General features: G+C 39.2%; 3 protein-coding genes across 3 annotated transcripts in view; all 3 read right to left on the bottom strand.

The window, feature by feature from the left end:
* The window catches only part of LOC146002510 (uncharacterized), a 14,830-nt gene extending 10,545 nt beyond the window's left edge, over positions 1-4,285 (bottom strand). Inside the window, exon 1 of the mRNA XM_083140406.1 lies at positions 4,047-4,285. Coding sequence (XP_082996532.1) covers positions 4,047-4,100 — 54 coding nt within the window. The 5' untranslated portion in view covers positions 4,101-4,285. The remainder of the gene's footprint in view (positions 1-4,046) is intronic.
* A 23,804-nt stretch (positions 4,286-28,089) lies between these two features.
* LOC146002509 (uncharacterized) lies at positions 28,090-37,205 on the bottom strand. Its single transcript, XM_083140405.1, has 2 exons — positions 37,054-37,205; positions 28,090-33,862 (listed from the first exon to the last, which is right to left on the bottom strand). Exons 1-2 carry the CDS (start codon positions 37,105-37,107, stop codon positions 28,388-28,390), a joined length of 5,529 nt encoding a protein of 1,842 aa, XP_082996531.1. The 5' UTR covers positions 37,108-37,205; the 3' UTR covers positions 28,090-28,387.
* Positions 37,206-47,435: 10,230 nt separating this feature from the next.
* LOC146002508 (uncharacterized) lies at positions 47,436-54,080 on the bottom strand. Its single transcript, XM_083140404.1, has 2 exons — positions 53,910-54,080; positions 47,436-50,824 (listed from the first exon to the last, which is right to left on the bottom strand). The coding sequence occupies exons 1-2, from the start codon at positions 53,952-53,954 to the stop codon at positions 47,825-47,827; spliced, it is 3,045 nt and encodes a 1,014-aa protein (XP_082996530.1). The 5' UTR covers positions 53,955-54,080; the 3' UTR covers positions 47,436-47,824.
* Between the last annotated feature and the right edge of the window lie 18,009 nt (positions 54,081-72,089).

Below are 72,089 nucleotides of genomic sequence, written 5' to 3'. Positions count from 1 at the left end.
AGCTTCGCTCTTTTGGAGCCAGATCTGGCTCTTTCGTGCACTCGTTTGACTGTGAACTGTGGCACCCGACCTCTACCCCACCATGATGCCACCACTGGTTCCGGCCCATAAAGACCAACCTTTGCCATGAGTGTACATTTGGCACGTGACGTGATATTCATATATAGGCTGCGTCACCCACCCCCTCTTTCTTCCCCATGTATTTTTATATATAGCGCTGTGGCTAAGCTGAAGATGACAATATTATTATCCGAGAATCCTTTATTTTCGATTTCATATGAACATCATTGGATTATTGAGATGTGTGATGCCGCCAAATCTAGGTGGTGAAAACTAAGAATAATTGCCATCACTTAAAGCTAACGGTAATAGCGGCGCCCCCACCCCTCTGACACCTAAGGAGGCACTTTATGCAGCCTTCGTTAATGTAGCTCCTTGAAAGTCATCTTTAGCTCTATTAATGGTGAAATGTAGCTCTTTTATGCACATTAGGTTTGGCAACACTGTCAGGATGGCCGTATGAGGCAAGGAGAAATGCATTAGATTTATGGGACCATTATTTTAGTTCTTCTCTCGTGAATATCAAACATCCAATGATGTAGAAAAGTACATGGACGGAAAAAGGACACGTTGAACTATGTCATGGTAGTAGGAAAAGTCGAAACTCCCATTTGATTAGCCGTAACTTGAAGTTGAAGTCGATTTCCCATAAGGAATACATGGGATTTTGTAAATACTTATTAATCATATTTCCCAAACATCGTGTCTAGCTTACTAATCAACTTGAAAAACAGTTTCCACTTGCAACATGTAGAAAAATTCATACTCTCTTGCATACTAAACCCTTTTTTAAATAGCAGTGCCCAATCCGACGATATTAAAATAAATGCACAACTATAGTGCGCGTCAAATCTCCTGCATATGGCGATAGCCAATAGCAGCGCACTGCAGCGGTGCCATGTCGAAATCTCACACGGAAAAGAGACAGCGTGGTTGAGCGAAACGCCTTGTCACGGAGAGCACGGAACATTAGATAATATAACATATAATAAACTTAATGGAAGAATAGAACATACCTGATTGTGCCAGAGGGACTGCATAATTGTTTCAATATTCTCAAAGTGGAAGTTGTACAGCCTTTGTAAGATATTTTGCCCCGTAAAGAGTACGTTATCCTTTTGGCAGTAGAAAATTCGCCACAATCGTAAATTTCAAAGACTGTTCTACGAACTACGTCTTTTTCAAAGTTATCTAAGTTTGTCGTTCTTTTTTGGTACGTTAATGTGCTTTCTAGGTGATTGAAACATTTGAGCAGGCCCCGATCCACATTGTTTTGCCCCCGAACATATCCGAGAAACGGTAGCTTGATTCACACCACACGCTTGAGCTGTTAGAGCCTGGCACTTCTTAAAGTCAATTTTCCTTCTCTCTTCTTCACTCGAACATTTTTTTTAAAAAAAATTGTACACCTGAAAAATCACCCGTCGTGCCTGGCTTCGTACAACACTGTATTGTTCTCTCTTCTCTCGCTTTCACTATCACTTTGTTTACTCAACTACATGCTGCACACACACACACACACACACTAAAAACGTGGGAAAAACGAACAGTGACGGTATCCTCTTCGTCAATTTCTCCTTCTACCATCACTGGGAACGAACCTGCCCTGTTCCCTTCGCTAATCGGAAAGTTTCGGAATGCAACAGGAACGAAGGGAGAACAAAAACGATACAATGCAAATACGTTTATAATGACATTGCTTCTACAGAGGGAACGGTATAAGCTACAATCACGCTTGTTTTTCGTACATACTCGCAAATTCATTATCTTTCCATCTGTTGAACTACTGACACTTGAAATAATATATTTATATCCGAGCGCCAGGTACACGATTCAGTAGCGAGGTGAAACAGGTTCTGAACTAGGCAACGCCGCACGTCTGTGATTCGCTGGTGCTGTTCAGCAGTTCAAGGCCATATGCAGGAGATTTGACGCGCACTCTAGTGCGTAATTGTCCTTCCTCGCATTAAGAACAGATGTAGTCGACTTCGGCTGATTTGGCTGGAGTTTACGAACAGGCGTGGTGTTAAGGGTAAATGCAACTCGGCTCCTAAATGTATTGTGTAAAGAATACACAAATACTTGATTGTAACAAAGAAATGTAATGAATCAACGTAAACCTTGGATAGAAATTTGCACATGGTAAACACTATTTATTCGATATTTGTGAGAGAATTCTTGTGTTTAACTTATGAGAAGGTACACCAGTATGAGGGAAATTGTCATGATGCGAATTCTAATGCGAAAGCTTATCAGTTCTTCTGGTAAGAAGGTGGCGACGACGTTGGCTTGTTTGCTCTTTGGCATAAAGGTGGCCAAACTTCAGTCGAGCTGTGACGTAATATTTAAAACTCAAGACCGGTTACTGGAAATCATGTGTGTACGAGTCTGTAAGTGTTCTCGAGTCGACAAAAATTAATGAATAAACAATTTACATTTATAGTAATTCAAGTCATAATTACTTGTTTCTTCCCTGTTTACTTAACATCAGAGTCACGTCATTAGTGCCGACCTCCGTGGCGGAGTGGTTAGCACAGTGCCTACGACGCAAGGTGTCACGGGTTCGAATCCCGGCCTGGGCATGGGTGTTCTTTGTGAACTCATTCTCATCGTTGCGATTAGCTAAAAGTGACAGAAAAGAGACGTAAAATAATATACGTAATTCAATCAATTAATCAACATGGTGGTAGCTTGGGATATTTATTTAACTAGGCTTTAATCTAATTCATGTTCATTATGTTATATTATTTCAATGATATCTCAGTAGTGTGGCTTCAGTAACGTTTGTCATTGAGGTTAGAACCTCCAGAACTTTGTCTTCTTGAGATAGATTCGGGATTTAAGGAATAACTTATTCAAGATACATTGTCAAATGTTAATCTCTCTTCCACCTGACACGTAGTGGTAACTGTATTTGTGCAGTTCTAAGAACATACATATATTTACATATGATTTCCAAATGCAAACTTATTCTTGAAGCAAGCGCGTCATGGTTGAAACATCTTTAGCCAATCCTCGACAACTCATCTACCGCGGCACTGAATGTATATAGCCTACTTGTCTTATTAACGAGAATTATCTAATCATATTTGAAGTATTTTCTATCGTGAACTAAAAAAAAGTAATATAGTAATAATACAATGCAAAATGTTTATAAGACTGTAATGTGTGCAGTGGTGTATATATATGTTTATAAGACTGTAAAGTATAGACCTTTATATTCCTGACCAGTTAATTTATATGATAAGGCAGAGTGCGAAATTGCGACCATTTGGTGCCAAAACGAGGGGGGGGGGGGGGCAAAGACAGTTTACTTTTTCTTGTTACACAAGTCTGTAGTCTGGAGGCAAAATGTGGGGAAGCGAGGAAACTGCCCCTCCCCAAGCTCCGGCCGCCATTGATTGCTGAATATATCGTGCAAAGAGGAAACGACGAATGTACTTGGAAACTGGTAAAACCAATAAATACAAAGATGTAACGTACGTCGAATGGTAGTCTCCCTGCCTGAGAAAGTTCCTCCATAACTGCACTTTCTACTAACCCCCGTGTTTGCAAAGAAGCTGTCCCAGGGGCCATGGCAAACAAACTCATCGGTAAGGGGTTACTATGATTACAGCGCCAGCAGTTGGGAAACAACCTTTGTCTGTGCTTACGTTTTCGAAAAACTGCTATGATATTTCAAATTCCGAAAAATTTAATCTGTTTAGAAGTCCTTCTAGAGCATTTGTGTGGTGGTTTGCTTTTCATGTTGTCTACATATCTACGATAGAGAATAGGCTCACGGTGCCACGAAACTATCAAACACATCCAGAAAACAGCGGAAGCAAATTTCGCGAAGATTCCACTAGAAGAAATTCTAAACACACACATACACACGTATACACATTCTAGAATTTGGAATAGCGCGTCTGGTTTTCAGAAAGCAAGGACTTTTCGACTGATGGTGCAGGCGAAGAGCCAATGGTGGTCTTAAGTTTCCACATTACCTGAAACAAGCTAAGTCCCAACACCAGAAGTGCTGTGCAGGCAGTTCTTGCCATTTTGTTCTATCAGATGCTGTTTTTTTGTCACACTGTAACCCGCACTGACATACTACTAATAGAATCAGCAATCCTTACTGACTGAAACTTCAGACGACAACGACTGAAAGATTCTGTAGGTCTAGCGTGGTCCGTTACACCTGATTCGTTTCACCCAACAAACTGTGCAGGAAGGCAATGATACAGCAAGAAAGAAAAAAAGAAGAGAATTGACAAGTGTCAAAAGACAAGTACTTTAACGATTTTCTAGCAGAAACGTCAATGGAACTACAATTAAATGGAAAAAGTAGCATTGTCTACCGTTGTGGATTTCTTTTTTAAAAAATTAACGTTACATCACGTACATGTTTGGAGATTGAAGGTCGTCGAATTGGACAAAATGGTGGATAAAATTGATTTGGTCCCATTCAACGGGTGGATTAGTAAACTCTTCATGAGGAATGTGTGTTCTGAACAAGTGATCAGTTAATCATGTTTTCTATGCTGTTGCAAGGTAGTAATATTCTCAATGGATAGGAAAAACGACCAATTAGAAACATTGTTTCTGCATATTCCTTTAAGAACAATAGCTGCATGTATCTATCATTCTTTTATTCATTTTGAAATGCTGTGAAGAGTCCAACACAACAATAAGATAACTTTATAATTACTTTAGAATTCGGATTTTCTACCGAATTTACAGTACATTTAGAATTTCTCACAAAGTTTGTACCTATTTACTGGATAATACAGAAAAATGGTAGTTTATATTTTTCCATTGCATTTCATCACAGCCATAGCACACGTATCTAGTTAATTGCAAGTGCTCACAACTTAGGTTTTATTTCGCTTACATTTTTTTGGCATTTTCTTTCTCTTCTTTTTTTTGTGTATGTGTTTCTAAACTTATCTTTTGTAAGATTGCTTATCTGCCTCCTGTAATTGGAGGATTTACCTCTGTTGAGGCCGTAATTGAATAAATAAATAAATAATTAAATAAACAATTCATAACTGCTGTCACAATACTTAAAGTTACCCCTTGTGATAGAAATTCACATGCTAGAGTACACAACAAAACCAAGTGACAACGTAGATTGGACTCAAATCGTACTCATTTGTCCGCTGTGACGTCACCACTAATGTCCATTCGTACATGTTTCGAGGACTCGGATATCGTGGCGCTTGAATGAGGATCCACAGTAGCCCCGTCTAGTTGGCTGCACTTTTTGACACTCGGTGCAATGCAGGTGTATCCAGCTTCAGGTTGGTGCAAGGGTGGTGCAAGGATATAACGTTCAACTAACTAGACGGAAAGCGGTGTTCAAGTTCAGAAGATTCAACAAATGCCTGTTTGCTGCTTTAAACGGTGATTTGAGTAGTGCTATTGGGGCGCTTCAAAATAGTACTTAGTAGGTATCCTCTTTTTTTATCAATCGAATATCACTTTTTGACATACTTTGACAATTTTTTGTCGATGTTTTAGCGTTTAGCGATGTTTTAGTACAAATTTTCACTATACTCATTTTTTCCCCACTCGTACTTGGTAGGTATATCATGATGTTACGTGATACAACTTAACCTATCCTTTTTTTACGATTATTTAATTTTTTTATGATCCTAAGTGATATAACTTAACCTATCATTTTTTTTATTTAGGTACTGTTTGAACGTTATTATTTGAGGATCATATTTTGTAGGTATTTTTTTTTATCAATCGAATATAAGTTTTTGACATATTTTGACAATTTTTTGTCGATGTTATAGCGTTTAGCGATGTTTTAGTACAAATTTTCACTGCACTCATTTTTTCCCCACTCGTACTTGGTAGGTATATCACGATCTTACGTGATACAACTTAACCTATCATTTTTTTACGATCCTAAGTGATATAACTTAACCTATCATTTTTTTATTTACGCACCGAACTAACCTACAAGGGGGACTCTGTTTGTTTTAATATTTCAGTATTATAAGGTTTTCACAAATTTTATATAACCTAAAATGTGTTGGATGTTGATTTTTAGTATGTGGCAATTTTTTATGAATTTTAAAACTGCTCTGTGACCCTCTCGTTCTTCACGTCGTAGGCGAAGGACTTCTCTGCAATCAGGATGACACTGCATAGGGTATCCTCGGGCAAGGCGTCGTGGAACTCGCAGACGACCTTGATGTTGGTTCGATCGTTGACCACAACCTTCTTTCTCTTAGATGTGTTGATGACGGTCATGGGTCTCCGTGCTTTGAACTCGCTGGGCGTGTAGTACATGTCCACGCTTCCCTCGGTCACGCGTTTGTAAGCCGAGAACGCTTCGTAAAGTTTGAGGTAATCGTTTTTGGTTACGTCGAGGTTGTAATTCTCGCGCGGGAACACTTCGTTGCGTCCATTCTTCAGATAAACGTTCTTGATCTTGCAGTCGTCGAACTTGCTGGAATCTTTCTCCTGGTTGTTATCGCGCCCGGTCTGAAAAAGCACTACGACGAAATCTGGCATGTCGAACTGTATGTTGTTGAACTGCGTCGTCACGTCGAATTCCATGTGACTTCCCGACGCCATCTTCTGCACGCACTGGTAACCGTGAAAGTGAATCAACACCTGCGGACTTTTTAAGATCTCCGCTTTGTACTTGAGGGCGTAGTTTGTTTCGTATTCCACCACCGGCATTCTCAATTCCATGCTCCGGATGATGCATTTTGCTGCTTCGGGTAAAGTATTGGCTATCGGCGTGGTGCCGTCCGGACCCAAAGTAGCGTATCGCATCAGTGCGTCGTTGTCGTTGGCCGCTCTTCGAAACGTGACCCTCAGTCCTCCCTTCCACATGATCTCCTTGTAGTCCGAGAAGAAACCAGGCAGCAGACGCATGGGAAAGAGCACCGTGTGACTTCTCGTCGATATTTTGGCCCCGGCTTCGAATCCCCCGGCCTGGTAGTACGCTGCGTCCGTTTTGGATAATTTCAAAGTTCCCACCGCCGTCGACGTGATGCCTGGATAATCTATTCTGTCGATGACGGTGTTGTGTTTCCTCACCTCCACCTGCGAGAACAGGTGAGGCACGAAGTTGTCCACGAGTATTAAGTTTGCTGCTACGGGAAACGCGTCTCCGCTTTCCTTCTTCACCACGTCGAATTGAAGGTAGAGGTCTGCTCTGTGAGGATGAACGAACCCGTCGCCTACGTCCACGTCGTATTCGATCTCCCTGTTCGCCTCGTTGAGATTGGCGAACGTGCGACGGTTGGGAGGGAAAGATTGCAATTCGTAACTTTCGATTTGCTCCATTTTACATGTATGGTTATTTATTATACGTTGATCTCCACGATGGCCGTCGTAGTGGCACCTGCGAAATCCACCACGTCTCCTTTCTCGTTCGTCACCACCAACTCTATGTCGTCTATGCGATTGCGACATACTGGAAAATAGATCGGCGAAGAGGGCGTGTAGATGATCGGTTCCATGAACTCGGAACTTGGTTTGAACGTGGCTATGATTCCCGTCTGCTTGTGACTTCCTAACAATCCGTCCGAAGATTTCGTGATCATACCTTCTGCCACGTTGCAGTGTACGTTCAGAGTCTCTATGGCCAAGAATTTAGGAATATTTGTTGCCGTGTGCTTGATGCCAGCTTCGAGTTTGGTGTCGTTCTCGAAACCTAAAAGTTCTCCCATGGTGCCCAGGTCCACGGTCTCCGTAGCGGATAGGATTTCCACTCTGTGCGTGACCGAATTTTGAGAAAAGTATGTGCCTTTGGGTAATTGAGCTTGCAAAGTGGAAAGATTGTATTGTCCTGGCGTGACGACGATGTGTTCGCTTCCGACGCTAATTTTGTTGTTGTGCTGGGTGACGTTAGGTATGAGGTACATGCTGTAGAATGCACGCAGAGCCACGGATTTAGGATAGACGATGTCGTCGTGCAGCGTGAGTTTCAAGATTGAAGATTCGCTCGTGAGATGGAACACGCCCATCCTAGTGATGCTGTTTGAGGTTCCACAATGCTTTCTGGAAATCCTCGATCGTAGGGTTATTTATTTTAGAGAGAAACGCGAGCACGGAGAGGCAGAGATGACCGCAGTTCACGTCTCCGAAATTTTGAATGCGTTCGTCGTTGTAGTATATGGAGGTTTTGTTCGTTTTCAGATAATGAATTAAATTTGCAGGTGGAACACCTTCGAAAGAATCGAAAACGAATGCTTTATCATTGTCGTTTTTGTGGTAACATATCCAATGCGTGCCTGGATTTTCTTGACCATCCAAGTTGACTACTCCGCATTCTTTTTTTTTCACGGTTGAAGGTAACGAGTCGGACATGAAAACTCCTCTGAAGTGTTTGATTTGTAACGGTTCGATCAGAGATTCAATGTCTCGGTTGGTGAGTGCTTCTGTTTCTTTTTTTTAAACTTTTTCATCACGCCCTTCCCCTTCTTCTCCATGGCCAGATTGTGACGTTTCTGTTCTTCCAATTCTGCCTTGTTCTTCTTCGAGTCGATGACGGTTTTTGCGATGGCGGCACTTCCGCCGGCTAAACTTCCAACGGCCCCCAATGCTGCCAGGATGGCCGGGATGCTGAATATGAAACCTCCGACCTTTTGCTGTTTCCGCGAACGCTGCAATCTTTTCAATTGAGGTGTGCTGAGCAGCAATTTCATTCCGTGTCCTTTCGACAAGCAAGAACGTTTCTTCTCGCGTTGTTTCTTGGTGAGTAACCCATCGAGAGCACCTAGATTTTTTAGATTGGAGTATGGTATCTGGTACACGACACCCTTGGGCTTCATGTTGATGCTCTATGTGTTATTTTCACGGTATGTTATTTATATATATATTCTGAGATTTTTTCTTGTGTAGTTTTTTACGGTATGTTATTTATATATTTTCAAGGCCTCGCTGTCGTTACACAAATTCTATTACGTGCTTCGTTTTCTTGCCAAGAAGTTCCTTTGTCCCCTTGTACACGATTCGAGTTTTGTTCTCGATTAAAATAGATAGCTTCTCGTCGGATAACATGTTAGCGTATCGATCTGGTAAAAATAGACTGTATTGTGCGTTGAGCAACAGGCGTACCTTGGGACCATACTGGGTAGAAACAATTGAACCGGAAGTTATCGTGTAAGGTTTGTCGACTTCCAATTCCTGAATTTTTACATACTCGACTGACAAATTTAGCATTTGTTTTAATGCTTGGAGATCACTTATTTTTTCGGTCGTCATATCAAAGAAAAATTTCAAAGTGTTAGAGAGAAATTTAATTGTTTTTCACGATGTGTGTTATTTATATATACCGAAGATTATTTTTTTTTCACGATGTGTGTTATTTATATATCAAGTTTTTTTTTTGACACGTATATATATTATTATTTTTTAACAGAGGAAGAAAGTTCGTGCTTCGGAAAACGCGAGGATGTGCGTAGTGATATCTTTCCTCTCCTGCATAGACTTGTACCAATCATCAGTATACTGTCTTCTTCCCTGCATCGCCTCGTACAGTTCGTCCGACCTATCGTCCAATTTTTGCCCTGCAGCCAAAAGCAGAATGTTGAGATCACCGCACCTCAGGCCGCTGATCTCCCGAAGAAGGTCCTTGAGAACCATTTCACAAGGGATGCGAAATTCCGGCATTGTTCTTGCTATGTTTACAAGTTTATTAACATCTCCGTTAACTACCTTTTTGAATATTTTAGATAGTAGCTCGGGTGGCAAATTAGTTATGCAATCCATGTTGTTTTTTTTACTGTATGTTATTTATATACCCCACCCCAATTTTTGTTTCGTGTTCATGGCGATGGTGGTGCCTAGTGCGGCGACCCGTTCACCCAACGATGCGTCTCTACTCACGAATCTTTCGAAAGCTGCGTGCTCTAACTTTCTGTCTGCTTCGTGACGTGCATCCAGATCCGTCTGCGTGGTGTTGTAGGCGATGTCGTGATCTTTGCATGCGGCGTCCAACGGATTCACACCCTTGTCTCCTCTCTCCAATCTTTTCTCGAGTTTGGTACCCGGTCCGCAGTACTGGTAGCCAGGTAAATGCATCTCGAAAGGTAACTTGTTGATGATGTCGTTCACGAGTCCCTTTCCTTCGGCAACGTTCCAGAATTTCGGAGGCAGCGTGTTGATGATTTTGATCAGGTAACCTATGCCCTTGTCGTCGTTCACGATGAAGTTGGAAAGTTTCGTGCTGATCATGTCCACGATGCCAACCTTCTCGTTGTAGAAATTACGGTTGCCTGCATTCTCTTCGCCGGCTATCACCAACAATCGGTCCACGAGTTTCCTAACGTCGTCCACCCAAACGAATTCTTTGGGTAACGTGTTGTAGCGTTTGACGCCGCTGCCTGTTTTGACCTGGTTCCAAATCGGTTTGATGAGATTCCTGTACTTCTCGCCGCTGCTCGATTTCACCCTATTCTGCGAGGCGTCGTTGTTCTGGTACAAGGCATCCGTCATGATCAGAATTTCCTTGTAACTCTGGTAATCTTCGTCGGTGTAAACTTTCGGCTGCTTTTTGGCGACGAGTTCCCACAGTCCAACCGTACCCGGATACCTGTTCCAACTATCCTTGTCGCCTAAATTGACTTTAATGTCGTTGCCTTCGAAGGTCACCTTCGATTTCCCAATCTTCCACACCACACCGCCGCCTTCGCTGGTTTCCATGCTGGGATACAATCCGAACACTTCATCCTTGTCGAATTTCCCCGTGCTCAGGTAGTCTCGTGCCAAAGGTCCCAACTCGATCTTATCCGAAGACGACGACGTGCTGCCTATGGCTCGACGTCGTGCAGGTGCATCCTTCAGTTCGAACGGCGTCGAAGGAATGCTCGAAATGGGCGTGGGTACGGTGTAACTTTTAGCTGCGAGCGGTACGAGTTCATTAATCAAATTTTTATTTTGTTCCGTGACACTTTTAATTTCTTTACCTAGACCGCTGATGGCATCGATCACGGGTTGATCCTGACGTTTCTTCTCTTCGTAGAATCCGCGATTCTCGGATTTCCAACCTTTGAAGCGTTTCGCGAGGTAATCGCGAAGCTTGAGATTTTCGTCTTCGATTTTTCGTTTCGTCATGACGTTATTTATATACGTCGTTTCTCACAACGTTGCAACGTTTAGAAAGTCGTTGATTTTGTTTCTGTATTTTCCGTCGTTGGGTTTCCTCGTCATGTCGATCGTCACAAATCCGAAATCGTCACCGTTCCAGCAAGTAGAGCAGCCTTCCGAAAATTGATTGTAGTTCATGTCTCCGCCTACGTAGTCATCGTACGCATGCTTGAGGTTGGTGTGATCTTGACGAAACAAACATATGAAATTAGCGTTGTCTCGTACTAACTGTTTTGGAATTTTGGAAAACGTTTGAGCTAGGTAGAAGCAATCCATTCCTTTGTGACGACCTTGCGTGAAAAAGTTGCGAATTTCATTTTGATTTTCCAGGATGGCGTCGTCGAACACAACGACTGAATTTTCACGACAATCGTCGAGTGGTTTTATTTCCGAGGCAAACGTTGCAATGTCCAGACCATCGTACAGTTTCATCAGTTGCTGGTATTTGGATTGCTCTAAACTTTTCGAGAACACGTACAGGTGCCTGTTCTTCCAATCTAACCAATTCGGTGCGAGGAGAAAATTGTCCACGAGCAGTGTCGTTTTCCCACACCCCGATGGACCTACGATCAGACAGCGGATGCTGTCGGGAAGCAACTTGCCGTTCTTTTTCTTCGTTTGACTTTCTGGATCCGGTAGACGCTTCACCACGTTCCACGTACTTACAAGATCACTTCGTCCGCGTCGATCCAACTCTTTTCCGGAAGTCCCAACCATTTGACAAACAGTTTGTCACCTTTCCTACGCAATACTTTCTCGATGAGGTACGTGTCGGGGTGTTTCGTTTTAGAGAGTTCCTCTTCGTAAAATCTCCCTTTCAAAATCTCGCCGCTACTATCTTTTATTATATACGTGTGTCGGTTTCCAGGTAGAACTCGAACCACCGTAAAGAGTTCCGTGCTCCAATTTTTTGTGAATCCCTTCTCGAAGGTGCGTTTGAATTTGCTGATCCTCACCTGGTCTCCAATTTTGTATTTAGCTTTTTTTGTCGTGGGAGTGTACTTTGGACAGTAAACGGTAGAAATTAAACGCTGCTCGTCAGATTTGGTAACGTCAGCTGGCTTCATGCCTATTGTTCTGTGTACTGTATCATTATAGGTATCGACGAGTTCCGGCAGGATGTCGACCCATTTGTAATTTCCCCGAAGCGTGAATCGTTTCCACATGTGTGTTTTCAAGGTTCGATTGAATCTTTCCACGATGCTGGCTTTGATGTGACTGAAGGTCGAATAATGTCGAATGCCGTGTTTTTGAATAAACTTTTGGAATACGGCGTTGTAAAATTCTTTACCGTTGTCCGTTTGCAGAAACCGTGGTCGTCTGCCGCCGCTTTCGCGAAAAATTAATTTGAATGCTTCCGTGACGCACGTTCCTGTTTTGGCTTTCAAAGGTAGAGCCCATGCGAATTTCGAAAACGTGTCTATGACGGTGAGGAGGTACTTGTTGCCCTTGTTCAATTTATGTACGTTTTTCAAATTGCCGCTACTCATCTCCACGAGGTCGCTTTGCCAGAGGTCGTCGATGCTCTTGGTTACCACAGCCAAACGTTCGTAGTTGCGGCGTGCAGGTTTATGCAATTCTTCGACGATGGCTTGCCTAGACATTTTCTTAGAGATTACGTTTCAAGAGAAGCACAAGCGTGATGGGATTCAAAGAAGGTGGCACTTCGCTCGTGTTTTGAATGATCAGCTTATCGCCGGCACTCACGTCGAAAACGGTGAGATCTTCGTCTTCGTGTATTTCATATATGTTGCGCGTTTCGTTCCAACGTGCCAGAGGAATGTTTCCTGCTTTCTGGACACCACGATTCGATATCAAAGTCATGGTGGGAACGCTAGCTTTTCTACCGTGAGACCAGTACGAAAATTCGTTTATCTGAATCGTGCCATCGAGGAGAAACTTGTAGTACGGATGATAAGGATGCAACATGTACAGTTTGTTACCTTCAACGAACGTGGAGATTCTCTGTTGATTGGGTACGCTGTTGATTTCGATGGCTTGCAGAGAATGCAGTTTAGCGAATTTAGTGTCGACGCTAACGAGGTTGCTGTGAAGCTGACCCAGTGTGTTTTGTATGGGCAACAAATGTTCGACTATGGTATCCGTTACGGTAGAAAAGGACGGTTTGATTTTCACTTCCACGTTCAACTGCTTGTAGCTTTCGTTGAGTTCTTGCAACTTGGCACCGAAAGAGGCCAGCGTCGATTCCTGCGTTGATTCCAGCACTCCAACTTGATCTCTGATGTTGACGACAATGTTCTGAAGGTTCTCGACTTGATTCAATTTCGAGCTCTTCTCGGTAAGATCGTTCACGATGATTCGCATGTCTGTAAACTGCATGTGAAGGTCGGCGACGCTCTGCGAAGTGGGCAGCGTCGACACCAGCGAACTAATTTCGTCTCGAATCTGTTCCACGTTCGCCGTTTCCGTTTCTAGTCGTTTCAGCATGCGCGATATGTTCCTTTTCAAAGCGTGCAATTCTTTGGAGGTAGGGAGATTGCCCACTTTACTCTCGAGATCGCTCAATGAACTTTTGATGTCACTCGAATCTGATAGTGCCGTCACCGCCGTTTTCAATTTTTCCAAATCTTCGCTCGAAGGCACGCTCGTCCGTAACGATTCCAAGTCACCCTGTATGTTGTCGAGTACGTGATGAAAATGAGCGAGATTCGTTTCGACGTTCAAATTTTCTAAATATTCGATCTTCTGCTGAACCGTGCTCAACGTGTCTTGAATGCTCGTCAACGCTCTCGCTTCAGCGTGAATATTTTTAATTTCTTCGTTGATCAATTCCAAGGACGCCTGAAGCGTGGCGATGGTGGTTTGAATGTGTTCGAAATCTCGATAGGCCTCCAATTGAATTTTTATGTTCGCGACGCTTTTACCGATGACCTGCAGTTCGTCCGACGATGGTAGGTTCGTCATTGTATCTTCCAAAGTCTGCAACTTGGATTTAATTTCTTCCAACGTGCCGGTGAATTCTTCTTGTAATTTGGAAACGACGACGTGCAAGCGTTCTACATCAATATCGTTCACGACGGTTTGAAGTTCAGAGAAATTCTTTTCTATTGCGGAAGTTCGTTCTTCGATTTCGAGTTTCAGTTTTTCCAAATCTTCATTTTTCGATTGAAATTGCTGTAATTTGGCCAAATCATTTTGAAGCGAATCCACGCTCAACTGTATATTTTGAACGTTGTCGTAAGAAGGTACGTCGACATAATTTTTTATGAGCGTTTTCAGTTCGGAATCGATTTTCAGAATGGGGTCGAGACATTGCGTTTGGAGCGTAGCGATTTCCGACTCTAAACTTTTGTTTAAGGTCTCCTGCAAAGCGATCAAATCGGTCCTTAACTTCTTAACTCGAATGTCCAACATGAGAATCTCTTCTGCGTGGTCTACACGCTTGGTGTTGCCGAAAATGTCGTTAGGCATTTTTGGTTAACGGTTATTTATAATAGGATAGACGATTCGTAATTCTACAAAAAGAGGAATAAGTTTGTCGTAATCTCCGAGGAGTTCCACGTACAGGTAATCTCCTGCAGACACATCGTACGTAATGTTAGAAAGCATCTTGTCGTGCTTGATTCGAAAAATGTTCTTGCCGGTAGAAATTTTGATTTCGCCTGCGTTTTCCGGATTCACGGTGATTTGAAGTTTCCCGTCGATCGGAATTTCGTAGAAATCTAAATTGTTATTAAAAACATAAAACATCTTGCCCACATCGTCATTCAGTTTCGTCCAAATGCTGTTGAGGTGAATGATCAACAGACCGTTGAGTTTAGGTAACACGGAAGGTAAGACTTCATGATCTGGTATGGACGGTGCAGTTTCCATGAAGATCTGTTTTTTGAAACCGAACAAGTTCATAGGCATGCTGGTTATTTAAGGATACGGTCAAAGTTTTATTTTGTAATGACAGTCAAAGTGTTTTTGTTTTTTTACTGAGTAACAAAATGTTTTTTTTTTTTGAGTTAGTGAAAATTGTTGTGTGTGGTGGTGAGTGTTAATTATTTGCACTGTGCGCAATTCTTATTTATTTCTAAACGACGATGTCCCCACGGCAATGTGTGAATACCACACTCGAGAACACACCTCTTGTCGTCATCGGGATCCAGCGCAATTTTTCTAATTTTGTTTGTTGTGATGATATGGTCGACGCTCTGGATTCTTTGTTCTATGCTTAGTATCGTCGATTGTGAGTTAAGGCAATCGATGTAATCGTGGAAGGTGAGTTTGTTCTCCACCGTATTTTTGCCCACACCTTTTGCTTTCTTCGTGACGCTACTCTCTGTTTTTATGGCATACATCTTCGAACGCAAACCCGCGAACTCGACAATAATATCACCGTTACATTCATCTTTCAGTTTACCTAGGACTTTTTTGTTGAGGGATGGAATTCCAAATCTGTTGGGTTGAGGGTATGCAGAAGTATCGAAATACTCAAGCATGGAAGGATTTTTTATGTCTTCGTATAGGTTAGGTGTTTGTATGCTGTAAATGAAGCTGTCGGTGTCCGTGTACAAAAGTGATATTTTATCATTGTAGAAGGGTTTCATCACGTCATAATGAAATTCGAACATCTAAAGTTTCGACAAGTCGAGAACCGCTGCGCCAACGTAAATTGGTTTTCTGAATTTCATCAATTTTATATGTAGATTGAAAAGTGCCAAATTCTCGTTGTAAATTTTTCTCGACTTGAATCTAGGATCGGCTATCCACTTCCGACATTTATTCTTATCGGAAATTAATTTCACGTCTACGTGCTTTCTAACATTCTCCATGGTCTTTCCGTACACCGCATTGTTCATTAATTTAAAGAAGTCCTTGTCTAAATCAGAAGTGGCAGCTGTTCTATGTTGTGTGTTAATTTCTATGTAAGGTCTTAACCACGTGGAATGTTTAAACTTTAGTATTCGTCTAACATTCACTATCTGAACACCCTTCGCAATCAAAAACCGGAGATTCTTGTAGTGGACAACGTATCTCTGTTTAGGGTCCAATGTTAACAAAAGCTTGTCTTGAACCGAGTCGGGTGGACATTTGATTTCGGGAGTCGGAGGCAAATCCGAAAACGTGTCGTGCAGGTGGTCGGAGAATTGGAGATCTACCTCTGCGAAGAAACCACACTCGCTATCGTCGAAATGAATAATGTCTATCGAAGTGGGATCTAACCATTCGAATCCCCCGTAAGGAAGTTTCTGAACCATGGCATGTCCGTAGAGATTATTAACGTCGGCGTAGAAGATGTAATTCGATGCTCGATTTGAATCGTAATCTTCTTTCATGTGTACGTTATTAGCTTTTGCATGTTTCTGTACGCATTGCACCATTCCACCTCGTATCCCTCTTTCGATAAATAGCAACATGTCAACGTCCGATATCAGTTCCAGCTTGACCTTTGTCTGGAATAACATTGCCGACCACGCTAATCCCGGTAGACTGTAGAAATACGCTGGATCTAATTTATAAATATTCGTTGCCGTTTTCCTGAACGCTTGAAAAACATCCGCGAGTATCGTCACGTCTAATTTTAAGTAGGCATCGTGGTAGTCTCCGAGTGTCCTACATTCTAATTTCTCCCACATGAGTTGCGCGTGTTGGTATTCTTCGTCCGTGATTCCTTTCTCTCTGAGTCTGCTGTAAAATTCTCTTGGAAGTGGAAGAGCATCGTCGTTAAATTTAGAACCATCACTGACATATTCGTAAGGATAAATCCCTTTACGTCTAACGAGTTCTACGTCTACGTTGGGAAAACTAGCTCTAGTTATTTTAAATTGATCGTCGGTGAGTTTGTTCGCTAAAGCATCCAGACTTGCAGAGAGAAATCTATACGAATCCAGGAAGCGCATCTCGATTGTATTTTTCGTTCCCGGAATCGACACTTGCTTGCTGAGACTAATGTAGCGTTCTTCATTCTCGGCCAAGACACCTATACGTTTCGGATCGTAGCCAAGATGTCTCACCAGGTGGTGAAAATCATATCCGCTTCCGTTGTGAAAGAATATGGGGATGAATTTAGGTTTCTGGATTTTAAGATTGCATGTGTTGCAAATTCCACCTATGTAGTTTCCGCTGAAATGATCGTGGTGGAATATTTTTTTGTTCTCATCAGTGAAACTTTGATCACATACCGGACACACCTCAGTAGAATTGTAATTTTGAAGTTCATTTTCAGTTAAAGGTGCCATCGGTTTTGATGTAAGCAGTACGCTACCAATTACCTCAACCTCCTCCACCATTTTTTCCAGGAAGTGTTCGATTACATTTGGCCCGCGGTATATATATGCTTCATTTATTTTATCACGTCGCACAACAACATAGCCGAAACTATTAGGTTGATGAAGCTGGTACGGCGTTGTGGAGGAAATTTCAGGATCCGGTTCGCAGTAGGAGAGTGGTTTCAGGAACGCCTCGAAATCTGCGACGATGATTGCGGGATGTTCCAACAATGCCTTGTGCATTTTGAATTCTTCGACTTCGTTCGTTTCGGGCATCAACATTCTAGCCGGTCTGTTGTCGCCGCAATAAATTTTATGTTCAGCAAGTTTCTCGATAGCAATTTGACGACTATGAAGATTTTGATGATCACGTCGGTCACGATCGTCGAACGTGGTTAGGCATCTCGGGCAAACTTCGATGCAATGTTTATGCTTGGTTGATTGACTTCTGACCAAACGTGATAGTGAACGAATTAGCGTGTAGTGATGAACATCCTCGTTTGAAATTAGAAGGAGATTTATTACACAGGCATCGTCATCGTCGATATCGCTTATCCTGACAGGGTGCACGAGATATTTATCTGACGTGAAGGAATACACATTAATAGCGATGCGTTTTCCTGTACAATTTTCGAACTTTGTTATATCCGACAATGTCACCGGGTATTCGATGTCAGACATTACACTTTGAAAGTCGGTCTCGTATTGTTTGTAATGTCCAACCCACTGTGGATTATTTTTGCAATGAACAGGATGCAGTGCAGCCAACACACACCAGAGAAAACACTTGTTATCGCTGTTCTGTATATTTAACACAGCCCTCTTGTGTTGAATGTTCGGTGGAAGAGGAACGTAGCTGGAGGCGCGAAGAGGCGAGAATTGATTCACGTAAACAGTTAACGTGTGAGGACTTCCACATAGAGACCATCCCGACCCTTTAGCCTCGAAATCGTCATGTTTCTTAACCAGCTCGTTGGAAACTTTATAATAGAAGTTGTCCAAATTTTCGACGTCCGCCAAATAAAGAGTCTGGTTTTTTGTACGATGATAAAAAATACTTGTTGTGCCATCAACTTTCTTGTATTCAGAAAACAGAACAACGTATACTTTTATAGAGTTGTTTTCAAGTTTATCTTTTAAAATATTTAGTACAGATGTTTTCGTTTCATCCAAGAAACTAAGGATGTCACGACCTGGTTCTGACTTAATTGAAAAATCCTGGAGTTGGTCGTTAAATGCAGATCTAATTGGTTTGCGTTCATTAGATAATTTAATTTGCTTGGAAGTGGAAGCTTCCGTTTCTGAATTATCAATTTTCCTTTTCGATGTTCCTTGTTCGGTCGATGGTTTGCAAATTTTGAGATGTTTACTTAAATTTGTAATGCTGATTATTTTTCCGCATCGAGCACAGGGCTTAGAAGGTAACGAACGATTAATTCTCGAACCTGTTTCGCTACATCTTGCCCTGTGTACCGATAAATTGTTCCTTGAGATTAGCTTCCCACAAGTAACACATTCAGTTTTATCATTTTTACGATTGAAACTGGTGGTGGATGCCATTGCTTTCTCCAAAATCACAGAAATCAAAAAGTCTAGTATATAGCGACACAATTTTCAGGTATGTTATTTTATATAGAATTTCTTGGAGTGATTACAAAACTCAAAAATTCAATCTACTGTAAATAGAATTTCAGGTATGTTATTTATATAGAATTTCTTGTGTGCGAATACAAAAACTCAAGAATTCAATCTACTGTAAATACAATTTTCAGGTATGTTATTTTATATAGAATTTCTTGGGGTAATTACAAAACTCAAAAAATAAATCTACTGTGAATATAATTTTCAGGTATGTTATTTTATATATAATTTTCACGGGGCGTACAATATTGTCAACGGTATTATATTTGAGCGAGCCGCTTGTCACCTAAACACTACAGCTTACAGGTCGGGAAAATCTGACATGAAAGCAGATAATACGCTTATGCCTTATTTATATATAATTTTCACGGGGCATTCAATATTGTCAACGGTATTATATTTGAGCGAGCCGCTTGTCGTCTAAACACTACAGCTCACAGGTCGGTAAAATCTGACATGAAAGCAGATAATACGCTTATGCCTTATTTATATATAATTTTCACGGGGCGTTCAATATTGTCAACGGTATCATATTAGAGCACGTCGCTTGTCGCCTAAACACTACAGCTCACAGGTCGGGAAAATCTGGCATGAAAGCAGATAATACGCTTATGCCTTATTTATATATAATTTTCACGGGGCGTACAATATTGTCAACGGTATTATATTTGAGTGCGTCGCTTGTCGCCTAAACACTACAGCTCACAGGTCGGGAAAATCTGGCATGAAAGCAGATAATACGCTTATGCCTTATTTATATATAATTTTCACGGGGCGTACAATATTGTCAACGGTATTATATTTGAGTGCGTCGCTTGTCGCCTAAACACTACAGCTCACAGGTCGGGAAAATCTGACATGAAAGCAGATAATACGCTTATGCCTTATTTATATATAATTTTCACGGGGCGTACAATATTGTCAACGGTATCATATTAGAGCAAGTCGCTTGTCGCCTAAACACTACAGCTCACAGGTCGGGAAAATCTGACATGAAAGCAGATAATACGCTTATGCCTTATTTATATATAATTTTCACGGGGCGTACAATATTGTCAACGGTATCATATTAGAGCACGTCGCTTGTCGCCTAAACACTACAGCTCACAGGTCGGGAAAATCTGGCATGAAAGCAGATAATACGCTTATGCCTTATTTATATATAATTTTCACGGGGCGTACAATATTGTCAACGGTATCATATTAGAGCACGTCGCTTGTCGCCTAAACACTACAGCTCACAGGTCGGGAAAATCTGACATGAAAGCAGATAATACGCTTATGCCTTATTTATATATAATTTTCACGGGGCGTACAATATTGTCAACGGTATCATATTAGAGCACGTCGCTTGTCGCCTAAACACTACAGCTCACAGGTCGGGAAAATCTGGCATGAAAGCAGATAATACGCTTATGCCTTATTTATATATAATTTTCACGGGGCGTACAATATTGTCAACGGTATCATATTAGAGCACGTCGCTTGTCGCCTAAACACTACAGCTCACAGGTCGGGAAAATCTGACATGAAAGCAGATAATACGCTTATGCCTTATTTATATATAATTTTCACGGGGCGTACAATATTGTTAAGAGCGTTAGTTTTTGTAGAGCTCTTGTTTTTGTGAAGCTGTAGAAGACACAATTAGTTAACCTAGCATACAACACACCTTCCTAATTAATATGGATATTGTCACACATTTCTCTTATTTTATACTGTTGTAAATAGAAAAAATTATGTACGGTAAATGTTTTGTACATTATAGGAAAAAAATGCAAAATATCCTCCAATTTTAATTCGAATCGAGTCGAATTTTTACATATTTCCACGCCGCCACATATTGTCCTATTTGCTTCTTTTACTTGCCTTGCTTAATTAACTCTCGCTAATTAGCATTTTTTTGGAAGAAGTCAACTAGAACAACATATGGCGGTATGAGAAATATGTAAATTAAAGAACATTTTAGCAATATATGGGCCCTAGCAATTAGCTTTCTCGACTAAGAGTACTCTTTCAAACGTCTTCTGCTGATCGTATTACTAAACGAGGACGTTTAAAATTTTTGGGTGTTGAAAAAGTTTGACCCTACTTTTTTATTTCTATTGTTTGCTAATAGATGGCGCTAATAGTACCCCCTCCCCTCCCCTCTCCCCTCTTCTCCTCTGCTGTATGACAAATAGCATAAACATAAAAATCAAGATTTTGGAGAGCAAAACATAAAATTTGCATGCATCTGATGTCGAACCAGGAACTTTTATCTTTCGGGGAGTCAACATTATTTTTTACTCAGCCGTCATATAACATGAACGCACGCAAAGATTCACATGTGCTTTTTATTATTTTGTGTTCGGTAAGTACAAGTATATTCTTACATAAATTATTGTTTAATTTAATAAATTGTAAAACTCGGAGCCTGCTATACTAAAACTCCTTCTGTCTATTGAAAGCGAATGTTGCGTGCATGCGGAAATAACACAGAAAAAAAAAACCGGATGGAAGCAATTTAAAATCACTGGGGCAAGGTCAGTATTACGAGAGCGTAAAAACATATGCTTTCATTCAACTTCGAAAAATAAGAATAAATATGTGCATACAGAACACATATGTTTTCTTTTCACAGTTGTAAAATCATATAAATTATGCATGAAGTAAGTTACGGGAAGGCTCTCTCTTTTATATATGTTAGGTACAAGTTGTTGTACAATTAGGTACAAATTGTTGTACAATTATTTCCCCCAGTTGCCCAGTTGGAGTTGGGGGGGGGGCATAACACTGGTACTATTTGTAATCACAGTGCTTACTCATGTATTTTGTTTAATATTTTATTTCAAATTCACTGTCAGAAACTAGTGTTGCCAGTTCCTGGATGTAGGTTTACCTACTCTGTTGGTTGTCACTGTCAAGTTTTTAGTATTCGTACAGCATAAAAAGCTATAACCCCCCTCTCAAAATATATACATTGTATACGCCAAGATGCCCAATAGCCTGGCAACACATCATGAAAAAACATGCCAAGAAGACCCAGTGGGTTTATAAGTCAGTGCTGCCAATTCCTATTTGTAGGTTAGCTTAGCCAGTGAAAGATCATATAGTAGAATTTTTGTAGAGTGGGTGTTTGCAAGTTCCACGACGCCTTGCCCGAGGATACCCTATGCAGTGTCATCCTGATTGCAGAGAAGTCCTTCGCCTACGACGTGAAGAACGAGAGGGTCACAGAGCAGTTTTAAAATTCATAAAAAATTGCCACATACTAAAAATCAACATCCAACACATTTTAGGTTATATAAAATTTGTGAAAACCTTATAATACTGAAATATTAAAACAAACAGAGTCCCCCTTGTAGGTTAGTTCGGTGCGTAAATAAAAAAATGATAGGTTAAGTTATATCACTTAGGATCGTAAAAAAAAAGATAGGTTAAGTTGTATCACGTAAGATCGTGATATACCTACCAAGTACGAGTGGGGAAAAAATGAGTGCAGTGAAAATTTGTACTAAAACATCGCTAAACGCTATAACATCGACAAAAAATTGTCAAAATATGTCAAAAACTTATATTCGATTGATAAAAAAAAATACCTACAAAATATGATCCTCAAATAATAACGTTCAAACAGTACCTAAATAAAAAAAATGATAGGTTAAGTTATATCACTTAGGATCATAAAAAAATTAAATAATCGTAAAAAAAGGATAGGTTAAGTTGTATCACGTAACATCATGATATACCTACCAAGTACGAGTGGGGAAAAAATGAGTATAGTGAAAATTTGTACTAAAACATCGCTAAACGCTAAAACATCGACAAAAAATTGTCAAAGTATGTCAAAAAGTGATATTCGATTGATAAAAAAAGAGGATACCTACTAAGTACTATTTTGAAGCGCCCCAATAGCACTACTGATTTGATTAGTTAGCACGCACCACGTGACCATACATCACACTTGCACCGGTCGTAATCCTTCAACTACCCGTATTTCTACTTTTGTGCATTGGAGTCAATCTTAAAATTTTGGATGATATCAAGGGCGCACACAGGATATTTTCTCAGAGGGACATAGTAAGATTTCATATCTTACCTTTCAGACATAGAAACTTTTATTATTATTATTATTATTATTATTATTATTATTATTATTATTATTATTATTATTATTATTATTATACTTTACAAGTCATAAAATTCAAATTGAATTGTTCAGACTTCAGTCTGCTATCTTTCCATAAACATCTATCACTTTGTTGATGAACAATTCTTTGTCTTTTTGTCCTTTTTCAGAAACACTTTAGGGTACTCACGTCTGGATGGACACAAACTGGGCCTCCTGCCCTTAAGGGGAAATAGTGTGCACAAATCTAGATTTTCACCGCATCGGCAAATTTTGAAAATTTCCGTCCCGGAAATTTACCGACGAATTTTTCAGTCCCGAATGTCAGGATTGTTCATTTTTCCTTTTCAATCCCGTTCCGACCATAAATTTTCCCTCCAACACATCCCTAGTTACGGCAGTAAACGTGATTCTAATGTCTCTTGTGATGTTCTCTCACTATATTGTTGGACAGTTAATTTGCCTATCTCCGTCACAGAGTGGTTAGCATAGCGCGCTACATCGCCAGAGGTCCAGGGTTCGAATCCCGGCCTGGGTATTGGTATCCGTGAGTGCCCCTTCATCAAATTCATCAAATAATCACTCATCCGTGCCTTCGCGATTAGCCAAAAGTGGCAGAAGAGCGAAGTAAAATAAAGAAAACCAATCAATTAATCAATGACAGTTTTGCTGTAACTGACAACCTACAAATCGCAGGAAAAAATCATTTATAATAAAATAAGACTACAAAATCACCATTCGAATTACATGAACTTTTTCCAGATATCTCAGAGGGGGCAGGCCTTGGATGATTTATTTATTATTGTACATAACTATTTGTGCTAAAATATATTACACACTGCCACATTTTTGTAGCTTCTCAAATACGTATTTCTTTGTGTATAATATCTACGTGTACATTCCCTGTAAGGACCTTATAGGGTGAGTCACCTAAAATTACAACCGGAAATATTTCGTAAACAACAATTAATATTTAAAAACATCTTACGTATGAGAGGGGCTCATGAAATTAGTGGACACAATACGTTCAACTACGTAAGGAAGTACTATTTTCAACACAAACTTAGTTTCTTTTTTAATGGAAATCCCATTTTATTTTCAGCTCATTTGAAATACAAAAAAAAAATCATTAAGAATGGCGTTTATTACATTGTAATACGTCAAGTGGTTCTCAAGTAATTGTAACGTGAAGTTGAGCGCAGAAGGGGCATCCCCACTATGCCTGTCGGCAGAGCCGAGCGCAAATGCCGTCGTGCATACAGCCTGCACGCTTGTGCTGAATTCTTCCTACACTCGCCACAGATAAGTATGATCTCGGCCTTTTCAGAGTTTGAAAATACTATTTTCTTAGCAACAGTTCTGACATACATTACAAACGTCTGGTTAATCAGTGTACTTTGTTAGGTCTTTGCTTTATTTGATAAATTTGTTAAATTAATTTGAAAGAATGAAAGAAAAATGCATAAGGTGTAAAGTTTAAAACTTGAAAACTTGAAGATTTCTCATGACCAAACGCGAAGAGTTGATTGTTCTGATGTACAAAAAAATATGACGTAAATGAATGAACGCCAATAAAAAATTAGAAAGATGTTAATGTATTAACCTTTATGAATGTAACTCATGGCGGAATGTTTAAAATTTAAACTTTTTAATGTACAAATATTTGTTAACTCAGTAAGATTTATCAGAACATTTTAGAATTTGTCAAAGCTTACTTATGTACAAACTACAACTTTTACTGCAACCCACAGTTGTTGGAACGTAAGAACTTTCCTAGACACAACGCGTAGTATGCAGAAGAGTAACATGTTTGTTATGATACACGAATGACGTCAAAAGGGTGATATGTACCGTAACGAGATACGAATTAACTTGTGAGAATGTTTGTTTCAAACGTCAACTTCACGTTACAATTACTTGAGAACTACTTGACGTATTACAATGTAACAAATGCCATTCTTAACGAATTTTTCGTACTTTAAAATGAGCTGACAATAATATGGGATTTCCATAAAAAACTAAGTTTGTGGAGAAAATCGTACTTCGTTACGTACTTGAACGTATTGTGTCTACTAATTTTATGAGACCCTCTCATACCTATATATCTGCAAAAGAAGTCTCAATATATATTGTTGTTTACGAAATATTTCCGGTGGTAATTTTAGGTGAGTCACCCTGTATATCTATACGTCAATACGTGTTATGTATATTCGTGTGTTCTACTCTGTAGCAGAGATGGTGCTAGAAAACAATTTGTGAAGAGGCAGGGGGAGGGGATATTTTCTGGAGTAGGAGGCAGTTATATTCAGAATACACTTAAATATAATATAAAATGCATATTTTGGCTAGAGGGACATTTATTTATCAAATGTCTCTTGTCTGGCGAGGCGGAAAGGGAAACCGGTCAATTGCAGGTGACGTTCGCTTCCCCCTGTCCCTCTTCTGGCGCCGCCACTGCTCTGTACTTGAACGACACTCAATCAACATCCACATTTACGTAAATCTGCATCCTCATATGATGATAAGCTTTATAATTATGTAATAATAATTGGAAGGATGTTGTGGGGCTATATACTAGGGATCAGCAGTGCTAGTTGGGTTGTATAAAGGTCCAGGAATTTGAAATAAATTCAATCCCGGTCCAGGAGATAAAATCGATTCTGGACCGTAAAGAACCATTTTATGTTTAAAGTATTTCAATTCAGTCCAGGAACTTTTCTTCCGGATCAATGTTAATACGGTCCACGAACCTTTTCTTTAATGAAATAAAAAGCTTCGACAGAATTTAAATTGTGCGAGAAAACATTTTCCGGTTGTGTAGCAAAACATTAGAATTTATTGGTTCCTGGACCGTTAAGAACCCTGAGTGTAATCATATATCTGCTCTGCTGATGTAGCACTAATATAGCCTACTGCTATCCTTATAGGAAGCACGATCATCGTAATAAATGCATTTCAGCAATATGCATTTTCAAACATACATTCATATTTCAAAGTTATTAATTTTTGGCGCCACATGCTATCACCGCCCAAAGCACGCGCCCTCTTTGTCGCTTCCTAGCTATGGCCTGTATATGCACAAATAAGCCTTTGTCTTTGTGTAATATTGATGCTGCATGGACGTTGAGTGATCGACTGACAATTTAGGCAGCGGAATTCTAGTTCCAGCCTAGGTATGATCATGTTAACATATGTTCATAATCACTGTTTTCTAATATTCAGGTGACAGTGCTTCAAAATTGTTACAGATATTCAGTTTTGAGAATGAAGAGAGGCATTTGTAAATTAAATCGTAAGCAGAAAAACTAAGGTAAGATTATAGCAATATACACGGGATAGAAAAAATATGGAAACACCTGCGAAGAAAAGCCGGAATGCTGTAGCTAATAAGGTCCAGGACCGCCTTTAGCTTCCAAAACGACCTGCAGTCTCCGAGGAATGGACAAATACAAGTTCTGGATGGTGGCTAATGGAATCTTGCACCATTCTTCATGCAAAATAAGGTCATAATACTTCTCAGTGTCCGTCTGTCTCTGTCACTCAGTGTACATTTTTGTCAACGCAGGTGTTTATCTGATGATGTCTTTCCGGACACACCATTATGTCATCATGGTCTTGGATAGAGTCCTCTCGATACGCCAAATAACATGGCTACATTGGCAACAGAGGCGCCTGCAAAGCGGGCACCAAGAATTTGCCCTCTTTGAAACATTGTCAGCTCCAACATGATTCAGTATCAACTGCACTGCACGCTATCAACAGTACAAATGTCGACTCCTACCAGTCCGACAGGGTCCCGTGTCACGGCGCAAAACAAAAGAATGTCGCACCTTGTCCGATTTCAAGTGAAAAAAATTGCGTCTATATCACCCGTTCCGATGTCGTGGTGTTTCCATATTTTTGTCCATCCACTGTACGTATATATTACGCGTATGACATATGGGGAGGTTGTCTTCTAGTATTTTTTTTTATTTGGCTCTAAACTGCAAATAAGTTAAGTTCTGGAAAGAAAATGGCGATACACTGAACTATTGAGCATCACAAGAAGAACAGTAATTCGAGATCATTTATGAGATTTTCATTTACGTTGAAGAGTTTGTATAGATGTAGAGTGTGTTTTTATGCGATTTCACACCTCGCACCTTCAACATACGTACACTTCCATGAACCTTGTCCCTAGGTTCAACAAATATGCAGTATCTGAAGTTCTGTAGATACATAGCAGTAACTCTTGACAATAGACAGGTATTTCTTCAAATCATAACATAAAGCCATTTTCCTTTTGATATATGAAGGTTTATTCATATTATCTTATTTACAGAAGTTAAAACTCGCCGTTATTCACAAAAAATCCCATTTCAGTGTACCCTGTCCCCATTCCCGAAGAAAGTGTGTACACTCGTGTAGCCACTGACTTCACGAGTAAGAAAATACACGTATAACTCTTCAGTACCAAAAAAGGTGACCGAAGGTATGTGTGCGTGTGTGCCCGGTTTCTCACATGAAAATAACTATTGAAATAATGTAAAGACAGCAAGTGTGTGTATTACAAGAAACAAGGAAAGAAAGTTACAGTCTCCGCCTGTTCATAGTATCAAGAAAATTCTCCCATTCGTCCCATAGAGAAAGACACCTCTTCACCTCGCCGTACTATGCCAAAAATCTGAGGAGCGAGGACCATTGCTCCCTTTCCTTTCTATTTATAGGTACCGCTAATGACCTAACCCGTTACTGGAAACTTTCCACTGGTCGGCTGTCCGGCGACATACCCGCCTATCCCAACTGCCAAGAGTTCAAAAAAAGCAAGTACAGAAATACTCATATATACAATTTATAACATAAAAGTGATCCAGTAATGTTCGCATTATGACAAGTTCTTACCTTTCCTTGGTTCTCTCCATGAAGACGAATGACAAACGATCAAGTGATAAAATGGACGGTTTGAGAAACACAAATATACATTCGTGCATTATCCAGGGTTCGATCCTGGAATCTCTAACTTCATAGAGAGTCTCTTAGGATATCAACTCTAATAGAATACAGTAATTATAAATTGTTTATTTGCTTGTAGTGCCAGTAATTGTATTTCAAACATATGGTATAACACATTAAAATAATTTTACATTACATACATCACATTGCATACACATTTTAATTTACACGTATTAGTAACAACACAAATAACAAGAATTATACATTCTCTTAACGTGACATAAGGATTTTTTGAAAAGTTTAATTAAAAAAGTATATATATATATTACAACATATTTTCGGCAACATCCCTGTACTGAGTGAATGTTACCACCTCACCTCTCTCAAAAGATGTACTTACATATGGCATAACATTTGATATAGCTTTCATCACATTTTGTGAAATGTGTCCCATGGCTTTCAAGTGCTCAAGAAATGCAGTGAGAAAAGTTCTCTTTGTTCTGAATCTTTCGAAATCGAACGTGGATGTGATTTTTTCGATATTGCTCTCTTCAGATGACAAAAATTTTGATATTGTTTCTACATCAGTCGGATTGGGGACAGACTTTTGTAATTGATCGAACATATTACTAATATCGACAGCTACCATTGAAGTGGTGATGTCTGGCTGCCTAAAGTAATGGGTATCAACATTTATAAGGTCAACGGGTTTCAAACCTGGTCCGTCAAGTTGAACGTAAGGTATAACGCCTTGAATTACATCTTTGATGTCAACTGGCACCTGAGGATTGTCCGATATATATTTCAGCAAGTCTTTTAGGAATGTACCTCTAGTGCGGTAATTCTCAATTGGAAAGCCTTGGATGTAATCGCTGAATTTTGTAAGTTTATTGGAAAAGAGGTTATAAAGTTTTTGTACAGAATTTCTTGCATTTTCTGTTAAGCCATGTCTTGGGATTGCTTTAAGGGTATCCATTATATCGAAGTTGGTAGACGATACTGTCAAAATATTAGATACTGTTTCTTCACATTTGTCTATAATGCCAGGAGATGTTGGATATGTATGGGGAGAGTATGGAACACGAGGTGTAGTAATTGAAGCCATAGTACTTTTTGGTAATCCCAGTGTGGTAGCATCGACTTTTGAATGTTTATTTCTGAACATAAATGAGTACCCTGGTATCATAGGAGTGTAGTGCAATGCACTGTTTATGGGAATGAGAGAATTGTAACTCGGAGCACCTTGGTTCCACAGTTGTTGTGACTTTATTAAATTATATTTACCTGATGTAGAGTTGTACCTTTGTATCTTCTTGTAAAAGTTTTCCATATGAGTGTTATTGCTCATAATTTCCAAAGGTCTCTGCGTAATTTTGAGGGTGTCTGTAACATTTGTAGCAATATTAATATATTTAAACTTTATCTTCGATAATGTCATATTTGTAGTCAAAGTTGTGATTGGTCTTTCCGTGAAAGGGTTCCAGTACATTGGTATATTTGGTGTCGTTATAGGCGTTCCTTCATTGTTTGCAATAAAATTGTTCACTTCCAGGACACCTTGTTTCTGTAATTGAACAGTTGAATTAGGAATTGGGATTGACATCAATGGAAAAATAGAAGCTTTTGGAGTAATTGTAATTGTTTTAGTATTTGTAGAAGCACGTTTTGAGATAGAAGCAAACATAGGAGCTAAGGAAGGCAGTCTTTTCGCATATGGTGTTGCATGTTGTGACGGGCCTGCTTCAGATGATGTTTTTACTACACGTTTTGAAGCTTGTATGATGGATGGATGGCGCGAAACAACAGGAGAGATATGCGGAATGTGGAGAGAACTATGCCTTTTAGGTTTCAGTCTGACGTTAATAGATGGTCTAAGTTTTGTAGGCGTTGGGTTTCTTAGTTTGGAAGGTTTTAGAGTCACAGATACGACATGGTGATTAGAAGGCAGGGAGTACAAAGTTGGAGTACTTTTCGTTGAAGGTGTTTTGGAGAATTTACGAGAACGATCTCCTGTTGAATACTCCGTTGTCATACCATATGTAGATGGATTCATCTCTACGCGAGAAACCTTGTTGGCATTAATTTCATATGTATTAGACGTAACTGGCATTGTTGTTGCATCAAAGATGTCTGAGATTGGTAAGGTATCGACACCAGGTCCTCCCACAGAATATTTTCCCCCCTTTGTCCAAGTTGGAAATGAAACTAAACTGGAGGATTCTGCAGAACGTGATGTTGACTTCTTTCGTCCAGGTTTTAAACTTGACTTGTCTATGCTGTGATATATAGCATAGGCATACTTCTTAAAGGTATCAATAATTCCATATTTTCCCTTAGTCAAAGGCCGATTGTAGTTGGACACCAGCTTATGACGAGGACGATTCATACTATTTGCCTTAGATAAGATCTTATCTATTTCTAAACGTGTGGGTGAGATTTTTATTTGTACTTTTGAATATCTTACTGGACTATGAGTTGAAGACATCTCTGCACTCTTTGGTAATCTGACTTCGGATATAGTTGGTAAATGATATGCATCCTGAATATTTCGAGATGTTGTATTTGGTAACAAGGTGAACTGTGGTGTACTCAGGGATTTACTATTATTAGGATTATGCTTGGTAGTATCTTCAGGATATGTTAAGTTGGCTGTAACAATAGGAAACAATGTTGGAGGCAATAATTGAACACCAATCTTTCTCGACGTTGTCGTTTTACTAGGTTTTACAATTGATTCCCATGAATAAGCTTTATTGTTATATTTGTTTAAGGGAATCTTGTAGGCCGGGATAGTTTCACTCGTTGGTAAGTTAACTGACTTTATTTGATTCAGAATGTAAATCGAGGACGTTTGGTAAAGGGCTTCACTCCTGGGACGTCTTGTGAGCTCTTTTTGTGTTACCTTATATGGGATTGACTTAAGGGAAGCATTTGGTTTCGAAAACATGGCGAAGAATAGGGAGTCGGGTATATATTGAGTTGCATTGAACAACTCGGAGTATTGTGTCTCTGAAAGTTCCATTGTTGGATGAATTGGTCTGAGCGCAGGAGTGGTAGATTTCATGTTCAAAACGGTCTTTGCGGAGCTTTCTAACCTATCTGTTCCTATCACAGCAAATTTAGTTGACACATCGGTTGTGATTTTTACCTGATCTTGCCTCTCTAGTGTTTTGTTTTCATTGCAAACCTTAGGTATCGCAGTAGTGGAAGTAGTTCGTTTGTGTGTCCAAAATGATTTGTTTCGTAATGGGCGAATTACATAATTGTAGATCGATTCTATTGGCTTTCTGTACACATCTGGTGTTACCTTTCTGGAAGCATCATTGATAACTTGTCTAAAGTTGTGACGTGTAGAATAAGAACCTGAAGGAGTTGAGTAAAAGTTTAATAGTTCCTTCTTGCTCCTTGGTGTTACATTGTCTTCAGGGCTATAAACTAATTTCTCTATTCCTGAAGGACGTTTTCTGAACACTGGAATGAGACCTGACAGAGAGAAGTTGACATTTAAGCCAAAGTTCCACGGAACCGTGTCATACTCCCAAGGCATTTGCTTCCAAGGCTGCTGCTTGACGACAGTTTTCCACGGTTGGTCTGTGTTTTGTTGGCAAGAGACACATCTTAATGTGCTCGTGCGTGTTATACATATTCCTCCATAATAACTCAAAATTTCCTTCAACAGCGATTCTTCTTTAACATTGAGACATTTGTCATGTATTTTGGAAAATAAACTAGTTAGTGTTTCCCCTTGATACTTTTCTCTAGGTACAGTCTTGAGATAAACATCCTTGACATGAAATTCTTGAGTTTCTGCCCCTGACTTGTCTATAAATGGAATAACTTTATTGATTGCACTTTGAAGTTTTGGTTCGTCCATTTTGTCGCGAAAGTAACTTACCAAGGCTTGAAGTAGTTCACCTTTCTTGAAGTAACGTTTGAACTCGAAGTCTTGTAAGAGCCTTGGTGTTTCTGGTCGATTGAAAAATTGTCGAAGGTATGCAACGCTTTCAGCTGGAGCATGTTCCCCTATAGCAAGAGCAAGTTCGTCGAAATCGACCTTTTTAGCACGAGTTATAACACTGTCCCTAATCTGTAGTTCGGAACGAAACCTCTGATGCACTACTCTCTGATCAGAAGTCTTTCGTGTGAATTTAAGAGGTGGGATCTTCAATATTTCGGATTTCATAGAGGAGGCGTCATCGTAGTCACCCTGAGCATGCCCGAGACACTTTGCTAAGCATTTGGGTTTTTCATCCTCCAGTGGGATGTCAACGTGAGTTGCGTTCAGAATTCTCGGAATCACCACATCATCGCCTACGACCACAAAGTTCCTGGAAAATTTTTCCAATTGACATTGTTCGTCCTTGTCAAATGCATTGTTCAGAGTCATCAGCTTTTGAATCAAGTACATGAGCATAAGTCGTGGGCTCTTGTAGAGCACATAGGGAAGCTCGGTGGACGTCAGTGTCTTCTGGAGATCCTTCTTAGAGAATGTGGTGACTAGGTTCGTAATGAGCTGCGCACTATTGGCGTCCAGTGAGAGCGTCGAGAATGAGTCGACCATGCGGATCAGATCGTCACTGCTCTTGGGTGAACAATTATGCCCGTTCTGCTGACATTGCTTGAAGTGTAGGTGCGTAAGGATGGATTTCACTATTGGTAGCTTCATACTTGAAGTCGGGAGAGCGAATCTTAGCCTCTGAAGCAGAACAATGAGAATGGATAGCGAGTCGTCATTGTTGTAATAAAGAAGTTGTTGGTCTAGTCCCGTCATTTTGAGAAGTTTTTCCTTTTTGATATCCTTCAGCAGCAAGCCTGCTGAATCTTGAATATCCTGTGGAAAGTTTAAACTTTCGAAAACTTTGAAAAGTTCTTCGAAATTGATACCACCGTTGTCATATATTTTACTGCCGTCATGAGTTCCTTTGATGGAATATCTCAATGCGTCCTTCATGATGTGTGAAGCTGCAGATTCTGCCATAAATTTCACATGATGTTTCATTACACATTTAGACTTTGATATTATCAGCAACCCATCTCTAAGCAGGGAATACAAGTCACTGTATTCAGTAACATTAATATTTAATAATTCTTTATCGAGTGTACTATAATCATTCTTTAAAAGGCTTTCTGCAACAAACCTCACTTTCTCTACACCGTAAGAGGTACTGCCTGGTAATTCTATATTGAGAAGGAGCAAAGCAAATATTCTTGCAGTCAATGAAATATATTTCTTTTTAATCGCCTCCAAAATAGACGTGAGGAAAACCGACTGCTTGTTGCACTGATCTTTTGAGTGTATTTTGTCACTCAGCATAGAGAACCATGGGTAATTCAGATACTCCTGTCTTAAGCTAGGGACATTTCTTACTACACTGATGTTTAATCCTCGCATCATAGCATCGAAGTCAAGTTTTTGTAGGGTGTTTCGTAGAGCACGTACATGACAAACGTATCGACATGACACAGTGTTTTCTAGTCTCTTCACAACACCAATGACTTGTTCCTGTAAACTTTTCTGGAACAAGTGTTGCATGTTTCCCACAACATCAATCGTATTGATGGCCTTCCTTCGCAGCTCACTGTAGAGTACCTCGATAGCTGTCCATTCTGTGTCCTTCAGTTGTAGATGCGGATGTTCCAAAGTTGCTCCTAGTAACTTAATCAAATTGTTCCTTAGAGCTACAGCACCCAGCAGGGTAGTTTCAATCTCATCTTCTGTCGGCCTGGGAAGGTTTTCGTCTATGAGTCCTTCGGTAATATGTACTGGAAGCGTATTTTGTTGGTATTGTCCTCTGGTCCACTGAAATAATAATGGAATTGTAACAGAAATCATAAACATATGATATTAATATGTAATTTTTGTTTGCACCTGACCTTTGTGATGCACTATTATGGATCAATTGAACATTCTTTTTAAAAAAGTAAAATTACATGCTTGGCTTAACTGTTCCAATTGATCACTAAAAGTGCATGAACATTGGTTTAGTGAATTTTGACTTCTGTGTACACAACAGTTGATTGATTGGAAGCCTATCAGCTGCGAAAATACATCTAATAGATCATGTTCAACAAAGATTGTAGCAACAATCTGTTTAATCATTGTTATAGTGTTTTTTCTGGACAAAGCAGGTGAGTATACCCTTGGTTTCCTCTTGTGCAAGAATTTGATCACAGAATTATTAGTCAATATAAAGTGTATTTTACTACAATATAAAGTATAAGTAGGTTTCCTTTGGACAAGCATTCACGAAATTAAATTAAACAATTCTATTGGCTAAAGGAATGACTATGTAAATTAATATTATAACTCATTTTATCTATTTATTAACATTGTGCAAGTGTAATTTATTAAACCATATTACGATCGGTATTAAACTTTTGTCAAATTCGTAATACCGTGCCATTACTATGTACATTTATAGATAATACATTGCAGGAACAATATTTAATTTTTCGGTTAATTTTTAAAATCTGCTTACATTTATTTGCGAAGTAAATGTGAGAAGTATAAAATGCAAGAAAATTGTTGAGGTCTACATCGAAAATGTATTGGCTGCAAAATAATTTTAGGGATTAGTGGTTGACAAGATAAAAATAGAAATGCAGAAAGTTCTTTCTTCTCTCTACTGCCTATTACCATTTCTTAGTGCATAATTACTTGCTTTAGTACATATTGCGTACTAAGATTCTTCGTTTTTAACAAAAATAACACCCATAATAAATTTTTCTTGTAGCAATCGACACCTGTTTCTATTACAAGTTTCTTCACTACAAAGGCGCCAGAATATCTATTTGAATGTGCATACGACGACACTTATTCCATGTCCAATCAGTTCCATATTCAATCAACAGTTTGTACCATGACATTTGGATTTTGTCACAAGAATTCCTCACATTAAAATTCGAGAAAATAGGTAATTATTAGTATTTGCATACGCTCAATTTATACTATTTTGCACAAATATAAAGTGTGTGGTGTATGTAAAGGAACTTCTTTTTTTTTTTAATTCTCATTCGTTTTACCTGTCCGAAAGGAGATTATGTTGCTGTTTTTTTTCAGTATCTATTTAAATAAGGGAATACAATATTCGCCCTTGAATTTATCATGCAAAACCAGCAATTGCACGTAAATGTTTTCTCATTTCTCCAATTAGTGATTTACAGCTTATATATTTTTTTCAGTGCACGAATACAACATTTCATAAAAAACTGGTCTATGTACTATTCCATATTATCACGGCACATATTTCTGCATTGGATGGTATAACAATGTAACATTTCAGTTAGGGAAGACAAGATGAGCATTGCAGTATGGCTGCATTATCGATTTCAAGCATGGCATTGAGCACACTATACGACATGGAGCGAATAATGGAACTCCCTAGTCTGTGAAAATGTACAGTTAATTGATTATTTTTGATTCGCCAGATACTTTGTGAAGATGTCTTTTACACTATTTGGCTTTGTCATTTTACACAGGCATCCAATTGTACAATTTGTTACCAAATAGTTATAAAAATAATTAGAGATTCACCGTACTCGATGACTGTCGGAAGATTTCTACTGGATTTTTAAATTCAATAATTAAAAGGATTAAATAACTTGGTGCAGTAATTTAGCCAGTGTGTATTATACAGGGTGGCACAAAAATAATGCATGTTTTTGGTATAAGTGTAACGTCGTTGATTTTCAAGATACAAACGTTTTTTTAATAACCATCGGTAAGAAATGTAGTTTCGATAGGTATACAGTGATGATTTAAGTATGGAAGATGACGTCAAATGTTTCCCCACTACGTAATCTCATGTTTCGGCGATATCTCTCGGCCCCCACTTTCCCCAGATTTTTCTGTTTGCCACTTCTTTCCGTGGTTTTACATCAAGTCGAAAGTCTGTGTTCGCAAACTTTGTACAGTCGACAAGCTGAAAGTTGCCATTCGTGAAGAAATTACAGCTGTGCCAGACTTAATGTTAGCAAGGGCAATGCAGAACTTTGAGGAGAGGCTCTGGATGTGTGTACAGCAACAATGACGTCATCTTCCCGACATCATCTTCCATACTTGAATCATCACTGTGTCCAAACTGCATTTCTTACCGATAGTTTTGGTGTTAATAAAACGTTTGTATCTTGAGAATCAACGACGTTACACTTATTTCAAGAACATGCGTTCTTTTTGCACCATCTTTTACAGTCAACGGCAAAGATAATGGTAGGCAAATTGTCCACCGCTATTTTCATTATTTTTTTATTCTATATCCTGTGTTCTTTAAGGGAATGAAACTATGTTGGTTCGAAGCAGTCATTGTTCTTTGCTTATTGAAGTTATTATTTCAATTCATTTCATCACATTGTGTAATTCAGACCGAATGAAATTGGTGGTGGACAATTCGCTTACTGTTTCTTTCGCCGTTGGGTGTATAATATTGAATTTTACGTAATACTAGAACACTAGTGCACTATCGACTAAGAATCTGAACATAAAATGGTTTTGTATATTATTACATTTTTATTTTATATCGCTGTCTAATGTATGTATGTATATATATATAAATGTGCGCTGTCATATAATTTGTAATATATATGCATCAATGGACGTCAGGGGGAATCAGGATGTCAAAAATTCTCAATAAATTCTCAAAATATGAACATGAAGCAAAATGAAATATCTTCGATAAGAAGGCCATACAACTTTACTTTAGCTTGCAAGTTACCACCTTCGAAGTTTTGGAGGAATATTTTTTATTGAGAGGTTGATTTCGTTTAAATTACTTCGCACTTCTGCCACTCTTGGCTAATCACGAAGATGAGGATGAGTGATGATATGTAAAATGTAATTTTGAATTTTAAAGTGGATAACAATGCAGCAATATTACTTTAAATTATGTACACTGACATCAAATCACTAATCAATTAAGATTGTCAAATAACATTGTTTGCTAATAACAAACATTTGTCACTAACATTCTGAGAATTTTTAGGCCTATACTTTACCTGCATACATAACGTCCATACGAACAGTAAACTTATGCTAAACCTTATATCCATACTGATGATGCATGCGATCTATGCAGCCATTTTAAACATAGACATGGCCGAAACATGGATGTGTAGCACGATACAAATCATTACACGTTATTACAACATTTCGGCGAAGTAGAGACTGAGAAATTGGTTACACTAAACTTGCCATGAGTTGGCAACGTAGAATATCATGAAATGTGACAGAATAAAACGGGAGTTTCATTGTAATTTACACATAGAACTAACCCATAGAATCAACAGAAAGTATTTAATTTAGGGATGTAGAGCTCAATAAAACACGCCATTAAAATGCATATATTATGTTGTTGGGCACAATAGCTACACGATTCATAGAACATCTTAAGGCAGACGATCTCATCCAGAGCAAAACAGCAAGACGAATATTCTTTCCGGCAATTCCAAGCACAATGCAAAGGCCTTATTTCACTGCAAGTCATTCTGAATGGTGTATTTTGCACTTTCTAATTCTCTAAACATATTGTCTTCATGCTTGATTCGTCTTTACACCTTTCTTTTACAAATCTCTAATTTCTTTTCGTGAAATTCAGCACACTGAATAGAGTACATGTGCATATATTCTCGTAACTCGAAGTTATGGGTTCGAGTACCTGCCGGACATGAGCATTCCTTTGTTCTGTCTATTTCATATAATGACCGTCCATCCTCATCGTCACGATTAGCTAAAAAGGAAAAGAAAAGTAATGTCAAATTATATAAATGCAAATTTGAAAAGAGGATTTACTTTCCTTAAACTGATTAAAAATTCTTACAAATATGTAGCATCTTTAATTACTGACGTAAGCAGAGGGGGAACTGATGCAGTTACATTAAATTTTAATTATTTCATTCATTCTGTCTCTTTCTTTCTCTGTTTCTCATTTTTCTACTTATCCTTCACCATTCATCTGTTATTATTTTTTCTGATTATCCTTCATTTATCACCTGCTTCCTTTTTTCTGCTTATCATTCATTCTTCTGTTCCTTCTTTTCTGCTTATCATGCATTCTTTCTCTGTCTCTTTTTCCTTACCCTTCATTCTTCTTATTTCTCTTTTTACTGCTTATCATTTATTCTTCCTCTGTTTCTCTTTTTTTATACGTATCATTGATTCTTCATGTTTCTCTTCTTTCTGCTTATCATTCATTCTTCCTCTATGTCTCTCTTTTTCCTTACAATTCATTCTTCCTTTGTTTCTCTTTTCCTTGCTTATCATTCATTCTTCCTCTGTTTCTCTTTTCCCTTCTTATCATTCATCCTTCCTCTGTTTTTCTCTTCTTCTGCTTAACATCCATTCTTCCTCTGTTTCTCTTTTATATGCTTACCCTTCATTCTTCTTCTGTTTCCTTTTTCCCCCTTTATTACTCCTCTATTTCTCTACCTGCAGCTCCGGACTGGCAATCTGGAATATCTGGCGGTACCTGAAGGACCGACCCCATTCAAGCAACCGTGGAGCTTGACCTGGGCCAATATATCACATACTCGTATACAGAAACGTCAATTTACTTTCAATATTTCATGCAGACTCTGCTTATAAACGGTTTCACTTTACAAGACGTTTTCTTCGTTTACGCTCTACCAATGATTTTGATTTGCTTTATTTTACTTCGCCTTTTGTGCCACTTTTGGTTAATTTACGAATATAGGGATGAATGATGATATAATGAAATAGATGATTGGACACTCATAAACATCCATGCCCAGGCCAGGATTCGAACCCGAGATGTTGTTTTCTGGCTTTCAAAACCGGAGACCGCTGCGTCTTCTTTTCAAGTAACTCCCTAAATATCCTCACGGCGCTGAATCAACGCCCAAATTTTGAGGGTTCCCACCGGGAATCGAACCCTGAACAGCTCGCACCAACGTTGACAACGCTAATTATTTGGCTACGCGGGAGCCAATATACTACTCTGAAAGTTCTCCCAAAAATTTACAACCATATTATAAAATTATGGAATGAGAAAAATACAGTGAGATTCAAAAAGATGGACTCAATTTCTTACGACTATTTTTAACGAACTGTACAGTCAACGGCAAAGATAATGGTAAACAAATTGTTCACCACTATTTTCATTACTTTTTTATTCTAAATCCTATGTTGTCTTAAGGAATGAAACTATGTTGGTTCGAAGCAGACATTGTTCTCTGCTAATTGACATCTTTATTTCAATTCATTGTCATCACATTGTGTAATTCAGACCGAATGAAAATGCTGGTGGACAATTGGCCTACTGTTTCTTTTGCCGTTGGGTGTACATCCTATGTGAATGATCTACATAATATTTGAAAGACGAGATGCTAATGTTTAAGTTTCAAATCGCACTTGATTATACTCACAATGTAGTTTATATAAATGCTCAATGTGCCCCCTCCGGTCACGTGGGTAACACCTGATACACGCGTCGGCCCGTGATTTTACGTTCACAGACAGAGCCCGTTTGCTCAAATTGACTATTCCAACATTTCCCCGTTGGAGAAGACCACGCCGCACTGCAGTCGCAGACTCAGTTTTAATGAACTCACGAACGAAAAAAGAATTGCGCTGAATAGTAGCCATTCTGTCCTCAACTGACGCTCCACAGCTGTGGCTAGGTGGACGCTCTAGCGGTGAAATTTGAAACTTTACGTCATCCTCTTTAAAATGGTATGCAGGTCATTCACATACGAAATTGAGTTCATCTTTTTGAATCACGCTGTATATAACTGTGTTTTGACGAAGGTTCTTTTAAAATAAATGAGAACATCTGAATGTTTTTTTCTCACGTTTCTTTATTAATTCTCACTGATTTGTAAACGTGCCCATATAAAAAGCAATATAAACGTAATAAAAATTCTCGCTGTTTTGTATCTTTAGCACTGTGTACAGGAAACAATGTTTTTTGCTATCGTTACTAATAGCAGAGCCGATAAGAAATTATGAGCATTTCTGGTGGTTTTTATAGAGCTCGAAGTGGAAACTTGATTCGATATCAACGGGAAAGAATGAGGATTGAACATTTTCAACGCTCCATTCTTTTGTCGAAAAAGAAGCAAAAGTTATGATTTTATAGCCTCCTGTGTATTTATTGCATGTTTAAAGGTTCGTTTTATGTTTTAGAATTCTTCGTGCATGTCCCGGATACAAAACGATTTTGGAGTAAATATTCCAAGTATTTCTGGAAAATATAAATGGTCAAGAATTGAATATATTGGACACTTATTCTAGGCCAACGTCTGAATTCATTCAACTAGAAATCGCTTTGAAATTTGCTACTGGGAAGGCAAAGCGTTATTAACTTCGAATTTTGATGTCACTTAATAACAATACAATTTAAGCATCCAGTATCAATAGAAATTATATTAATTGCAAGCAAAGCCACCCGCAGGATGGTAAGGTGATGCATTCCCCCGGTTAAGAGAATTCTCATAAAGCATTCCCAGCAGTAGGATAATTTGCATACGAAATTAATCTGCTGTCTTTCACGGCACTCCAAGTCCATGTTTTCACGCTACAATTTCAAAATTTGAATTACATAAAGTATTTCCAGAAATCTCAGGGGAGGGGGGCCAATTGCTTCCCTGGCACCTCTCTGCGGGCGCCCTTGAGTGCAAGTACAAGAGGGGTTATAATATCATCAACTTATTTTCTGGTTAAGAATTTCGTAGGAGGCACTCACAATCAGTACAAAAAAATTGCTGTGGCACAGGAAATGAGAGTACAGGAGTACATATTCCCCCCCCCAACATTTTTGGAAAGGGATAGAACAGGGTTTCCCAACCTTTTTACTTGGGAATGAGATAAAAAAGTTGGGGCACTCTTGTTAATTTTTTTCAATTTTAAATCTTATACCTAAGTGGAATATATTATCAGGAGAAAGTTAAATCTATTGTCAAATAAATAAAGTAAAACCTCGTGAATCCGGACTAATGGGGGGGGATAAGTTGACCGGTTTAACGACAGTCCGGATTAACTGAAATAACCTAAAAGAACAGTAGAAAGTGCATTAAATCTCCGTTTATTATGCTGTATTTAAAGGCCTAAATACACTATACAGTAACGTTACGGGCTAAGCTTCCTGTCCCAGGGCTGGCCCCTGGGGACACAATTGGGGGCGTTGAAACCTTAGTCGTACCGGATTTACCCTCTTTTTAGAGGGTAGGACCCGTTGACCAAAGGGCGACGATTGAGAGGTAGAGCAGTTAAATTAAAGAAATACTAATTGAATAGTTAAGTGACTGAGTTTATTTTGGCAAGCACTCCAATATATTATTAAGAGGGAGAAGTTAATGGCGAAGGATTAGCACCATAAAGGGGCAGATGCTTATCTCCGGATCGCCTGGACGCTGGAACGGTGGGCCGGGCGCTGGTTCCGCTGGCTGCCCTGAGGCGTCTCGCCTATGAACAGGCCCCAGCTCAAGCCCCAAGGCTTCTTGGCGGCACTGTAGACGATTTTCCCCTTCCGATCTCGATCTTTCACGTGCTTGTTGGCTTTATAGTGCTTTCGGGAGCACTCAAGATAAGGTTTCCGTGTATGGCCGGTAATGGTACAGTACAAAGTCTGTGGGAAACAGAATTTCATCAGTGGTTGACTGCCTTTTCTTTGGAAAGTTCTCTTGTTGACTTCTAGCCACATGTAAAACATTGCATTCTGGTTTGTTTTTTTCTTGTTTTTTTGCCTGTCCGGATTAAGCAAAGTCCGGCTTATCGGGGTCCGGATTAACGAATTTTTACTGTACCTACTCCAGTACTAATGTTATTCATTTATTGAAAGATAATATAAGGAACAAACATCAGAAGAGAATACAGTTTACTGCAATGGAAATCACTCAAAAGAGTTTTGATTTATTAATGTGAGACTAGCAATTGTTGCTTAGAGCACAAATGTTTGATACCAGGTCTTACAGTTGACAACCAAACACGCATATCATCCTCAAGATTATGCAGTCTATTTCTTGCTTTGGGTTTTATTGATGCAATAGCAGAGAAGGCTTGTTCACACAAGGGTGAGTAAAAAGGGCAAACGTACGTTTATTGTTTTCTAATTAGACTTAATATTTTATTTGCCTACTTCCAAATATGTTATTTTTCATTTATCCTTAAAATATCTCTGGGCACACCGCCCGATCTCAGGGCACACCGCCCGATCTCAAGGCACCCCGGTTGGGAATCGCCAAGATGGAGCATTCCTTTACTTTTCTGAGAATTGTGTCCCTTGTACGCCCCTTGCCAAATGCTTCGACAGATGCAAGGAGCTGTCGTTGAAAGAAACTCGTCTTTATTGGCAAAACGCAACAAAGTCTTCTGTGTTAAAATCAAGACCACCGTGAACGTATTATACTACACTTTGTGGCCACTGAATGATGACAACCCACCTAGTAGTGTGTTGGATTCCACAAGATGTCTGGAGTAGTCCAATGCAGCCTTCAGTGCTGGGATTGACGTGACTGATGTCTCCTGGTGCCTGATCTGTCGCTCCATATAATCCCGAATATGATCTATCGGATTTAAATCTGGCGAATTCGGAGGCCATACCATGTCTTGGATGTTAGATGAGTGTTCCTCAAACCAATTCTGAACCACAAGTGCCCGATGTTGCATTCAGAGTTGTTAAAGGTCCAGGAATTTTAAATAAATTCAATTCCGGTCCAGGAGAGAAAATCAGCAAGCGTAAATGGGTTCTGGACCGTAAAGAACCTTTTTATCTGTAAAGTATTTTAATTCGGTCCAGGAACCTTTTTCCCGGATGAATTTAAATACGGTCCAGGAACATTTTTTCTGGATCATTTTAAATACGATCCAGGAACCTTTTCTCCGGGTCAATTTAAATTCGGTCCAGGAACCTTTTTTCAATGAAACAATACGCAACTTGGACCGAATCTAAATTATGACAAAATTAAGATTCCGGTCCTCCAGCGGAACCCAATAGAACCCATTAGAATTTATGGGTTCTTGGACGTTCCTGGACGTTTAACAACCCTGGTTGCATTATCATCCTGGAAAATGCCAGAACCATCAGGAAAACAATGCAACATAGTAAGATGCACAGTGCCTACTAGGAGACGATGATAATACTGCGCAGTGCAACGGTGATCTTCATGTTCCATGGTTCCAAGTTCCTGCCATGTGAACATTCCCCACCGCCACCGTCACCCTTGACATTGTGCAAGATGGAAGAACACTTTCGTGTTGTTTACGCCAAACCATCACACGACTATCCACGGAATGCACTAAAAACCGAGACTCGTCGGACCAACGCATCGCACCTTCTTCCAGTCTTTCAAACATTATAGGGAAGTAAAAACTGTTCAAAGTGGGTGGAATACAAAGCAAAGAAGCCCATACTCTGTCCCTGGAATCTGTAGAGCAAGTCGCACATAACGGTAGAGAAGGGGAGAAAGCAAACAGGTGAGCGAAGCTGGTAGTTGCAGCAGCATTTTCCTCTTTCCTCCCTCACTTGCCCTTCCACGCGTCATTGTAGAGGCTTGTTTTCGATCACTTGCTTCAGAGATTGTCAGAAAAGTGTATAAATCTTATCTGTCTGTACCTGAATTTTGTATGTTCTTAAAACCTGTTACTTAACTAGCTTTTAAATAGCCATAAAAATGGTACAAAATGAAATTTATTTTGTAAATATTGGTACTTTTGTTGACAGAACAAGTTGATGCAAATTTTAATTTTGACTTTTTAAATACTGTATTTTTTATTCTCTTGATTTCACTTGTCTTTGTTGGGTCGATCAGTCGAACAACTACAGTAAAACCTCGTTAATCTGCACCCCGATAAGCCGGACTTCGCTTAATCCGGACAGGTAAAAGGGCGAAAATAGCAGAATGAAAGGTTTTTATGTATGTGGCTAGAAGTCAACAAGGGACCTTCCCAAAGAGAAGGCAGTCAACCACTGATGAAATTCTGTTTCCCGCAGACTTTGTACTGTACTGTATAGTGTATTAGGCCTATACCCTTTAAATACATCATAATAAACGTGTTTTGTTGCTATAAACGGAGTTTTATTGCACTTTCCACTGTTCTTTTAGGTTATTTCAGTTAATCCGGACTTTCGTTAAACCGGTCAACTTATTCCCCCATTAGTCCGGATTAACTAGGTTTTACTTTATTCACTAAATATTTTGCAATTACGATATAATGGATCGCTATTTCTATGTTTTCAGTGAATTTGTCAGGTCATGGAATGTTGAATTATCTACAGGTTACCCAATAACATCGCTCTTCTCGTGATTGACGGAAAATCTCCAAAGTAATAAATCGATATTTTTTCATGAAATACAATTCTCTGTCATTGTCACATTATAATTATCAATGAATTGTTGTCATAACAAAGGTTGCCAAAATATTTAGCATCATTATGTACGCAGTAACGTGGTTCAGTAATTGATCTGCGTTAATAAAATAACTAGAGAACGGATTTTAAAGGGAATTCCTTTTTTTATTTTTAAACACGGATCTTGGAATAAATAACAACAGTGTTGATAATTATCTTCCACCAACAAGATTACATGGTTTAGACTGAACTTTTTCCCCTTTTTCAGTCCTCATTCCCTTTTTCCCCCTGTTTTAAAAATATTTTGCTTCATCTTCCATTTACTGATTAGTTTTTCAGCCTATTTTCCTCCCCCCTTTTAAAACACATCATCCTTGGTCCCTTTATTGACAATATACGTATAAAATATTTTGTACTACTGTCTTTTTCCTGAACAAAATATTCAACAATTATCTATTTGGTGCAGCTTAGACGAAAGAAGAACAAGCGCCTTCCACCTTCCGTTCCCTCCATGAGTGTTGGGAGTACCTTGCAGCGATTGTTGCAAGAATGCGATCTGGGCTTACGCAGCAACAAACGCATTGTAAGCGGCACACCTGTTGGATTGAAAGTGTACTTATCTGCTGGATTTATACTTTAATTGTGAAGTTTTTAGAATGCTTTTAACTTTACTATGTGACAGTGGCGACAGTATTGAGTATCAGTGAAATGGTGAAGCCAGATACGTACAATGCGGTAAGCTGCTTTATGGAAGATTTCATCGAAACTAATGGTAAGATAATTTGCTGTACTTTACCTTAAAAAAAGGAAATGAAAAAGGACTTGAGTTGATTTTTGTAGTCCACTATATTATCTTAAATGAAAGCACAATAACCATTCATATATAAAAACCGATACATTAAATTTAAATGTCTTGCATTTTTTACTTCATACGAAACTTAATATATCCCTTTTTATATGAATGGATATATGTATTGTGCCTTCATTTAAAATAATATTTTTTGGTGGAGTTCTATAGTCCTGTTTCAATTCCTTTCATTTGGCAATAATTTTCCCCTTTTTGTCCTTTGTAAAGTAATTTTTTCTCTTTAAAATCCGACCTCTAAAAATAACTCTTCTTCTGGACTTGAGACTGATGTGCACACCCACAGTACCAGACCACTAACGCCACTGGTACAGTCGCTTTTACGTGTACTAGATCTGCAGACATTAAATGAAGAATTTTTGTACGATATCCAAATTGTGACATAAATGAATTGCAAAGAAAAAAGAGGCAAGGTGTGATACGTTTTAGTTCTAACACAGATAAAAATATATCACAGAAGCACTGAGGCAGAACTGAGGCTTCGCAGGTGGAAGGTTTTCTCGGAACCCATCGCTTCAGGTCAATGGTTCCGGTGAAGTTAGGCTTGACAGCTGCTGAAAGTTGAAATTTAGCAGTGCCATCTCTTGTTCTGTTTGTTAGAATAAGTGGAAGCAAGATTGCAAGTAGTGCCTCTCAGCGGATTATTACAGAACTTCTTGCGAATGGGGATTCTCAGCAGGAGGTCAGTGCACCGCTTTTCGTGCCTTAGATGAAGATCTGCTTATATATCTTTAGCTTTGGCACTAATGTAAACTTAAGTCCACGGCACAACAGCTGACGTGTGCTAATCCGAGTCACATTGCCGCTGTTTTCTGGTTTCCGAGACTGAAGGCCGCGACTTCTTCTTTTCAAGTAGCTCTCCAATCGTCCTCACGATGCTGAGTGAGGCTGCAGTCGGAAATTGAACACTGAAATATATATTGTCGACTTGGACTCCCCAATCCCCCGTTCTCGACGGAATAGAGAATAATGGTGCAATGATTGTGTCTGTTACCTGAAGTAGCTGAAAAATTAATTATTTTTCGTTAAGGATTTCATTCATTCGTTGGATTAAAAGGGGGACTGGAAATAAATATATAGAGTTCAATATATCAGATATGATTTCCATGTTGAGGATATGTTGGTGTACTGTTCGATAAGTTCTTCTGATAAATTTTCGGTTCCATCGACTTGCAGTGTGGTATTCTACAAGTTTCCTGTTGTGAGAAATTCCAGCAACTGCTCTTGAAGTATCGGGATATTAAGTAAAAAGCAAAAATAGTAAAAATTTGGCAACCAGAAAGGGTGGGGATATCTACACTATTGAAACACAAATCAATTGTAAACGGGTTCGGGACAGTTTCGGGCCGAACATTTCCCCGCAAGTTATACCCTGCCCTACATATCTCTGGAGCAAGCTAACGAAAACAACTGACCTTCGAGCAGCGTGTACCGCTTCGCTCTGCGCACTCGATTTCCCCTCTTCTCTGTCGCTATGCGCGGCCGTGCGGCGTATAAAAATACGGACTTTTCCGCGCAGGGACGGGAATGAAGGGGTTGGAATGAAAGTTTTACTTCTCCTTTTGCTGATTAGGTTTTTGTCCAAGAATACTTGCCTGCAGGGTGACCTTTGCTATCATTTTGCAATAGGCCCTTAGATCTATGTCGCTTCCAAGGAACACCACGAGGAGATGGTTTCCATTTCCCATTTTTGTATTTTTGTATATTATTTCTATCATTTCCTTGCATTTTGTACAAGATTATTTATTTTTTCTTTAGAAATCAAACTATCAGTGTTTCAAGTCTACTGCGATTTATGAATATAAGCCAAATGACTCAGACACGTCTTTACATTTCCGTTTTCCAGGAGTTTTTTTCAAGCCGATTCTGTCATCAAGCTTAATTGAGTTAATTTTTCGTTTCTTTCCTTTCAGGTTTAGTGTTCTTCTGTCGTAACAAAAGCCATAAAATTCAGCATCTGCCTTCAGTGCATTAATGAGGGTGTTCTCGAGTGACAGCAATATTTAATCTTTCGTTCCAATCCTCAACTATGTAGTTGATCCCATGCTTCTTGCCGTAACAGTTTCACATTCCTGCAGGTATGGTGTTTTTTCAACCTACTGACCAACAACATAATACATGAAACGTATAAGTTTTTCATTGTCAGGGACGTCTTCTTGAACACACAGCCAATCACCATCAACTCCGTCGACTGGTAAGTGAGCCAACGCAGGACGCATTTGAACATTTATACTGAGACTATAGCAACAAGGAGACAATAAAACAAGACAATACAAGACAGCATAGAGAGAATAAAGGGCAAGTGTTGTAATTTCTTTGGACTGTGCGAAAACGACCGTGTGCATGTACCTGTGTGTTATCTAGCTTTCTGCTCTCCCAACTGAGGTCAGTGCCCGTAAGTGACCTATAGTCATTGTAAACATGAATCTTCAACACTACCGTTATTGACTCAATTTTTATTTTTGGCAGACGTACTGCAAACACCGATAACGTGTAGCTACAAAATGTTACATAGTATCACTGAACCCAGTTAGTCGATTATTAGGTAGTTTTCATCCACCCCACTTCTAACAAGTTACCTTTTTAGTTACTGTTTGTCTCATAGTTCATCTTTTGTATAATCCGAGTAAATAACGAAAGGCATATCGGTTACCCCTTTTATCTTGATGGTTGTGAGTGTCTGAGCCGAACTTCTAACAAAACTTGGAATTTTTGGTAAAGATGCCAGGTGCTCTAAGAGTTTTACAAGAAACTGGTTTGATTCCACGCATCTTTCAAAGGTAAAATGGTGGAAAAAATTAGCAAGGTCATCTGGCGAATTTTCCAAGTAATCTATAACATTTTGTATATCTTTGGATGTTTTCAAGTCATCATTCTCAAGTGGTACGTTGAAGAGATTTTCGAGATCTATAGCGATGGATGTGAAATCTTCTCCAGGTTGTGTCACGTCGTCGATGATGTCCACTGGCTCATCCCCGGCCCTATCCGATCTAATGTATGGTTCTATCGTCTTTAGATCATGCACCAAATTTGTATCAAGGTTAGGGGTAAGGTAGAATTCATGGAAAATATCTTTCAGAAGTTCGCTACGTGTCTTGTAATTCTCGAGGTTCAATTTACGAAGAAAATAGCTAAAACTTATGGAGTCATTCTGAAATGTTTGGTGTACCCTTTCGTATACAACCCTGTCGCTTTGTGGTAGTAAGAACTTAGGAATTGCTTGAAGAACTCCTAATATGTTGACAGGAACACCTGAGATTTTCCATATGTGGATTGTCTTCTGAGTACAAGTTTCATTGTTACCTACCGTAGCGACTGAAATGTTAGGTTCATATGCTTTCCGTACATTTGCAAAATTTTGTGTCTTCTTTGCAGATAAGAAGTGGTCGAAGGTGTCAGTGAAGCATCCAAGACAACTGTATGAAGGTTCGGAGTTGGAGATGTTCTCAAAATGCTTCAGGATGTTCAACAGAATTTGCTTGTCTCTGAGGCACATGTTGTCTTGCTTGATTTGGCTGAAAACAGTTGTTATATTTTCTTTGGGAGCCTTGTACTTAATCCTCAAGAGTCCAGTTTTCAGAGGAGGTGACTGGTCACCAATCTCGTCAGATTTTATGTGCTTCTTCGCCTGCTCTATGTTGTCAATGGTTTTCTTGTCGGTTTCCTTCTTCTTCAAGTGGTTCAGGAGGTTCAACAACAGTACTGACCGTTTTTTGTAAGCTTTATAATCAAACCGCTTCAACTTGTCGTACGACGAAGGATTTGAGAGATACTTCAGGACAAAACTTTTAATGCTTGAAGGAGTTTGGGGATCTAGAACAGCAACAAGTGCCTCGCCGCTGACTTTTTTAACCTTGAGTACTGTATCTTCTGGCCAATAGATGCCCTGCTTTCTCAGTCGCTGTGTCTGTACCGCATAAGTATTGTCAATATAGTAGAGGGGTACAGGCCTTCTCGTACCAATACCGTCACCAAACGGCATCTTCTTTTTATTAGTGGACGTTGACAGACACTGTGAGAGACAGGTGGATATTTTTGTCCGGTAGATGACATTTTGAGTACGGTTGTCGTAGGTCTTTACAAAGTCGACATCGTCTTTCATCAGGACAAACGCATCTATGAAGTTCTTCAGCTGGCATATCTGCCCGAATTGAAATATATTGTCGTACTTTATCAACTCTTTCAGTATCTCCATAAACAGTGGTCGCGGATTGATGGATACTGGTACTTGGAAGTTCTCCAAAATCTTCCCCCAAGGGATATTCGTTGCAGAAATGACTCTTAGTACTTCTTGTATCATTGAGGTCACCCCTTCTTCCTGTAGCGACCTGAAAGAGTCTAGAAGGAGAATTATCTCGTGCCTTGCCGAGGGAATATAAACCCTATTGTCCTTCGTGTATTCCGATAATTTGAAGTGTATCATTAGCGACTTGGATAGCTGAACCAACCTGCTGGACTTCTCAAGGACAAACACGAGCCTTTGCAAGATTGCAAGAAGCACGTCCTCCTTGTCCTCATACGAGTAATAGAGCAGTGAGATGTTGATGAATTTTAAGTGGTTACTTCTAATCACCAGCTCATCCAGCACCGTGTGAAATGCTTCGATGACGTCAGAAGGGTGATGGTGAACGTCGATGTACCTGAGCTCCTCGACAACATCAGCAAAGCTCAAAAGGTCGCTCATCTGCGGATTGTCGTCGTAGAAGAAAGTACCTAAAGGTTTTGGAACCATGTAGGGCTGTAGCATGGAAATGTGGAAGTAGAAATTTGAGTCTTTTATCAGCTTATTCTGTTCAATCATTACTAAGATATCCAGGCACATGCTGTAGATATTGGAGTAATCTCGCAATTTTATTTTTATGAAGAAATCATCCACCGATTGCGATTCGGATTTAATGATGCCGGTCACGTGCTTTAGTATCTCATACGCGTCCGACGGCATGTAATTGTAATTCAGATTAAGAAGAAAGCTAGTGTATATGTTTGCAGTCAAAGGAAGAATCTTGTTGGTAAACGCCTTGCTGATGGCGAAGTAGAACCTTGCCTGCCTATCGCAGAAGTCCGTCCGGTTGACACCGACGCTGTCGCTCGTTTTGGAGAACCACAGAGACTTCAACCATCGTTTCCTGAATAGTCCGACGTCCTTGAGAAAGGAGAACCCACTGTTGTCTAGCAGCATGTTGAAGTCTATTGTACCCTGCTTCAGAGCGTTCACGGAAATATCGATTTCGCAATAAAACCGACACGACACAGTGCTGCGAAGTCGCTTCAGTATCCCCAAGAACTGCTTGTTGGGCGACTCGTCCAGGAGGTCCTGTACATTCCCCACGATGTCCATGGTGTCTATTTGGAACGCTTGGAAGCCTTCGAATATGCTGGAAAGAGCCTTGTACTCGTTTGCCTTTGAAGTAAGCCGCATGTTCCTTAGCGCTGTACCCACCGATAGAAGGATGTTGTTCCTGAGAGTGATGGCTGCTGAGAGAGTGTGTTCAATCTCCCCTGGATCCAAGGGCACGTCTTCTTCTTTCTCCTCCTCTTCTTCCTCAGAGCTTGCTGATTCTGAATCCGTTCCGTCCAGTGAGTCGTCATTGGCAAACATCTGCAAGTATATGTATCCAAATTAAAAAGTTTTGCTAAAAATCGTAAAATAATAAAGAATAATATTGTTGAATAAATAATCTTTACTTTGTTACACTTTTTTATTATTTTTTTAAATATTTTTTTTATAGAAGCTATTACCAACCTCTGTAGTGGAGTGGTTACAATAACGCGTTGTAAAACCAAGGGACCTAAATTCAATTTCTTGCAATTTATGTTTCGTTATTTTACTTCACTTTTCTGACACTTCCGTTAGTCGTGACGATGAGGTTGAGTGATGATGAGAGGAAATTGACGAAGGGACAACGCCCTCTCCCATCAAGACGGCTAATTTCTTATATCCGTTTCACCAGTTCATCCTAGTGCTGTTAGGTGAGTTTATATGGGTTGTTAAGGTGGCAGACTTGCGTATCCTCAAGGATGGATATTCTTAACAGGGCTTTACATCGTGGTTCCTTTCAGTACCTTCAAGCGAATGCTGAAATGGTCCTTATCGAAGACCTATCCGTCGTAATTAGTGGGCCACGTGTCGGCTCTCAACTTGAATCATGATCCGATTTACAACTAGATTTCACATACATTGCAAACGAGGCTTCCCCCGTCACGATATATATATAAGAGGTGAATTGGAATGCCTATGGCCAATACATCAATAAAGCGATTGATCTGCACGACACAATTCAAGATCAAAATGACATAGATCGGGTGATACACAGGCTAACAACCAATATCGGGTCTCTCCAATGGCACAGTGGTAGCGTCGTGGCCTTGTAATCAAGGGGTCCCGGGTTCGATACCCGGTGGAGGCACATAGTGGTTCGGCAGATCCCACTTTAAACTGTAGGTCTAGTCCCGATTAGCCTTACTGTTCATAAAGTAGACTTAAAACACCAAATCAACCAACTAACTAACTGCCAATATCACATCCACCCAAAGAATGGCAACCAGACAAGCTACAATTGATCCTAATATTGCATTGCTCCTGAAAAGGAAGAGATCAGCAAGAGAGAAATATCAAACTACACGTTCACATCATTACCATCGACGGGGGCAACAGCTCCAATCCAATATCTCATCCGCACAATTACTGGAAGATGGGAAGAAATATTTCAAGAAACTAACCCCAATACTTCGGACTTCTGTAAAATGATGAGAAGAACACGAATAAAAACTCAAGTCATGCACACACTCAGAGGATTATCCCTTGATCCACTGATGCAGGCAGAAGAATTTGGCTGAAGAACAAATAAATATGAAGAAAAATAATAGGAAGAACAAATAAATATGAAGGTGAAAATGAAGAACAAATGATTGTGAAGAAAGAAAATATTAAGAACAAATGCATATGAAGAAAAAAAGATTATGAAGAACAAATGTTGAAGAAGTCAAAAAATATCTGGAAGACTTTCTTGCAGAACCACATCCAGAAAATATGCAGGACATCTTTACACCTAGACAAGTAGCCACTGCTTAATGTGGATGCCAACGAACAAAGCATCTGCCATTGGTAATATTATTCCAGCAACCCTGAAACACAGTATCAGACAAAAAGGTTATATTAATAAGGAACTAATACTACCCCCAGCAATGGAAGATTGCAATACTGCCCAATTTCAAAGGGAGTAAAATATCATCTCTTCCCTATCAACTGCAGGCCGATAATTGTTCCCAGTCATCTAGGGAAGACATTCGAAAGAATCCTTCATACACGATCACAGAAGCAAACAATGGAGAGAAACATATTACCTGATTTTCAGCATGGCTTTCGGCCACAAATTACTTCAATCATTTCAGTGACAGATATGTTCGCGGTGAACTTTAATCGAAAGCTTTTTAGCACACCTAAGTCTCCTTGATTTAATTATTCTACGTATTAATATCCGCACATGAATACAAATTATAGAGTTCTAAATTATGTAACCTTCTCCATTCACCTGTCTCATCATCTCTTTTACGTTGAAATATTTTTCTAAGGATATTATTTTCAAATACTTTTAATGTAATGGGCTAAGTTTCATATCAATACAATACTACAGGCAAAATTACTGTTTTGTGTATTTTTACTTTTAGTTTCTCAGATATTACAAGAGAAGATGAAAGTTCCATGCATAAAACATTGTATCTTATGTCTAGAGTTAAGAAAATATTAAAGTAATTGTAAAGTGCAGGTGAAAAACCGTGATAAGTCAATATTATCGATTTGCTGCTGTTGATGACAGTAAATAGTTTCGTCAGTATAGTTTTGTCTGATGTAATTGTACAGAAGAAAAACTTTGATAAATGTGAAAGTTCAAAAATGGTACACGGCCGAAAACTAGTGGATCTTGAAAGCAAGGTTGTTAAAGGTTCAGGAATTTTAATTAAGTTCAGTTCCGGTGCAGGAGGGAAAATCAGCAAGCGTAAATGGATTCTGGACCGTAAAGAACCTACTTATCTGCAAAGAATTTTAATTCGGTCCAGGAACATTTTTCCGAATCAGTTAGAATAGGGTCCAAGTTTCGCATTGAAGTGAACCAATACGCAAGTTGGACCGAATTTAAATTGTGCGAGAAAAAAAGGTTTCGGTCCTGTTACTGAACCCAATACAACCTAAAAGAATGTATGGGTTCCTTGGATATATAACAATTCCAGGGTTGTTTAAAATGCAAGAATTTTAAATAAAGTCTATTCCGCCCGGGAGAAAAAATCCGCAAGTGCAAATGGGTTTTTTAACCTAAAGAACCTTTTTATGTTTAAAGTACGTATTTCAATTCGGTCCAAGAATCTTTTTTCCGGATCAATTTAAATACGGTCCAGGAAATTTTCTTTCAATGAATCAATAAGCAACTTTGAACGAATTTAAATTGAGCGAGAAAGAAATGCTCGAGTGCTGTTGCGGTTTCTTTAAAACTTTGAATGTATTATTTTGTAATAGCAGGAAAATGTGACTTATCTGATTTTACTCCTGAGGTTTTCAATTGTAACTGACATATTTCTCAAAATAAGCAACAGTCACTAGTTTTTTGTAAAGTAAGTTACATTCCGAACACTGGCGTTTACGTACTAACATTAATACTGGCTTATTTGAAGCAACACGTGCAACTCACCTGGCACATGAGCAGAATAGTAATGGCGATAATTATCGCAGTCATTTTCCGGTGATGATTTCGACCCTCTTCGCGGGAGTACTGATCACATTCCGAGTCATCATGCTTCGAATACCAGCGTGCTCAGTTAACGGGAATTAACTGAAACCGCTGCATGAGTAATGTGGATTTCACGAGATGAATCTTGTTAATAGTCAGAAAAGGAATTGTATTTTGTTTGTGAACTGTGCGAATTTCTACATTCCACGCATTCACAATATAATTTCTTTAGGCCTATATTATTATTTTTTCTTTAGAGTAATGCAGTTTCAATTGTACTGGCCGAGAGGGAGAGGGGGGATAGAAAGTGATTATTTAAACAATAGAGAAAAGAAATATCGTTGTCTTGTTTCAACGACCGTGTAACGTGCACTTATAGAATGGTGTAAATTAAGTAGTAAATTTTTATACGATGAATTGACCGGAGAACGCTATTATGTGTGGGAATATACAGGGTGTTCGAAAAGTTCCACATCAGATTTGTAAATTGACTGTGAAAGGTGAAGGTTCCCGCCCTAGCCCACTTCCCACCATGATTGAGGACTGTGCCATGCCATGGCCACAGATTGTGTTCAGCATTTCCTTTACAACCTGCCATTCCGTTTACAGAGCATACTGAGGATACGTTGAACAAATACTCTCACTTGGCCTATGGTGAGGAACTTATCGGACATGCTGTAGTGACTTTAATAGTATGACTAGATACTCTAGAGCAGGGGTTCTCATTGTACCCTTTAGTCATAACTAAACGTCTAATGTACTCCCACCATACTATTTTTCCGAATAGAGAGTTTTGGGGATTTTTTTATTTTTTTGGCTGTCTGATTCGTGGGCACTTTTGATATGTTGGAGGTGTGTATTTGCAATAGAGCAAATGGCATTCCGGCTGTATGTGGAAAGATGGTAAACAAATAAACATTACAATCCTACGTATATTATTTTATTGTGTGTTCCTACGTTTACAATCTTTATGATTAATTACAAAAATTAAAATGTGAAACACATGTATGCTAAGAAGTATTTAGGTCTAGGCATTAATTCGTGCGGTTGTTACGCACATATTGAAGCTGTAGTTCAAACACAAAATACATAAATACCTTAAGAAAAATATTGTCCATCGCGAGCCACCACTTTCGCCCATCTGTCAGGCAAGTTACGGATTCCGTGGCGAAAGAAGTTCTCATCCTTTGAAGCGATCCAGTCAGAGACCCATTTTTCGATATTTTCTGAAGAAGTGAACCGCTGTCCAATCAAATCGTTATTCATGCAATCGAACAAGTAGTAGTCCGAAGGAGCAACGTCTGGTGAATACGGCGGGTGGGGTAAAACAACCCATCCGACATTTTCTAAATAGGTTTAGACCGGTTTTGCGACATGTGGGCGAGCGTTATCATGTTGAAAAATAAGTTTATCATGTCTGTTCTCCCATTCTTTTCGTTTCCGGGCCAGAGCTTGCTTCAAACGCATTAATTGTCGTCGATAACGTTCTCCATTAATAGTTTCACCCGGTTGCAGCAGCTCATAGTACACCACACGTTTCATATCCCACCATATGCACAGCATAACCTTTGCACAGTGAATATCTCGTTTCGGTTGTGATGGACCTGGTTCACCTGGCTTCACCCAGGCCTTTTTTCGTTTCGGGTTCTCGTAATGGATCCACTTCTCATCGCCAGTAACAATGCGATGCAAAAACCCCTTTCTTTTCTGTCTTTGAAGCAGCAATTCGCAAATGGTTTTTCGTATTTCATTAGTCTCTGTCTTTCAATTCATGTGGAACCCAATGTGACATCTTTTGAATCATTCCCATGGCTTTGAGGCGTTTGGAAACTGTTGTTTGATCAACGCCTAATGCTTCTGCAAGTTCTTCCTGCGTTTGACACGAATCCTGATCGAGCAATGCTCTCAATTCTTCGTCTTCAAATTTTTTTGGCTGTCCAGTCGCTCTTGGTCTTCCAGGCCGAAATCACCACTTCTAAACCGTGCAAACCACTTCTGACACGTTCGCTCAGCTAGCGCATGGTCACCATACACTTACACCAAAATACGATGACTTTCGGTAGCACTTTTCTGCATGTTAAAGTAATGAAGCAGAACACCCCGCAAAAACACTTTATCTGGCACGAACTGCGCCATGTTCAGTTGACTACAAAATGCTGTTGTTGACGCGTCAATCAACTGCCCTATACTACGAACGATGCGCGCTGACAGGAGTTTTCAACGCATGTGTGGATACACGGAACTGTGGGACGATACGCTCGTTACGCCTTCTCTTGTCCAGGCGCACGAATTAATTCCTAGACCAAAATATATAAAAACTTTAATTTTCTATATTTTTTCCAGAGTTATTGAAAAAAAGCAAGGAACATAAATAAGTTTGTAAACAAGCTGTCAAGCACAATTTTGGAGTTTTAATTGTAGATCATCCGAGCTTCTAGTGAGAAGGATGTGCCTGCATAGCCTAACACAGTTTCTTGATGACTGGTTGTGAACTTGAAACTTTCAAGCGGAGATTCTGCTTCAAATTTAGTATGTCGGTACTTTTTTTTAAGTACACCATGGATGACAACCCACTAGTTGATTGCGTACCCATTCAAGCGTTTCATGTGCCCCTGGCGGTACGCGTACCACAGTTTGAGAACCACTGCTCTAGGGGATAAAACAGGGACACTTCAGTATATACTTTGCTTCAGCACACCATTCTTGACTACATTGTTGCAGGGTTCTGGTGCAGGGCACACGCAGCTTTCATCAAACGCCAACGTTAAATGCTAAAATCTAAACCTGTATTTCTAACCTAACAATTCCTGACCTAGAATTCCGCTTAGGTCTAATAATGCACATGTGGTTAGATTAGAAGGGTCAGGTTTAGAGCTGCTAGCATTTAGTTTTAGCGTTTGGTGGGAGCTGGGTGTGTCCCGCACCAGACCCTTGTAACAGACTAACGAGGCTCCGGCGTTTGGACCTACTTCCAGTTTATACCTCTGTGAGGCTTGTGATGTGTCCTGTCTACATGTGTTGGGGATAATCCTTTCATCTCATTCATATAATAATGTGATCACCAATCAATCACCTTCATCCTCGCGATTAACTAAAATAGGCCAAAAACAACAATCAATAAGCAAATCGTAACAAAACTCTTATCTTTCAATATTTTCAATTCAGCAGCCGTAAAACCGAATATAGCGGATACAAGGAGTGACCTTAGAATCGTTGACACTATGAAGTAAAAATGTTAATTACTAAAATAAAATCAATAAAGCAACAAACGGTTTAGAAATGTTATGAACGAATTTTAAGTTATGTTGGAGATTGTAAAGTATAGCTTAGTTGGATTGGATTGTTGCATTCTTGCACGATTTGAAATGCAACGGAAGAATTCTACAATATCGATCTTTCACCTAAAAAGCACGTTGACCGTACAATTTGTGATGTTAATCAGGTAAAGACAATGATCAAAGTCAAATGAGGACTAAAAGTGGTCTACGTTGTAAGTGCCAAAAGCGAAAGTGTTGGTAAATCGCATCGTTCCGCACATCAGCCCGTAATAACGTGCACACTAGACCTTTTTACACGCCCTTTGAACTACTTAGAGGGCTACCAGCCACATTTCACGTTTACCACATTACAAAGCATGGCACATTTCACTGTTTAACGTGGAAAACGGTGTTTAAATTATTGTGGCACTTACAGCGTTTACCAACTTTAGTCTTCAAATTACTCAGAAAAGAGTGTTCGATTTTTTGATTGATTGATTTGGTATTTTAAGTCCACTTTATGCACAGTACGGATAATCGTGACTGGACCTACAGTTTAAAGTGGGATCCGAACCACCATGTGCCTCTACCGGGTATCGATCTCGGGACCCTTTGATTGCAAGGCGACGATGCAAGGGTGTTCGAAAATTTGCTTTTTATAAGTTACTGAGTTACAGTTACTCATTTTAGCAAGTAACTCAATTATAGTTATCGATACCTGATAAGTAACTGCTACTTGTACATCTACAGTTATGCTTTGTGCTTCAAAGTTCTCTGCAAATAAATATGATCTTTGATTCTAATAAAATATCAACATAAATACATGCGTGTTAATTATGTTTCTGTCACATTATATAAGTCTCCATATATTTATATTATTACAATAAAGGAATGAAGGAACAAGGAATCTGCTTTGCTTGAATGATTTTAATTCGAAAAAGCTTTCCCTTTCTGGCCACCGTTCTTTGCATATGAAGGTTGTTGTGGTTGAGTATTACCTATATTACGTATAATCATATAGCTACGAAGAAGAAGAAGAAATGTGTTCAATATTCTGTTGTTGATCAGATTGAGTTAGTTTTAGATTCCTCAGGCGCCATGTTGTACAAATGTTGAAAGTTAATAAAGCTATTTAGTGTTTTACGCACAGAATGTATTTCATTGTGTCTATCCATGCTTTCACGGGTACCTAAGCATTCTACACTGCTTTTCACGGTCGAGTCGTCCGTTGTGCGGCTAGCGCACCGGGCAGTGAGAGCGCGTCTGCCGGCAAACTGGATGCAACATCCGCGTATGTAATGAAATAAGCTCGTACAATGAAATTGACAGTTACAATTATACCGAGGACGTACCTTTTTACAAGATGTGTTCTCCTCCTGCATCCACACATTTACGGCATATTTTTAGGAAATTTTCACTAACACGTACAGTTACTCTCCTGATATTTTCATTCAATTCTTCTTGTGTATGGTTTCAGGTTTATAAGCTTGGTAGCTTGACAAGCAGACGTTATGAAAATGTTTGTTTCATGTGTGAGGCACCGGAGGGATTTTGGAGGAGTATGTTCGAATCGGGCTCCAACGTCGTCTAGTTTCTCCTCGGTAAGCACACGTTGTTTTAGCCTTCCCCTCTTAACAAGAACATACCTCGTTTCCCTAAATTTGTTCACAAGTTTTCGAACGGTGTGTGTCGCCCCTGTCAACACATGCCTTTTAAGCACTAAACTATTCAGTCTATGTTATAAAAATCTTTCTTGTTAAGAATTAGTGTTGTATCTTTTCTCTAAAGATTGTTAGATTTCTTGCCATAAAAATGTTATTGTTAATGTTACAATAGGTAATGAATTGTTTAACTTAAATATAAAAAAAATGCTGAAACTATGGAAATATAAAACAACTATGTAGTAACCATGGTAAATTGTAAACAAAATTATGATATGAAAGAGCTAGACTTCTGTAAGCCTAGGGGACATTCTCCTGGTTGCCGAAAGGCTGATGGTTCAAGGGACGTTGGGTAATATCTTGCTTCAATCTTCGGATTGGCTGGTGTACTTGTGCTCCATTTGGCACATATTCCACAAACCCAACTCTGATTAAGGCGTTTTTCTGCATCATCAAAAAGACCAGGGTTATAAACTTCGGTACAACTAATAGGTTCAGGCCTACAAGTTGTATCGGGTGAATTGTCTGTTTGAAAAGTGTTTGTATATCATCGGAAGTTTAAATAAATCTTGGAGTAAAAGATCTGGATGATCATTCATTTCAAACCTACGTAGGTGATAATTAAAAGTAAATCCTGCACCACAGACCTCGCCAGGGCTTGGTCCTACTAACCCTAAGAAGCCTTTGAAAAGTCCGATAAAAGGGTTGTAACCAGACGAACATAAAGCCCTAAAGGCAGAAGGTGCGTGTCAGGTGCCTCTGTATGGAACAGGAACATCTAGGAATTCTGCCGCAAAACGGCTTCTAATTTTCCTACAAGAATTCGTAATGACAGAAGAGTCGTACATAAAAAATATTGTTTTAAATTGTACATATAGCGTGGCAATATTAGACTGCAGAAAGCACCAATAATGCGCAAACTGAAGCTAAACAAACTTAAGCACTTGTTAACATCTTAGCACTTCACAAACACATGCAAACTTGAAACGAGCTATCTGGATACTGAAGCACATCAAAGAAAGATGTAAATAAGCCTGTTTGGAATGTTTTTAGCCCGATTTTGGCACATTTCTTTTCTTCTTCTTTTTTTCTTAGAGATTTAGGTTAATTTAACCCCCTTCTCGAGAGTGCCAAAATTAGCCAAAACTACTTGTGACCGGCTAGAACCGCCAATTCCCCCTTACCTGCCAGCAATTTACATGAAGTAAGTTGTCATGTTCTGCTAGACTGTGTGTGTGTGTATGTGTGTGTGTGTGTGTGTGTGTGTGTGTGTGTGTGTGTGGTTAGTTTAGATCACACATAATCGAACAAGTGTTCCCAACTCACTAGTTGTATGCAAGTTTAACTTGTGAAAAATCGTATGGGGAAATTTTCATGGGTGAGTTGGCAACACTGACTGACGTGACCTGTCTCGACCAATCAGAGCCGTGCACCACTTAATGAAAATGCACCATTTGATTGCGCAGAAATTTTCATGGGGTGAGTTGGCAACACTGCGAGCTCCAAATCATGAGCAAGCTCTAAATGATGGCACATGATAGTATCAGTGTTGCCAAGTCAGTAATTGTAGGTTAGGTTAACTCGTGTAAGAGCATATGGGGAAATTTTCATGGGGTGTGCTGACAACACTGCGAGCTCTAAATGATGAAAATGCACCATTTCACCGGTTTTGACATCCACGCTTTGTATGCCACTTATTCAGACATATCATAATGTTTTGGATATTTTGAATAAGTTTGTTTTATGTTTTGTGTCTGTAGTTGCGATACTCAGGATAAGCTCGAGATTATACCTTTGACCAACTTGAGATGACACTTTTCTTCATTCATAAGACAAAGCTGCGCTGAGTCTTGTCTTGTCTTGGACACAGATTCGAAGAAGTATTTCTAGCCTGGTACGTAGTTCATAAGCTAGATGAAGTAGGGAACAGACGCGACCTACTTCAACATTTTCCCATGAGATGGCAGAGTCGAACTATCCCTTCTCAGTGCCATCTCTCGACGATATATTGAACCAAGTGAGGTCATTCAATTGAAATTTTTGAGTAAACTCATTATTTTCTTTATTTGGGCTATGTAAAGGTCCCAGGACACCCTTTTTCTTTGAAACGGATTGGCAGATCCAACTGCACCTGGGAAGATGGAAGTAAGGGGCTCGTGTGTGAGGGTGCTTCCGGGACATGACCGTCATCTTGAAGTCCACCATATTGGATCGAGGTCAAATTTTTCAAATGGCAATGGGGTGATGTTGAGTATCAAAACACATTAGAATTTTCGAAGAAATGCAAAGCTGTAATTAGTTTTGTGATAGCTATAACGGTGCAGAAGTTGTTGACACTGAAAGTTGCCACATCATATGTTCGTTGCAGGTAACGAATGATGACACTAACATTGCAAGAGAGGACTGATGTGATCCTGATTAGGGATGGCCAGATCCGGATCCTGGCTGATCCGGTTGGTTCCGGATCCGGATCCGGTACTTTCGGATCCGGATCCAGAACTTTCGGATCCGGATCCAGAATTTTCGGATCCGGATCCGGAGTTTTCGGATCCGGATCCGTTTTGCCATCCCACATGCGCTTCTTTGGAAAGTAAGAATGTGCTTATAACATATTGTTACCTGCTAATATACATATATATATATAATATACATACATACACATGTATATATAGTGTGTGTACCCTCGTGCGCGATTTGTAATTAATTAATACACTTACAAGGGAGGTCTAAGTCTCCCCCTCCGATCTCCATGAAACTTGCCAGGTGTATAGAGCCCCCCCCTCAAATGTCAAGATGAGGAGAAATTGAAGTGGGGATCTGACCCCGAAACCATGTAAATATGGCATAGGAAGAAACAGGGGGCATAGGGCCTCTCTATACACCTGTCAAATTCCATGGAAATCGGAGGGGGACACAGGGGTCAGATGATCCCCACGTCAATTTGTACTCATCTTGATATTTGAGGCGGGTTTTGCCCCCTAAAACAGTTTTTTAGCCGAAACAAAAAAAAAACACGAATTTCTTCATTTGGGTCCGTTTATACACACACCTGCCAAGTTTCATGGAAATCGGAGGGGGACACAGGGGTCAGATCCCCACTTCAATTTGTCCTCATCTTGACAATTGAGTGGGTTTTGCCCTGTAAAACCGTTTTTTAGCTGAAACAAAGAAACACATATTTCTTCCTTTGGGCCCCTCTATACACCTACCACGTTTCATGGAAATCGGAAGGGAACACAGGGGTCAGATCCGCACTTCAATTTGTCCTCATCTTGACATTTGAGGGGAGGTTGCTCCCTAGAACAGATTTTTAGCAAAAAACAAAAAAACACGTATTTCTTCATTTGGGTCCGTTTATACACACACCTGCCAAGTTTCATGGAAATCGGAGGGGGACACAGGGGTCAGATCCCCACTTCAATTTGTCCTCATCTTGACAATTGAGTGGGTTTTGCCCTGTAAAACCGTTTTTTAGCTGAAACAAAGAAACACGTATTTCTTCCATTGAGCCCCACTATACACCTGCCAAGTTTCATGGAAATCGGAGGGGGACACATAGGTCAAATGCACACTTACATTTGTCCTCATATTGACATTTGAGAGGGGGTTGCCCCCTAAAACAGTTTTTTAGCCGAAACAAAAAAAAACACGTATTTCTTCATTTGGGCCCGTTTATACACACACCTGCCAAGTATCATGGAAATCGGACGGGGACACAGGGGTCAGATCCTCACATCAATTTGTTTTCATCTTGACATTTGAGGGGGTTTTGCCCCCTAAAAATGTTTTTTAGCTGAAACAAAAAAACACGCATTTCTTCCTTTGGGTCCCACTATTCACCTGCCAATTTTCATGGAAATCGGAGGGGGACACTTAGATAATCTCCCTTATTAGTATTACACTTTGTAATTATATAACACTGCATATATTATAATGTTTTATTTTAATTTGTAAAACTGTAACTGTAGAACAATTGTATAATTTTTGTATAACATTTCTATCTTGTTATATCTGTTAAAGGTTTCATCCTGGAATTTAATGTCTCACATTTATGGATGTTTTCATTTCCAATACATTCGAATGAATACATATTCGTTTCAATGGCATTGACAAAATCACCTCTGACATTTTATGTTAAACAAGTAAGATTATTTTTGTGCACGAGTGTGTTAGCCGATGCGTAGCGAAGTATTTTAGGAACAACACTTGAAAAAAATTCTTTTAGGACTAATTAATGAAAAATTTCTTTGTAATCGAAGATCATAATACCTTTTAAGGTGTGGTAATATTATAATGGGATTGATATACGAAACTCTCGGATCCGGATCCAAAAAATCCGGAATTTTCGGACCCGGATCCGGATCTAGATCTGGAACTCTCGGACCCGGATCCAGATCCGAAACTCTCGGATCCGGATCCAGATCCGAAACTCTCGGATCCGGATCCAGATCCGGAACTCTCGGATCCGGATCCAGATCCGGAATTTTCGGATCCGGATCCAGATCCGAAACTTTCAGACCCGGATCCGGATCCGGAATTTTCGGATCCGGATTCAGATCCGTAACTTTTGTATCCGTTTGGCCATCCCTAATCCTGATAGCAACCATGTCATAGTTGCCAGCTTCAACAACAGACATGCTGAAAGGGCTCCAATTTCTAACACCACCTTTGATTGCCAAGTTTCGTGAAACAGGAAGTGTGGCAGACAAGCTCCACAGTAGCCGTCCGAAAGCAGGGACTGACGAGATAAAGTCCACGATGGTCCTCGCAGCCATACCGAAAAGTCTAACATAGAGCACACGTCGTTTATCAGCAGAGCTAATGTCGGTCAGCCGTCCATTGTACGGAGTGAGCATTGAAGAAGCTTCAGTCAGTGGTGCAATTAGAGGGGGGTGCAGGGGGTATTACCATCCCAACATTGGATGGAAATCAAGTCTAGGAGGGACAAGGGGCCCAAACATTGACGCCGTAGGGCACCTGCAGGGGGGCACAGAGGGCAATTGCTACCCTCGATTTCAAATTTTATGCACTTAAAAATACATTTCGTAATTTTTTTTTGCTCGCTTCGCTCGTAATTCCTGTTTTTCTTACAATCTCAAGAAGTTAAGAGCCGTAGATAGGGGCGGCGGGAGTCGACCCCTGGCGCCGGACGATCTATATGAAAAGAAAAATTAGTATTAGCACGTTCCATATGTATTTTCTTATATTACGTCGCTCCATGTTTGTATATATAAAAAGAAATATATTCGAAATGCATATATCATGCATTTTCTGCCTTTCAAAAATACAGTTGGTATGCTTGTTTTCCAATATTAGTTAATGTGAAATTGAACGTTTAAAAAAAAAAATTAATATAGTTTGTTCGAACCCAAATGCTTTAGCACCGACAACTACCACCTTTTTGCGCAATTCACGAAGATAATAACGTCTTTGATACTACTACTACTACTACTTATAATAATAATAATAATAATAATAATAATAATAATAATAATGCCATTATTATTACTGTTCTTATTATTATTGGTACTTTTATCGTGGTACTTCCCCCCCCCCCCTCAGACAAAATTTCGTGGTTGCGTCTCTGGCTTCAGTGACAGTTAACGCCTCAAATGTCGTGAAGAATCTGGCAGGAGATGGACTATCGCATCGGTGGCTGTCACGTCACACACGGTATCTCATAGTGAGACTGAGGCGCTACAAGGTAATCTCATAAGACCTGGACATATTGTGCATCATGTAATCACTGTGCGAATTAACGTTTTGCCTTTTGGGGGATGCCCGCTCCAAGGTCGCTCGCAGGGGGAAAATAATATTTCATATCTTGCCCTTCAGTCATAGAAACTTATATAGTTGAAGCTATTATTTTTATTATTGCTATATTATTATTATTACTTTACAAATCATAAAATTCAAGTTGAATGAAAAATACTTGAGCCTTGTGTACAAGTTAAGACTGGAGTCTATTATTTAGATAGAAAGTGGATTCACCTTATTTCCTTTCTATAAACATCTATCACTTTGTTAATAAACATTTCTTTGTCTTTTCGTACTTTTTCACAATGCGCAGATATCAATCAGAGTCAGAGCCCACTTTACTCTACTGTCCTTCATGTATCTCTGATCCATGTTTCTACATACTGAACGGTACTGTAAAGAAGAAAATAATTCAAAATGACCGAGCGTGAATGATCAAGATCAGATCCTGACTTTTTGTAATCCCGAACAGCTGAGAAATTCCAAAGGATCTTATTTAAATAAGGTTAATTCTTGATATTTTCTGCGCTAGTCTATAAGTGTCCGAAATATCTTGAAATTTACAGTTTTTATTCCCGAAATGCCAAAACAATCACTTGAAAATGAAATAGTGTGTACCCCAAAGGCGAAAGAAACAGTAGGCGAATTGTCCACTATCATTTTCATTCGGTCTGAATTACACAATGTGATGACAATGAATTGAAAAATAAGACGCCAATAAGCAGTGAACAATGCCTGCTTCGAACCAACATAGTTTCATTCCTTCAAACAACACCGGATGTAGAATAAAAAAAAGTAATGAAAATAGCGGTGGACAATTTGCTTACCATTATCTTTTCCGTTGACTGTACAATTCGAGATTTTCACTCCATCTGGATTTCGAAATTTTCCAGTTCCGAAGATTTTCCGACCCGGTCGGAAAATGGAGATTTTTTTCAGTACCGATTGTCAGGATAATTATTTCCATCCTCACAGAAAAAAAAACTGGTTTGTTTGGAATTACCAAATAAGTTTGGTTGAGCTGTTTGGTTATGCTTTTTGTTTCCGATAACCAAATGTTTCTTGTAATTACTAAAGCATTTTCTTTAAGAGTATCAAAACAATTGGTCAGACGAAATATGGTACTCGTAAACAAAATTATAAATATGTAAGTAAAGATAAACAAAACATTTGGTAAAATTTACTATATGTGCGTGAGCCTGCGTTCGAATTTGAAATAGCGACTGTCCGGTTTCGTCGAGTGTAGTATGAAAGTTCGTTCGAGTTCGTGTTAATGTTGTCGAAAATTGAAACTCATGTAGATAGATAATTATTCGAAGCGAGTCTTCATGTTCTTGTGTAACCTAATATGCTGAAAAAAGCTCAGGATACTTTATACTCTGGGAACGACCGATAGATGGTACTGCCAAAAATGTGTAGAAGAAACATAATTTTTTTACAACAAATAATGGTACGTTTGATTGTAATTATAGTGAAAAATTGTGCTCTAACACTCTTCAAAAGATGTGTGAACATGAAAGCTACAAGATATAGAAGAAAATGTAGTACAGTGAATAAAAGTGAATCTCCCATGACCAACCTTTTTGATTCCAGACTCTATAACTGGGAGCTCAGGCATAACCCTCTGAACGAGTTAACACTCGCAAAAAATCAAAAAAATCTGAGCATTAGCTGAGATTTGAACTCCTTGAATTAAATAAGACATGATCACCCACGCATTAGAACTTTCTATTCTGATCATTCTCAATGTGTATTTTGAGATCGGTAAGTTTGTACAAACTATCCAGCCTAGCTAAAATTAGCCAGATTAAGTAATTTTCAATAAATTATTTAAAAAATCGTTTGTAACTTTAACATTTGGTAACGTTTGTAAGAATGCAAATCTGGTAATTTTTACTAAATTATTTGGTTTTCCTAAACAAATGGTCTATATTTTGTTATATTTACCAAAATAATATTTGGTATTGGTAACCAAAAAATGTTTACGACAAACAAATAGAACTTGACCAAATCTTTTGGTACTGGTGAACAATTGTTTGGTTGATGCCTATTTAAACAAACGAATTGTTCGCCGCTATCATTTTTTTGGTTAATCCAAACAAACATTTTTCTCTGTGTACTGCCAAAAATATGTAGAAGAAACAAGTTTTGGTACAATAGATAATGATACGTTTGATTGCAATCATAGCTAAAAATTGTGTTTTTTTATCTCAATTCGAAAAATGTGTGAACATTAAAGAGAGAAGGAAATGTAGTGCAGTGAATAAAAATGAATCTCCCATTACCAACCTTTTTGATTCCAGACTATGTATAATTAGGAGCTAAGTGTGGGGAAAAAAAACTTAAACCCGTGCGTAGAGATCGGTTTGTTCATTGAACTCTCCAGCCTAACTATTGCCTATTTTTGTGGAAGCATTTGCCTTGACTCATCTCACCCAACAGGCTAATAGGTGCCGGGGCTTGCCCCGAGTTGATATTTTCCTGGAGATGAGGCCTGCCCGAAAAAAGGCAAAATAAAACTAACACACTCCAAAAACGGTTAGCTCATGTGAACTTTCTATTCTGATCATTCTCAACGTGTATTTTGAGATCGGGTAGTTTGTACAAACTATACAGCCTAGCTAAAATTAGCCACTAAGTAATTTTCAATAAATTATTTAACAAATCGTTTGGTAACCTTAAATAAAAACATTTGGTAAGAGGGCAAATTTTGTAATTTTGATTAAATTACTTGGTTTTCCTAAACACATGGGCTACTTTTTGTTAGATTTACCAAAATAATATTTGGTATTAGTAACCAAAACCACAAAATTACTTAGTTTAACGAAACAAATGGTCTATATTTTGTTAGATATACCAAAATAATATTTGGTATTGGTAACCAAAAGATGTTTACAACAAACAAATAGAACTTAACCAAATATTTTGGTACTGGTGAACAATTGTTTGGTTGATGCCAATTTAAACAAACGAATTGTTCGCCACTACCATTTTTTTGGTTAATCCAAACAAACATTTTTCGCACACCCCTAGTTACAGCAGCCAAGAAGAAATAGTTGCTGTATCTTACGACCTGTAAGTCAAAGAAAACAATATTTTTTTAAATAAAATATCTGTACAATTTCATCATTCGAATTACATTAACTCTTATCAGAAATCTCAGAGGTGGGGGCGGTGCACCTTGCCTGAGGCACTGTTCTGCCCATCCCCCTGTGAAAGCAATAGAACGCATTGCTACCCGGGATTCTTATTTACCTCCTATTTTGCCCTAACAAGACAACAAATATATTTATTGCATGTGTGCATAGTGGCCGCGGTGGCTCAGTCGGTAACGCGTCTGACTACCATGCTAAAGGTCCCGGGTTCGATCCCCGGCCGGTTCAAATCCGGGAACTGTTCTAACGATGGAAGCGGCTCCGGCGCCCACCCAGCGTCGAATAACATGGGTACCTGGGGGAAACCCTGGGGGGTAAAGGCGGCCAGGGGCCTGATGCTGATCACATCACCCCCACTCACGACCGGATCAAGAAAGTGTGGGGCGTTACCCCCACACCCCCTATACGCCTTCATGGCGTGGTGCTATGCACAGGGGAACGCTTTACCTTTACCTTTGCATGATTTCATAATGTCGTATCAGGTGTGTGGAAAAAATGCCTTCCAGATCTAAACTTCAGGAAATGACTTCACGATTTTCGTTATCTTCAACAGTTGGGACATTTAAAATTGTGTATGAAAGGCAGGGTTGTTAAAGGTCCAGGAATTTTAAATAAATTCAATTCCGGTCCAGGAACCTTTTTTTCCGAATCAGTTTAAATAGAGTGCAAGTTCCGTATTGAAATGAAACAATGCGCAACTTTAATCGATTACGGACCTGACGATAAACAATTATCCACTTGTGAGCATGAAAGAATAATCCAGGTGCTGGCTGCCTCGAGAATCTAAGGTACAAGGTAGAAATGGGCGAAACGCAAACGCTGCAGTCACGTTACCCCTCTCCATGTAGCCCCATTCTCTCGCGCGTGTTCCTTCACTTGGTTGTAGCAACACCTCTGACAGCACTACCTGTCCCTGTTGTGATAACTGCTGGGCGGCTCCTATTGACTGCAGTTCCTGGATCGGTTGCCGGAGCAACAAGTAACGTTTTTTTTAGCTCAATGTGACGCCACGCTAATATAGTCCATTGCATTATGTACAGTAACTCTTCAACAAGGGAGTTTTTGAACCTGGGCCAGGAGAGAACAACAGCTTTATTATTTATTCCCTGTGCTACGCTTTCTACATCAGCAGCGCAACATTCCAATGTAAAACGTACTTGCGGACATTTTTAGAAGGCAACTTTTAATCGGTCAACCCTGGTCCAGGAATTGTAAATAATTTCAATTCCGGACTGGGAGAGAAAATCAGCAAATGTAAATGAGTTCTAGACAGTGTATAACCTTTTCAAATTTAAAGCATTTCAATTAGGTCCAGGAACCTTTTTAAATTTAACAATACGCAACTTGGACCGAATTTAAATTGTGCGAGAAAAAAGGTTCCAGCCCCGCAACGGAACCCAATAAAACCCATTAGAATTTATGGGTTCCTGGACGTTCCTGTACGTTTAACAACCCTGATGAAAGGTACGTAATATATTTGGATGCGTTGCTGTGAAGTTTGAACCGCACAATATTTGTCACTCATGTCTACTTTTCGGTATAGAGCCACATAGATATAACTTGGCAGGGCGAGGGGGGGGGAGCATGAGGGGATACTTTCCCCAAACATTTTTAGATGTTCTGTAATATTGTCAAGATTTTTTTCTTGTTAAGCACTTGTGACCTGAGAAACAAATTAATAGAGAATAAATAATCCTGTACACTATTGTTATGGAATGGACGAGTTTTTCGATTCGCACCCCTCCCCTCCCCTTAGGCCCCAAGTTTTGCCCATGGTAAATGATGTATTACAGTATGGTGAAATATCGTTTTTTCAGGAATTCCCCCCTAGGAAGTAGCATCGTATGAATTCTATTTCCGAAAATGTGAATTGATTTAAATCACTTTGAATACATAATTTATTATTTTATACACAAGGATTTTGAAAATATCATAATCACTTTTGGTGAAAGTACCTAGGTACATTAATCTCGTAATCATTTAATGGCGTCAATTAGGTTCTAAGAAAGGAAAAGAAACAAAATGGAGTGCAGCTCATTCGAGAGGAAATGTAATATACTGAAAACACACTTAAATTCTCTTAATTTAGAATTCAATCATTTAAATAGGCAAAAATGTCAAACATTTTGTGTAGAAAAATGTACAAAATACTAATAATGTTAAACCGCATCATTAAACTGTCAATATACATGGCAGCTGATATTTTGCAAACTACCATTAAAAAAATTGTCAAAATTCAGCTACAAAGACTGAACGCCAGCAAGCAACCGAAATATAAACAGGCGAATTTGAATCAGCCAATTGAAGGGTAGGTTATGTGGAGGAAAAGTTTGTTTTCCAACAGGTAAGGGATGGAAGAAAGTCGGGTGCCATCGGCATGTTCTGAAATCCTAAGAGGTTCAGCATAGGGAGTTCTAAACTGAAGACTTATTGGAGGAAATGTTATGACGTCACAGGCTTGTTTATAAATATACTGCATATATGAGTTACAAATACTGCTGAAACGCTAATTTGTAGGAAGTTATCCCCATACGATGAGTTGAACGTCATGTTTATGATTGTGAACAAGTGTCTAAATCATGATTAAAGGGGGCAAGAGCCTTGATGAAAGTTCAGTCGGAGAAACAAAACCTCATTCCATCTTACTGTTTTATTGTATTGATGGGCTGTGTGTTAGGACCCACCGAAAATCACTCTATTAGAAGAATTCCAGCTTCCTTGGCCCAAAAGTTATCTGTTCCGCTCACCATTTATTTTCTTTCTCTGTAGCTCATACTAATTTACACGTAAACATGATTTTGCAGAGTAGATTCAAAACAACTACACATAATTTATTCATTTCCAATGTCTGAGCAATTTATTCTGCGTCCAATTACATAAGGGATTGGCTATTTTCGTCGGCTTGAAAATAATTGATTTTTTAAAGAGAATAATAGTGATTAATAACGGTAATGAAATTTCTCCGCACTGGATTTCTAAGTGAGTATTAGGGGGTCAACTGTCCCCCCTTGCCCCCAAGTGCGCACGCCTTTGGTTTAAATGACGAATTTTTAGTATGACACAAAAGTAGAATAACATGAAAATAAATTTAAATTGTACGAATAGTAAAACCTCGTAAAACCAGATAATAAACGACACGGAGCCGGACCCCGTGGCGGAGTGGTTAGCACATCGCGCTACGACGCCAGGGGTCCCGGGTTCGAATCCTGGCCTGGGCGTGATTGTCCATTCATCAATTTCATCATCATCACCCATACCCATCTCAGCAAATTAGCCAAAAGTGGCACAAGAAGCGAAGTAAAATAAAGCAAATCAATCAATCAAATGACACGGATGTGACGCCGATCGTAAAAGAAAAGTCATATTTCTGTGAAAATATACATGCGCTGTGTTTATGGTGGATATCGGCTGCTTGAATTTTTACGAATTTGAACAAATTTATGAGGAAATCGTGCTAGATATGTTTAATTTGCATTGCTTATGTTAAGTATAGAGCCATGGTATTGTCAAATCAGTATAAATGTAAAATGGTATGGTCATAAGCGCCGATTTCTTCCGATATTTGAGGGGGGGCAAAGCTAAGCAAAACATAAATACTTATTTCTTTTCGTTTGCTGGGGGGGAGTCTAGAAGCAGTTATGTTGTCCTCCTTTTATCCATGTTGCTGTGTTGTCCTTAAAATTAGTGGCACATGAGCGAGGCATCTTATTGGTAAAATATGTTTATTATCGCATGAAGGGTCTCTACGAGAAGAGAGATCTTAATACAACATGCATTTTTCAAGATTCAATGTGTGTTCGAAAGAAAGAATAGTGAATTTGAGCAAACACGTAGAAATGCTGGACGCTACAAAACAAAGACTCAATTGGGTGATAGACTCCACATTGCTACTATGCTCATTTCGAAAGATAATGCTGCTAAATTTACCCTCCTCTTTATATGCAAAGTTCCTGGGTGCAAAAGTTTCAAAATCTTAAATAAAATAATTGATTAGAATTAGAAATCTGAAAAAAAAAGTTTAAAACTTCTCGTATAGAATCCTCGATTAATTTTTGAAATTTTCATAACACAAATAATATTTTGTTGCAAAATGAAATAATGTTGAAAGTTATACATTGAGCTCGTAAGGCAAAATTTGGAAGGACTAACCCCTCTCTGGGTTTCGGCGCCTCTGGGTATGTCTAATGGTCTTCTTAGCGGACATAAATAGAAACGATCCACGTAAATAATGCGTGCGTAGCATGACGAAATCGCAATTACACAAAAGGAACTTGGTACAAAACTAATACTATAACTTGACAAGTTTAAAAA

Source organism: Lepisma saccharinum, chromosome 18 (assembly GCF_977018435.1).
Source record: "Lepisma saccharinum chromosome 18, izLepSacc3.1, whole genome shotgun sequence".
Taxonomy (NCBI): domain Eukaryota; kingdom Metazoa; phylum Arthropoda; class Insecta; order Zygentoma; family Lepismatidae; genus Lepisma; species Lepisma saccharinum.
The sequence above is the reverse complement of the archived record's forward strand: the minus strand, read 5'-3'. Positions and strand labels throughout refer to the sequence as shown.

What these genes read in the sequence shown, in the direction of transcription:
- LOC146002508 (XM_083140404.1), bottom strand. Translation starts at nt 53,954, where the DNA reads ATGACTGCGATAATTATCGCCATTACTATTCTGCTCATGTGCCAG. An exon ending in CTATTCTGCTCATGTGCCAG is followed by an intron (nt 50,825 to 53,909) that starts GTGAGTTGCACG and finishes ATATACTTGCAG; the next exon opens with ATGTTTGCCAATGACGACTC.
- LOC146002509 (XM_083140405.1), bottom strand. Translation starts at nt 37,107, where the DNA reads ATGGATATAAGGTTTAGCATAAGTTTACTGTTCGTATGGACGTTATGT. An exon ending in TATGGACGTTATGTATGCAG is followed by an intron (nt 33,863 to 37,053) that starts GTAAAGTATAGG and finishes TTATTATTTCAG; the next exon opens with TGGACCAGAGGACAATACCA.